Here is a 72089-nt window from a genome sequence, read left to right as displayed (position 1 = left end):
GATACATAGTTATTGCCATTTTATTATTTATATTTTTTATTTTTTTCTTTCTCCTCCTCCTCCTCCTCCTCCTCCTTCTTTTTCTTCTTCTTGTCCCTCTAACATTTCCTGTATTACTAGCTTTTTCTTGTCTGGGAAGCTCTTTACCTTCAATTCTAAATAATAGCTTTTCTGGGTAGAGTAATCTTTGTTGTAGTTCCTTGCTTTTCATCACTTCGAATATTTTCTGCCAATCCCTTCTTGGCTGCAATGTTTCTGTTGAGAAATCAGCTGACTCTTATGGGAGCTCCCTTGTAGGTAACTAACTGCTTTTCTCTTGCTGTTTTTAAGATTTTCTCTTTGTCTTTAATCTTTGGCATTTTAATTATGATGAGTCTTGGCGTGGGCCTCTTTGAGTTCATTTTGTTTGGGACTCTCTATAGTTTCTGGGGTTATTTGTCTATTTCCTTCACTAGGATTAGGGAAGTTTTCAGTCGTTATTTTTTGAAATAGGTTTTCAATTCCTTGTTCTCTCTCATCTCCTGGTACCCCTATGATGCAAATGTTGATATGCTTAATGTTGTCCCAGAAGCCCCTAACTATTTTCATTTTTTAGGGATTATTTTTTCTTGTTGCTGCTCTGATTGGATGTTTTCTGTGACCTTTTCATCTAAATAACTGATTTAATCCTCTGCTTCATCTAATCTACTGTTAATTTCTCTTAAAGTATTCTTTATTTCAGTTATTTTATTCTTCATTTCTGACTGGTTCTTTTTATATTTTCTATCTCCACTTTTATGTTTTCTATCTCTTTGTTAAAGTTCCCATTGAGTTCATCTACTCTTCCCTTAAGTTCATTGAGCATTGTTATAACAAGTGTTTTGAACTCTGTATCTGGTAGATTGCTTGTCTCCATTTTGTTTAGTTCTTTTTCTGGAACTTTGTTCTAGTCTTTCATTCGGGGCATGTTTCTTTGTCTTCCCATTTTGGCTGCCTACTTGTGTTTGTTTCTATGTATTAGGTAGGGCTATGTCTCCAGGTCTTAGTAGAGTGGCCTTATATAGTAGGTGTGCTGTGGGTCCCAGTGGCACAGTCTTCCCTGGTCACCTGAGCTGGGTGCTCCAGATATGCCTCTTATGTGGGTTGTGTGTACCCTCCTGTTGTAGTTGAACCTTGATTGCTATTTGCTCTTCAATGGGAGGGATTGACCCTTGGGCTGATAGGCTGTGATGACTGGCCATGACTAGTGGAGGAGCTGTTGTGCAGGGATGACCCTACAGAGCAGGATTCACCTTAGCAGCGTTCTGGTGCCTGCTCTGTCTACTCTTTGGTGTGTTGTCCTCAGATGTGACCTCAGGTGGTGCTTTGGCTCAGACAGAAGCCCAGCCCCTGGGCATGTGGGCTGATGCCACCTGGGAGGGGCCCGGCTGCAGGCCAAGTTCAGCTGTAGCCTGTGCCCTGCCCGGGGCCACTTGGCATAAGCTGCCAAGCAATCAGCAGAGGGCTGCCACACACGCTGGGCTTGGAAGTGCTTCGAGAGGCCAAGCTGCAAACTGAGGCTGGCCGCTGCTAGTATGGGGCTTGGAGCTGCTCAGCAAGAGGTATGGGACATGCCAAGGCTGCTTGTTTAGGTTTTGTGAACTTTGAGAGATTTTAGGAAAGTCTGCAGTGTGAGCCAAGATAGGCCGTTTGTATGGAAAAGTCACTGGACACCACCTGGGTGGGCCTGCACATTGGGAGGAGCGGGGCCTCAGGGAAGCACCTGGGTGGAGTGACCTGTATTAGCTAAATTATTAGAGACTCAGATATGGCAGCTGCCTGGGTCTGCACGCCAGGCCGGGTAGGACTCAACAAAGAGACAATGCCCTCTCGCAGCACTTCTGTCTGGGAGGAAGCTGCACTTCCAGCCCTCACCCTGAAGCCAGACAACTCAGTTCCTCCCTATATGTCCCTGGCACCTTTTGAGCAGCCGCCCCAGCGCTGGAGCTCAGCGAGTGAGCCCGTCAGCGGTAAGTCTGTGTGCCAGCCCCTTTAGAGGAACGTCTGTGACTCCCACAGCCCCCCATCTCACTCAGCCACAATCTCCGCTGGTTTTCAGTCAGAAGTTGTGGGGACCTCTCTTCCCAGAGTTGGAACCCCAGGCTGGGAGCCCAGTGTGGGACTAGGACCCCTCGCTCCTCCAGAGGAACCTCCACAGCTGAGATATTTCTCCCAATTCTCAACTACCGCACGCAAGTGTGGGACTACCCCATTTTCCATCTCCACCCTTCCTACCAGTCTCGAGGTGGCCTCTTCTTTGTGTCCTTAGTTGTAGGACTTCTGTTTAGATAGACTTCAGGTGACTCCCAACGATGATTGTTCTGTAGTTTAGTTGTAATTTTGATGAGGTTGTGAGAGGAAGCAGGCACAGTGTTTACCTACTCCGCCATCTTGACTGGAAGCTTCTCTACTGTCGATGTTCTTGAACGTGTTCTGTGGCCAGTGAACAAGGACACCAACCTTAATGAGAAGTTAGGATTTAGCCTTTGTTGCTGTTTTCTTGGCACATTGATATCAGAAACTCCACTCATATTAGTTGGCAGAGAAGTTAACTTTATAATATTAAATGTGTAAGAACATAGAAGTGATAAATTTCAGTATAGCCACAATGCTGTCTTTTTAGGTTCTGTGATAAAAGAGAAGTTGATCAGCACTTTTCAACCTGGAATCCTCATATACACTGTTGATCTGTCATAAAGAACAAAAGGCCCCACAGGGAAACGAAGCCCAATGCATTCCCAGCAGCTGCATGGATTTTCTTTTATAATCTAGAGAAAATGGCTTTAAATGACAAAGCAGGACGTCTACTTAATAATAACCACAAAGCATGAGTAGCTGGCTGAGGAGGTGTGGTGCTTGGGTGAATGGTGAGAGGATCCCTGGAGGCAGAACCTCTCTGGGCTATGTAATCAAATCATCAAATGTCAGCTATCGTGTCTCTATTAGGAGAGAGCTACCTTATTTGTGATTTTATTTTCTTATTTATGATTATATTTTCCCCCTTTTTATGAAAATATTAGATGGAGTGTGTCCTGGAAAAAATACTAAAGTACTATCATGCTTGAGAATGTGATCATTATTTTATAATTCCAATTTATTGTCATAAGAGTTGAGATGAAGTCATTTCCTGAGACAGATATAAATTATTACAGAAAAAATTAGGAGAGAGAATTAGAGAGTGTATGTTTGGGGATGGAGTTGTGTGCATTAAATAATTCATGTTAATAGAAAGCTCAAGATATGCATGATTTTTCATTATATAAATAAAATCAATCCAATTTTTGTTGTAGTGATTGCACAATTTGGTGGATTTACTAAAAATTTGGATTGAGTTGAACACGTAAAACGAGTCCACTTTACGGCATGTAAATTATACTTCAAAAAAGCTGTTAACAATTTGTTTTTGTTTGGTATGTATAACCAATAAAATAGTAACAAAACAAGAAAATAGCAAATATTTTTAAAAGATACAGCTCAGTTCACACTATGAGTAATATGTAGGGCTGTGGAGGAAGGATCAAAAGTGAGAATTTGATACTAAACCATATGAAAAACATGAACAAGTTTTTAATTTTCAGTTTGCAGATTATTCTGAATGCTTTGACCCAAATAACAGCTGTCAGTTTGTATTCTGTGTCCACTGATGACTCCATTCAGATTCTGAGGTGCTGATAGAATTTTCAGGGGAGGGTGATTCAGGGTGCCTTTGTGGATTTGATATAGTAGTTATCATTGGGGTGACCATATAATTTATCATCTAACCCAGGGACAGTATGGAGCTTGAAATGTGGTGCTATCGATAATTACAGTGAGACAATAAACAAGCAAATCATATGCAAGGTCCCTGGAGCTCTAATCATGTGTCTGATAATATAACAAGTAGTATGTGAACCCTCGATTGGCTTTATAAGCAGGATTTGAAATCAGAAGACTCATGTTCACCTTTCTGAGCTTTGACTTCCTTAGCTCTAAAACGCAGAAACTTATTCCTTCCCTCCCTACTCCTTTTTTTCCTTCCTTACATTCTTCCTATTTATTGAGCTCCTACTATTTTTTAAGTTCTGTCCCAAGAATTCAAGAGAGAAAGATAAACCATTCCAGCCCTCAAGGAACTCCTAGTTTGATTCTAGAAACAGATACAGCTACCTAATTACAATTCTGGAGGCTGTGACCTCTGAGTTAAGTCAAAGTCAGAGCAGGCTTTGGGCAGGGGTAGGAGCAGCTATTTCCTGTGAAATTTTCCAAGGTGAGAAACTCTCTGCAGGGCAGCCCTCCTGGAGGCCTCTGCTCATCTCCTGCATCACCCTGGGCAAGTCTGCTCACTCACAGAGCACCTGGGGGAGGCTAGAGGCAAACACACGATGCTGCCAACCATGTGTAAAGTGTACATCGATGCCACAATCCTACCCCAAGCCCCTGGACATCTGAGTCTCCCCTCTCTGGGGGGACCCTTCTTACCTTCTCTCTCCGCAGATTTCTGTTCACTCTCAGCTTGATCTTTTTTTTTTTTTTTTTTAAATAGCCTAGAAATACCTCATCTCTTCCTCCTCCTGCCACACCTATGAAGCGGCCTACATTGCGGCCACCTGGGTATACACTGCTTGCTTCCTCCTTGCACGGGGTGAACTGTCTGTCTTGCCCCTGAACTGCCCCTCCTGTGAGTAGACTGAGCCTCTCACCATCAAGCTTGTGGCACTAACAATCCTCCCTCCTCTCCCAGCATCCCTCTCACCTCGATCACTCTCGTCACCCTACAACAGTGTTGAAATATCTCCACCTTAGAAACCTCCCTCCCTCAATGAACACCAGCCCCCACACCTTTCTCTGCTGCAAACCACAGCAAAGATCCACTTCCTCACCTTCTCTCTTATTCTGACAAAATTCCGTCTTGCCAGACCAGTGCCCAATTTGCTGTTCTAATTTTATTATCTGACCTTTTAGGGGCATGTGACAGAGACAACTCTCTTCCATCTGAACCTCTCTTTTCACCTGGGATCCTTCTGGATTTTCTCCTTTCTTACTGGCTGCCTTTTCTTGGTTTTCTTTCCTGTCTCCTCATCCTGTGACCAACTTCTAAACATTGGAGTTCTCAGGCCTCTGCCTTATACCCCTTCTCTATATGTTCCCTCAGATGACCTCAGCTAGTCATAGTTTTAAATAATATCTATAAGTAAATGAGAACGCTGTCTTCAGCATTCATTTTTAAATTTATTTTTTAAATCAAAAATAGAGAAAATCAGTCACAAACTCAGTACCCCAAAATAATCAGTTAACATCTAGGTATATATATTTTTCTTCATACATATACATGCATGTGTACATACATGTGTATGTATACATGATAACAAAATAGAATCACATTATACATATCATTTTGCAACTTGCTTTTTAAATTTAAGAATGTTTTTGTGGATATCCTTTGATGCCAACATACACTGGTCTCCAACATCATCTTTAATTGCTAGTATTTGACAGTGTGGTTGTTTCTACAATTTATAGAATCCAACCCATTCTGAAATGTTAGAACTGTTTCCAAACTTTGGCTGTTACACAGAAAGATTGTGCCGTGAACCCCTGGCAGCTCTGTCACTGGGTCCTTCTGAACTGCATGCGGCCAGCCCAGGATGTGTTCCTAGAAGCTGGGAGCTGCTGGGTCACAGTGCCTGCATTTTAATATGCATTACCCAACGTGGTGGAGTCCTAGGGCTTGCACATCTGCTTTCTCTAGCTGAGAGCCAGTCCACCAACATTACCTGTCAGTCTGGGGCTGACAAAATGTTCTTGGCGCCTGCCCTGGGCATGTCCTTTGTTCTTCTGAGTGACCTCAAATGGCCCTGAGCCTGGCACCTGCTAGCATGTGTCCTGTCAGGCCTGGCAGGGGGCAGCCGCAGCCTGAGCCCCACAAATATACAAAACTGCCTGAAGAAAGGCCAGGGTGGGGCTGGGCCAGGGCCTTTGTGTATGCCAGACACCAGATGGGACACAATTAGGGATGTGCATAGTGGGTCAGATGGCAGGCTCCGCGTGAACCTGCTGCTGCTGCTACTAATACAGACATTTTGGCGGGAAGAAAAAATTCTTTTTAAAAAAAGAACTTTTTCTCTGTGACAGGCCCTTTGGACAAATGTCTTTTTGACTTTGTGTGTGCTTGGGGGCGGAGCTGCAGCTCTGAACTGGGCTCTTTCCTCCTGAGATAAAAACCTTTTGCTCGTCAGATGTGGGCACCGATGCGGGGGAGTTTCCATACCGCCCTTTAGGGAGCAGACAGCCGGGTGACTTTTGCACTCCGCTGAGCACGGCTGGCCATTGCTAGGAGGACTCTTTGAATGCAAAAGATGTCAGTGAGGGATGGATTTGTGCTGGGTCCAGGGTATGCGCACGTGCACAAAGAAAGGATGCCGAGGAGGAGGGAGGGCCACTGGGCACTCCCAGAGTGAATTCCCCAATTTATTGGGCAGAGCAAGACCTGGCAAGTAGGAGATGCAGGTGGCTTCCTCACCTGGTGTTGATTATAGAGCGTGTGTGTGCACGCACACACGTGTGCGATGCTGGTAGAAGATAGGTGGGCAGAACCATATGTTTTCTGTAGCCACGTGTCCCATGGCCTCTGCCACCTGGGGTGAACCTTTCTCTAGGTCTGCAACAGAAATGATTATAGTAAAAATGACTTATCCAGGCTTGGGGCTTGGGCACCATTTAGATGAAATGCATTTAGTGGTAAGTGCCCTGTTCAGATTTGAATGGAGTGCTGAGTTCTGGAATACTGCTGTCCTGGACTAGTAGACAAAAGGGAGACCACGTGGAAGCCCCTCGACCTCCTGGACATCTGCTCCGCTGACTTCCCTCTTCGGGTCTAGGTGTTCTCTCCAGAAGGATCTAGGTGTTCAGGTCTAGGTGTTCTCTCCAGAAGGATCCCCCTGTTGTAACTACAGCAGTGACCCTGGGTCTAACACATCAACACAGCACATCACTTAACTGGACAGCAGTGCATGTTGGTAATGATACTCGGCCCAAACGTACTACGTGGCCATGAGGAGCCGATAGAGGTCTGTAGTGAGTGTGAGAGAGAAGACAGGCAGCTCTGGGTGGGTCCAGGAGAGGGTCACTGTGGGGGTGGCGAGGAGAGAAGGCACATGGCCTGTCTGCTTAGATCCCACCTTCCCTCCTAAACCCATATTATAATATGCACAGATGTCCATCTGTGTTGGGTGGTGAGTCAGTGGTCTTCTAAAAAGAGTGGAATCTGTGTGTGACTCGACAGAGAGTCCTTTGCAGTTTCAGAAATTGTCCCCTGGAATCCGGGCTACTCAGTACACTGTATGGCCAGCCCAAAGAGTCAGGATCCCACATCCACTTCTTCATGGTGTGACTTTGGACCATCCCTTTGTCTCCTGACTCTGTTTCCTTACTGCTAATCAAGAGAGACTAATAACCACTTCACAGGATCAGGGTAAAGATGGAACAAGCTCAGTAAAGATTATGATGATGACGATGACAATGATATTCTTTTCAATACTCACGGTGGCATCTTCCCAGAGAACCAACCTCCCTCTTCCACTACTGCGACAGGCAGGCTGCCTCTTTTCAGAATACTGGTGTCTTTAGATTTCTTTTTCATTTATTTTTAATTCTCTGACTCCGAGAGATTCAATATAGTGGCCATTAGCCGCATGTGGCTACTCAGCACTTTGAGACATGCTCCGAGTGTAATGTAAACACCAGATTTCGAAGAGTTAAGACAAAGCAGAATGTAAACTACCTCACTAGTAGTTTTTATATTGGCGACATGGTGAAATGACATTATTTTGGATACTGGGCTAAATAAAACTATTAAAATCAATTTCTCTGTTTCTTTTCGCTTTTTAAAATGTGGCTTCTAGAAAGATCAAGGTTACATTTTGGGACTGCATTACATGTAATTGGACGCTGCCGACATAAGTATTAGGAAGAAGATTACTTTCTTACTGTCCAGGTCCCGCCCCTCCTCAGAAGGCTGGCTGGTCGGGTGAGAGAATGCTCTCATCTGTCTTTACTGTACTCTTACGGAGCCCAGTCTTTCTGGCTTCCATGTTTTCCGATGTAAGATTGCTTTGAGGCTGTGAATCTTGCCTTCTTTCTCTAAATCGGGAGCCCCTGCACTCAGGTTGACCAACCCTGTTCTGCAAATGAAAGCTCTGTCTCTACACCTTATGTTTTCGCAACGTGTAATTAGAGAAGATCCAAGCCAACGGAAAATCTGCCAGGGGCTTCCAGAGTTCGATGCCTTGTTTAACTAGCCATCTCTTTTCTCTTTTACAAGTTTAAATCAAAACACATGACAGTCAAGCCCTGAGGGGATATTTTGATGTGGTGAGACCTGTGGTTGTGACTTGGAGAAGGTATCTATCTGTCTTTCCCTCTTTGAGCAGCAAGAAGCCCTGAACTCTTCGTCAGCAGGGACTTTACCCCCACGTACAGTCATTCCCCACGAGGACTGCAGAGGGAGAAGAATGACTGGACTCCTTCTCACCTCCACTGGGAAGCAACCGAGCATGTCTCACTTAGTTCCCATCGAGGAAGTGATTTCACACCAACTTCCTGTATTTTGGTCTCGGCCACGCAGAATAAGTAGCACGTCCTTAACTTAGAATTCTCTTCTAAACGGTTTAAGTTCCGTTACATTGCTGTTTTTAAGAGTGCAAACAGGCTCTCAGCACATTGGATAGGTGCTGTGGATGTGTTGGCTGCTTCTGCCGTTAGAGGTGCTGTGACCCTGGCACCCAGCCACCAGCCTGCAGCCCAGGACGAGGCTGGGACTGGCCCTTCCTGGGCACACAACAGCCTTGTGGACTTGGGTGACAGAGAAGCCCCTACTTCCAGGGGTGGGAGGATGCTTGGGATCCCCTCTAGCTTTTATATTTTATATATTTTAAAAAGCTCTACCCTAGCTTGGCTAACTGCAGTTGAACAAGTCGTTCAGCCTCTGCCTTAAATAAAGGAATTGGCAAAATGGCTCAACAGTTCCATCTAGTTCCCAAGTTCTATGATGTTAATATGAGAAGGAGAAACAGTGGCTCAGAGGAATCAAGTTCACAGGAAAAGGGACTGAACGTCTCTTCTTGGAACAGCACATACCAAGAAACAAGTAAGGTGAAAGGAGGTTGTTGTGAAGTGGGGTTTCTTATCTGATCATCTTCTTCTTTCTGATGATGAATGCGCACAATGATAGTCATCATGACCCCAGATTTTGGTAAGTCAGTGGCTTTAATACTTTCCATCATAACACACCCGTGCTCTGTGGCTATCTTCCTGGGAAGAGGGTTTGTCCTCAGACAAGGCCTCCGTGGGGGCTGGGCTCCAGTCCCGCCCCTGTTCACTTCGAGATGCTAAACATCTATTGATGGCATGGTGGCAGGCAGGTGGGGGAATGGGGAGATGGAGAATGAGAAAGAAGAGAGTAGCACCTATGTCTTCACCTGGGCATTGTTGGGAGCAATAAGAGAGTCTCATAAATTCTTATTCTTCCCCATTCACTCCCTCACCTGCAATGAATGCCTTGTGTATAAAACCTCCAAAGGAAAGCTATGATCGTATCATTGCTCAACACGAAAATCTTTGGTTACTTCCTGCTGCCCACATTTGGGCATTTGGGGCCCTCTATGGCCATCTATGACTAATGCCAAGCCTTACTTTCCCGCTTGCTCTCTCCCACTCCTCAGTCAGATTCTCTCATCTGCTTGGAGAAACCCTTCATCTCCCTGCTCCATGCTTTTTCTGGACTAGATGCTCTTTCTAAAATGCTCTCATCCCATATCTACCTCTTGAAATCCTAATCATTTAAGGCCCAGCTGGTTCTGCTGTCTCCTTCATGAAGCCTTCCTGGATTTCCTGACCCAGGACTGTTTCCTCCCTTATCTGAACATTCACAGTCTTTGGTTTGCTTCTTTCTTTTGGTACTACTTGCTTTCTACCTAGTACATTATTTCTATGTATCTTTCACTATGCCTTTATGTACCTGAAAGCACTTTCTCATGTTATGTACTAAGTAGGTATTCAACAAATGTTTCTTGATCCATATATACAATAAAACCAGCACAAAAATGCATGTATCGGTGCTGATGTGGCAGCACAGCAAGACAGCTGCAAGGAAAGACGAAATGGAGATCTAAGAGCAAATGGCCTCAGACCACTTCAAAACACAAAGGCTTTATTTTCTACAACTGATATGCTAGTAGCTTGCCAGCCCTGTCTGCCTTCCAAAGAAGACCTCATTTTTTTTTTGGAGTCCCACACACCTGCATCCCTCTCAGACTGAATAAAAGAAAAAGTGGAAATATAAGAAGCACTTAAGGAAAAGAAGTACTAATTTTGAAAGATTATGTTGTGGTTAGGATAATCTCTTAATACAGGGAGTTCGTTTTGATCATTTTCTGTTTATTGTTTCCTTAAAAAAAAAAAAAACACCTACCCTATTTAAAGCAAGTTTTAAGGCCATATGGGCTCTGAACCAGTGCTTTTCCGACTTGAATGTGCATACACACCATCAGAGGTTCTTACTGAAATGCAGATCTGACTCTGTAGGTCTGGGTGGAGGCTATAATACTGTATTTCTAACAAGCTCTCAGGCGATACCTGTGCTCTGGTTCTGTGGACAATGCCTTGAGAAGCAGGGATCTATATATCATTTTCAAATTGCATGCAACAGCTAAGTTTTTCAAATCACCTTCCTCACTTTGAATCCCCATATTTTTTTTTTTGCACTGTTCTTAAGGCTCATTTAGCAGACTTCATTTTATCATGGCTGTGCTATACATTAGAAGTCATCTCCTTGAAGAAAGAAAACATCTGTTATATCTCTATATTTTTCTTTATAACCCTCATACTGCTGGCACATAGTAGGTCTTCATGAGTGTTTGTTAAATGAATATATAAGTCAGTTTAAAGGCAAAGCAAAACTATAAGACTATAGTCTAGGGCATAGTCTTCTCCCTCAGAGAAAGCAAAGCCCAGGGAAAGAAACCAAGGTGTTTTCTGGAAGCTCACCTTCCTCAGGAGCTCACGTCATTGCCTGAAGAGAGGAGCCATTTTGAATTGACTGGACTGAATATCTTTTTGGATGCAGACTGCTGGTCAAATTTTGCAATGTCCCACTAGAAACAACACACCTTGTAGAACAAGGCAGTCACCATACACAGGGTTTTAGTATTATGAGCCTCTAGGAATTTCTCACTATAATCCACGTAATTATTCAAATGCTAATTATAGAACGCATGAGGTATCCAGGCTCTTAGCTTAGTTTTTCTTCCTCATTTCTCTCCCTTGTTCTTTGTTGGTTTGTTTGTTTGTCTGTTTTGTCACTATCTGTTATATCAGACACAGAGCTGCTGGTGAGAGTTCCCTAACAGAGACCTCTTCAGAGCACTCTTCCTGTGAGCTTCGTATATCTGCCTGCTGCCAAGCAGAATCGAAAACATCTGTTTAGCATGGCGTTCTGCACCCTTAGCTGCCTCCCTTCTGCCCCCTTTCCACTTTTATCTCTCATCCTTTCCCATTGGACACCCCACTCCCCTCAAATAGACTGTTTTTCACTCTCCAAGCCCATTCTCAGGCCTCTGTGTTTTTGCTTTTGCTCTTCATTTTGCCTAAAATATAACTCTCCACCTAGCAATCTTGAACTCCTGGGCCTGTCCAATCTCACCTTCTCCTGGGGTCCTCCTGACACCCCAGAAGAATTAATGAGTCTTTCTTGGGGGTCCCTACCTCTTTGTTCCTTTTTTGTTTCTGCATTTATCTCATTGCATTATCGATGGAGCTCTGTGTCCCACCTACCTTCTCCTCTGTGTCCTCAGAACCCAGTGGGCACTCAACCCATGGTCATTGAAGAAATGAAGTGAGCAGGGAGGTCCTTTAGCTGACAGCTCTTCATTACAATCCCTCTTCCTTCCTGTTGACAACCTAGAAGGAATTCACATTGATCCAGCACCAACTATATGCCAAGTTCATTGCTTCCCTGTCTTATTTATTCTTTACAACTTCTCTATATGGTAGATGTTATTATCCTCATTTTACACACGAAGACACGGAGGGTCAGGAAAGTTAAATTACATGACCCAGAGCTTTCTGAAGGTTTTGTCTGCAGACCTGGGGCCCAGAATTTAGCCATATACTCAAAATTAGGACCATGAAAGCCTAAGTCCCATTAAGCATGCAATGAAAACCTACGTTTCCTTAGTAAGGCTATTGGTTGGGTAGGGCATCTGTCAGTGGCATCTGAGTCACTCATTCCTGAAACAAGACTTCAGACATTGAATGGAATTTCCCCCTTTCCCTGTCCCTGGTACATTCATATGACTCAAGTGGAAGGCACAGTAAATAGGGAGCTGGCCGATTTAGTAGGTATGACATTGAGGGTTTGGCAATATTTCTTAACCACAAGTAGCCAAATTATTTTCTTCTGAAGAGGGGTTATTACTGGTCATGCTCAAGAAGTCATGATTTGAAAACATTTGCAAGGGTCTTTTCTTTTTCTATTCAATTTAAAGACATAAAGGTGATTTCATGCTTGTTTGTCTAGTTCTTCAGATACATCGTACCTCTAGGATTGGTGTAGACACAAACACACTTAGGTCTGTGTCACCTTGGACAAGTTGCTGAACCTCTCTGAGCTCTCACTTCCTCATTTAGAAAATGAGGTGGCCTGAGAGCATGTATTTATGAAAACAGGTGCTGAGCCTCTAGTAGCTGCTCACCAACGTTTGCCAAACCTGAGGTCTCAGCTGGCCTAGTCTTCTGCAACACTTCTTTTTCATTGTAATCCTGGACAGGTGCTGAAGTACTTGAGGAATTCTAGAAACAGGTTAGATATAAATTATAAGCAAATATTCCATGATGAGTCTGAATATTTAAAAAAAAAGAGACCTCTTTTCTCTTCAGAACAACATGGGCCATAGTGAAATGAAGTGAAGGTGATATACAAATGAATAAAACTCACTCATCCACTGAGGATTTAGAGCCAGCTGGACCACTAGCACCTGAATCCCCCATTTTTGTTGTTGTTTGTTTGTTTGTCGTAATGCCCACCCTAACCTGTAACAATGTCTGAGTGAGAGGTCTAGATCCGTCTGGACCCCTCTTGGGCCAGGAGCTTGGGTGGGTTTCAAGAAAGGATGTAACTTTAATAAGAAACATATTCATCAGGGTATTGTTATAAAAATTAAGACTTTGGGGTGACTCAGTTGCTTTTCTTAATCTAGTAAAATTTACTAAAAAAAGATGTTATGCTGGAGAGCCAGTCTCCCTGCTCTGGTCACAGCTCTTCCTTCAGGAGACCCCAAACCCACATTTGGCACTTGTCATACCTCTTGTTTGTTTGTGCACACAAATGTTTAAGCCTCAAGGTGGTTAACTGACATGTGTTTTGGAAAGAAGCCTGTGGAGATGTTAGAATTAAACTCTAATTGCTGTGGCTGCTTACAGCATCAGGATTTTAAATCATAACATACAATTAAAAGCAAGCAAGAGGACTAACTTCGATAATTCTACTACTGATATCTGACATTGATTTTGATAATTCAGAAATTACAATAATCTCTACAGGGAATGCGAGATGAATGAATCTGTTCTGTTATGGTGGAGAGCATTCAATCTAGGGAAATTGGTTTGTGTAGAATATGATGTGTATTGTGGGGACCACAGTAGACCTGGCTTGGTGGCTCCTGGCGGTGGGGATTTGAGACCTTCTTGTTGAATAAGGTAAGATACCATTTTGGCCAGAGGTTCTCAGGACCATTTATGTTACTCAGTGGACGATGCTGAATTTGCCCAAGAGTGAGCTGCAGTCTGTGCAAATCTTTGATGTGTTGCATAGGAGACAGGGTGACAATAGCTTCGTAAAGCTCCATGAATGGACACAGGTCTCACTTCACTGGACACGAATATCTAGAAGGCTTTTTTGTGGCCTCCAGTGCAGACACTAACCTAGGCCTTGGTGTCGAATTCCTTGTTCCTTCCCAATCTGCTGGGCACCCCTCCCGGATACCGGCCCTTTTTCCACACTGCAAGACTTAGGGCTGGCAGATGACTTGAAGACTATTCCGTGTGAGAACTATGCCTGGACTCAAGGGACAGAGGGACGAGTCACTAAGTTTCAGACCTTCACCAGGGCTCCTTTTTTCTCTAGGTGCGATGAGCAAGGGAATGAGTAAATTCCATTCTCAGCGTCTCAGTGAGCGACAGCTCTGGATGTTCGAATGCAAGAAGACAAACTAAAACACCCCCTCTTTTATCATCATAACAATACATGGTTATTGTAGGAGATAAAGAGAACACTGATGTGAGAGAAATAAAAGTTAAATCATCCATAATCCCACATCCAAAGATAATCTCTATGAATGTTTTGGTGTGTATTCTTTATATATTCTAAACATAAAATCAGATCACATCCTGTTTCTACTTTTCACTCCCATATCCAGCAAATACTTACCCTAAGGGCTTGGTAGGGGAGATACAGCGTTCCTGCAAATACCCAACCCTGACTTCAAACTTTCCAAAGCAGCCGAAGCAGCCGACATGATGCTCTCTGCAGGGCTGCCAGGCGTTCTCCTGGCCATAAACATGCAGTGAGTGAGCTAGGGGACGCTGGCCTAGGGAGAGGTCATCCGTGCAGGGGGTATTAACTCGCCAGGGCTGCCATAACAAAATGCCACAGTCTGGGCGTCTTAAACAACAGAAATTTATTTTCTGAGAGTTCTGGAGGCTGGAAGTCTGATACCAAGCTGTCAGCACTTCTGGTTTCTCCCGAGGCCTCCCCTTTGTCTTCTTGCTGTGATCTCCCTGGTCCTGTCTCCACTTCTTATAAAGACACCGGTCCTACTGAATTAGGGCCCCCACTTTATGACTTCATTTAGCCTTAATCTCCTTGTGAAAGACTCCCTCTCTAAATGTGGTTGCATTCTGAGGGCCCGGGGGTTGAGAGAACACAATTCAGCCCGTAACACACAGGGGCACTTTTAAAATGATTTATCTAGCTATTTCTTTATTTATTTTGCTGAACCAAGCCTGTGAATCTGCCCTGGAGCAGACACAGTGAACGTGGAGGTGGACAGTCACACGTGGGAGCCTGACATCACCATCTGAATATCTCTTCCGTAGCCTCCTACTTGTTCAGATCCTGACATTCAATGACGGGCCCTGAGCCCTGGGAAGATATCAGTGTCTTCATTTTGAGAAGGTTCTTTGCCGGGGAACAGAGATGGTGTTTCCTCAGAGACACCCGCTTGACTGCACGATCCACTGGTCCACGTGATTCTTCAGTTCCTGGGGCTGTTCATCAATGTCCACTCACTGGCTTTGCTTTATGGTGACACAGTGTTCTTCTCGAAATGTGAATTCTTTAGGGCAGTTTTCCTCAGAGTGAAGCCCCTAAGATCTCCACAAGAATTTTGAAATTTTGTGATTTTATTTCAGTTGATAATCTTCATTTGGTTTTGATTTCATAGTTCTACAAGAGCCAAAGTATGAGTTTGTGCTTGACTTTAAGTAACATTTAAAAAAATATTTGTCACAGGGGTGATGTGTGGAACTCGAGAATTTTCCGCTTTCCCTTAACAAGAGGGCTACGTGTCACTGCAGTTCGAGAAACCCCGCTGAAGGGGCCCCCGTGCTGAATGGAGTAGGCATCTGTATGCGGTGGCTAGGGGTGCAGAAAAGAGCTCCACTGCCTGGGTGGATTACACAGCAGAAACTGATCGTTTCACATTCCTGGAGGCTGGAAGTCTGAAGTCGAGGTGTCGTTAGGCTTGGTTCCTTCTGAGGGCGAGTAGGGGCAGATCTGTTTCAGGCCTCTCTCTCTCCTTGGCTTATCGATAGCTGTCCTCTTCCTGTTTCTTCACAAGCTCTTTCCTCCAAGCCTGTCTCTGTGTCTAAATTTCCCTTCTTACAAGGACACCGGTCATATTGGATTAGGGCCCACCTTGATAACCTCGTTTTAACTTAATTACCTCTATAAAGGCCTTATCCTCTAACAAGGTCACACTCTGAGGTACTGGGGATTGGGACTTCAATACGTGACATTTCAGGGGGACACAATTCAGCCCGTAACAGTAGGTTGGCTCCACATATCTTGCCCAGAGTTTCTTCTACCAAGAGGCACAACCAGCTGTGGGGTCACATTTGCTTCTGGGCCACAGGCACCACAGAGCTCAGTGACTCCAACACTTCTATGAGTGCCGCACATCCCGGCTACCCGCCCCTCCACTCAGGAATGACCCCACGATTCCAGGGATGGAGCCAGGGGTGATGGCGGGCTGCGGGGCCACCATCAAGGCATCTCCCACAGCTCCCTCCACAGGGCTGGCGAGGCGGGAGCGTTGGAAGAGCTTTCTTTCTCTCATTTAGAGGACACCGTACCAACCCCACTTTCTTAAGCATTTTGGTTCCCAGGAAAGAGATGGATTGTCTTGGTTTCCTCTGGTAAATGGATTGAAAGTATTTAACTTGCCATTCAATAAATGTTTATTGGGTTCCTACTTTTAAAAAAATTGTCATTTGGCGAACGCCCCCAGACAACCATGTTAGATGACCTGCTACCCTTACTAGATGTATATTCTTACCATAACTTTGCAGAGTAGCGATTATTTTCCTTATTTTATGGGTAAGTAATCTGAGGTGAAAGCCGATGTGCCAAGTATAACCCAGACCATTCTCTCTCTTCCCCTGCCCAGCATCCCCTTGAGTTCAGCCTGACCTGGACTGCCATTCCCCAAACCCAGAGGATCCAGACATCCTGCCCAGAAATGCTCCCTGCTTCCACAGTGAGAGAACTCTCCCTGAACTGCCTTCTTGGCCTCTTCAAGTTCTTTCGTGCTGACTGATCTTTGGAATGTCCTCAAGCCCTGTCTCTTTTCTTAGCAAAACTTATACTCATCTTTCAATACCCAGTTCAAATGTCCCTGCCTCCCCAGTCAGATGCTCATGCTTTTATTTCCCTTTTATTCCTGTAAATGCCTCAACTGTAACACAGATCTCATGGTTTTCTAATTAATTTATGTTGGTGTCTTAATCTAGACTGTTGCTCTCCTCAAGGGCAAGGGCCGTCTCTATGTTTCTGTATTCCCAGTGCCCGGCATAATTTGCTAAATAACCGGTCTATCCCATCTGAAATCATTCTGCTTCCTGACTCTGCGCTTCTTTAAACCCTTCTTCCTCTTTTTCTTTCTGACTGCCATCTCAACTTCTCACATCTCACTCTCATCCCATTTCTGCTGTCTCATCCTTCCTAACCTCCGCTTTCTCTTGCTGACCCCATGATTCCCACTTAGGTACTGTTAAATTCTGTGTTTCTTTAGGATAACGTTTGCTTTTTGTCGTCTTACAGGGCAGGCAGGGATTGCATTTCAAAACACAACATTGAATTGTGACGGAGGGTGTGTTTCTTAATCCCTGTCACAGATCCAGTTTTTGCAGTGGGGGAGGGGCTCTCATCCTGGAGGCCCTCGGCACCATGGGGATTACTTAGGTGGGAATCGGGCCAGGGTTTTCATGAACTGTCTTTCCAGGCGGAGTAAGGAAACTAGAAATGTTCTGAGACTGGAGAAATGCTCTCACATCAAGAAGCGTACCTGTGCCCTGCCCCCTCCAGTACATGTGAGACAGGAACTTCATGGCCCACGCGCCTCCACACTGTTTGTGCTGTTGCCCTGGATACTGGAACACAACCACTGTCTTTCCAGATCAGCGCACCTGCTGAGTAATGGGTTGGCGGAGGGCTGGAGTCGCTCTTCCTGGCTCCCTGGAGCGTCAGGCCACATATCCTCCCTCTGAAAATTCGCTGTGGTTCCGGTCAGGAATGCTGAAGGAGCTTCTGCCCTTCTCTCGGTCCTGAGAATGGGAGACTAGCCAACAAAACAGTTAGGTCACTGGAAGTGGGGACAACATCCATACCCTCTGTGCTAAGCCCAGAGGAGCAGGTAGGCGCAGTCTTCACGGTGCAGAAGCCGTGTGGGGACAACACTCTAGGACTCGGGACGTCCCCAGGCTGGGGCTGCCATCATCAGGCTTGGCACTTTCTCACACCATCCTTCTTCCCACAGCATTTCTCCGTCAGTGCTAACTAGTGCCAGAAAAGCACCAACCTTGTGGGGAGAGAACTCAGAGTTCAAGGACCATTGCTTCTTTAGAGTGATTTTCTATTGCAGTCAATAAAATGTGACAAGACCTTGCAGGCATTTTTGCTCTGGGAGTGGTGGGCGGGGGGCAGGGTGTGATGATCTAGGTGTGGAGAAGAGCAGCCCATGACACTGCTCCCTATGTAACCTTTTCTGCCACCCTTGCAGGTAGAGGTGGGAGGGTATGAGCAGCCTTGGGGACCATGGACCCCTCTGCTCCCAGGAGGACTCAGAGCACCTGGTATTTCCAGACGGCTTGGCTTGGGTATGGCCAGACTTCTCAAACATTTTTACTTTAACACTTCTTAACAGCAAAAGACCATGCAGGTGTGCCCCCAAAAGTCTCCAACCTAAACTTTTTTCAAGGCTCGTGTGTGTGTGCGTGTGCGTGTGTGTGTGTGTTTTCTTTAAAATTAAACTACTTTTTTGAAACAATTTTAAACTTCCAGAGAAATTGAAAATAATAGTACAAAGAACATTTTTTCTCCTGAACTATTTAAAAGTCAGTTGCCTACATATTTGTTTTTTTTCCCCCCAAAAGCGAGCTTTGTCTTAACTTTTTTTTGACTTTAACAACCAATGTTAAATGAAAGTTTGAAAACAGTATTTTTTTTACGGTGAGAATTAAAAACTTTAAAATTATTTTTTTTCTTGGCTGTTTTATTTTATTTCTAGTTTTTATTGAGATATAATTGACATATGACATTCTATTAGGTTAAGGTGTACAGGTGATGGTGTGAGATATATATATATATATATATCTATATATCTATATATATATATACATACATAGTAAATTTCTATAATAAGTTTAGTTAACATCCATCATCTCACATAGTTACATTTTTTTTTCTTGTGATGAGAACTTTGAAGATTACTCTCTTACCTACATTTTTATATTCTATAAAAATACCACCTGGATAGTAGTGGAGTCTTCTGAAAAGGGGACCGAGATCAAAGGGGAGGGAAAGAGACTCACGTTTTTTAATGACTAGCTTCTGTATTGCTTGATGTTTTTTATAATGAGAATATATGCACACACTGCTGGTTTGTTTTAAAAGTAAATGAAAAGGGAAAAGTAATAATGAAAAAAATTGAAGAGTAAGTTGCTGGCGTGATGCCCTCTCCATAAAGACATTCCCTGTATAACTTAACAGACCTATTCAGTCAGGAAGCTAACATGGCTACATGACTGCCATCTATCTGCACACCTGTCTCAAGTCTCTTCAATTGTCCCAGTGGTGTCCTTCATCTCAAAAGGACCTGGTGCTCCCCCCTCTGGGTCACTGTGACTCTGTCTCCTCACCCTGCATGGTGCCCATCTTGTTTTGGCCAGGCCTGAGTTAAGTTTAAGAAGGAAAAGAAAAGGAAAGAGGAAGATGTATATACAAAGTTCATATTACATATATTATACATAATTTGCTGTGGTTTGGGTATAACACCTTCAGTTAGAGCCTCAGGCTTCAACTGAAATATTTGAGGCAAGTTTGCCCCCGCTGGGAAGCTGCCCCTTCAGGATGGGCTGATAGTGTCTTTTTGTGGAGTAAGCCCCTGTGCCGGGGCATATGACACTTGCCCCTAGGAAGGGCCCTTAGGGCAGCATACAAATTGAACATCTACTTGCAGTGGGCTCCAGAGTCAGGCTGCCTGGGTTCATCTCCAGGCCTGCCACCAATCGCTGTGTGACCTCAGACAAGCTAATGGACTCTTGAAGCCTCTGTAAATGAAGGGGCTAAAGGAAAGAACTGTCTCATAGCATTGTCTGGGGCACTGAATGAACTAAGGCACTTTAAGCACAGAGCCTAGCACATGGCAAACACCCAGTAAACGTTCACCCCCATTAATACAGCAGCATTTATCTTAATGTAAAGAAGTCCACCACACCCTGCCTGGATGGCCCAGGAAGATGTGTGAGTTTAGCCTGTGGCTTCAGGTAGCCCCTGGCACACAGACCTGGGCACCAGGGGGTGTGCTTCTCCAGTTTCAAAGGCTGGGGATGGCTTTTTGCTCTTTCTCTTCTCAGGCCCGAGGAGCAGGGAATAAACAGCCAGAACATCAAGCCCCCCTTGTCCTTCCTACCTACTTCTACTTCCTCTCACCACATCCTGAGGAAGAACAAAGCAGCAATGGGGGAAAGGAAACAGGATCAGGCTGGGTGGATTCACAACAGTGCCCAGCTCCCATTGCAGCCGAGGCAGCATGCTGATGTCCAGAGCCTGGCCATAGAAAGCCGAAATGAAAAATAGCCTTGGTTTTGTTCTGGTTTCTTTATGCTATAGCAAGAGGGCAGGACCCCAGGGCCGAAAATCCCCGCATCCTCTCCCCTGGGATTGCGGTTTTTCTAGACAGCAGGAAAAAAGCTCCTCCTGGCCTCCAGCAGGCTCCTAAACTGGCCACCTGCTCCATCTACAGGGCAGTGCCTTTTCATGACAAATTGAGTCTCCTGGATTGTTTGGGGATGTGGGGTTTGTGTGAGAGACTGGGGAGCCTGCTTTCCTGATGAGGTCATCGTTTCTTGAATTATTACCTTGCTTTCCTTGGCCTAAGCAAGCAGCAGGAATGCTTTGGAGCAAGTGTTTGTTTGTGAGACAGCGAATCCCTGCCTAGCTACGCCCAGCAGGCCAGCTTGCCTCCAGACTCCAGTCCCTCAGTAGTTCTTCAGTCTATAGATCTGTGGGTACAGGTGTCTGTTACCTGCTTCAGAACAAAAGGGCCAGCTTCCTTTCTCGGGGCTGGAGCATGTGGCAGGGCCTATGGTCTCCTGGGCCAGCGCGCTTTGTAGGTTTCATCTGAGGGCTAATTTTGCTGGTAGGGAATGTAGGCAAGAGGCCAAGGCAGCATTTGGCAGCAAGCAGGCAGCTCCTGCCTGGAAAGAGAGAGCCGTTTGAATTCACAGTGAAGTCCAAGAATGGTCACTGCCCTCTACTTCCTGTCTGTGAGCCAGGGCCGTTGGATGCAATGACCTGGTCGGCAGCTGGGTGAGGGGCACAGGTAGCCTGGAGTCCCGCCAGCCTGGAGCCCTGTCTGCCAGCTGCTGGTGGGCCTGGCCCGGGGAATCTGGCCGCAGGCTCTGAGAACGATGCTATTTTCGGTCCCTGACTAGCTCTTCAGCCCTCCTTCCTGTCTTGAGCTTTCTGAGTCACTTCTCCCCACTCTCGGCTCTGCTTCTTTCTGAATGAAGTGGATTATCATAACACCATATGTTAGAAAAGTGATTCGCAATTTATAAAGCCCTTTTATGCACCAGCTCTATTCGGATTTTTGATCAACCTGAGAGGTCTGCAAGCAGGTAATTTAATCCATGTTTCACAGATAAGGGACAATGGAGGTTCAAAGAAACTCAAGCAGCTTGACTGATAAAGGCACACACTACATATGCACACAGGCACACACACATAGGTGCACGCACACACGCAGGCATACTGCCAGTCAGTGTGGGGTCCAGTCTGAGAACCAGGCTTGCTCCCTTGAGTCTGGTGCTCATCCTCACCACCCTACACGTCCAGGTGTCTGTGGTGTGTGGAACTGGCGAGTGGGACTCTGCAGGACCACATATGGTGGCCATTTCCTTTCTTCTTTATGGTGGATGGTTGTTTCTAGGGATTTAGCCTCATGGCATTTAAAATGCTGGCAGGGGGAGCGATAAGCAGGACCCTAGACAAAGTGGAGAAAGTAGCCTGAATTCGCTTCCCCATTTGGGGCCCTCTCTAACCCTTTCCTCAGAGTTTTACCCGCTCCTTTCATCTTACTTCCTGGTCTCTAAGAAAATCTCTTCTGTATTCCCTCGTTCACCTACTCTAGGATATAGATGACCGATAACAGTTTAGATGGTTAACCCACCATACCTTAGCCCGCCTTACAATTCTGTGGTCTATGCCGCAGCTTACAAGACAGGTACAGCCAAATGTATTGTCTCCAGGAGGAACATACACATTTTTAAGAACTGGCGTAGCCTGGGCAAATAATTTTAGTGCTGAGCATGTAGCTAGAGCCCTTACCCTTCCAGAGAGCCAGGCACTGCCCACAGCTGCTGACCAGTGGAGAGGTCTGTGAGAGTCCCAGGGGAGGGCTGGGCATTGGCATCACCAGTCAGCATGGAAGTGCTGTGACATTTTCACACACACACACACACACACACACACCCCTTACCAGTGCATACCAGTTACATATTAACATCAATTATTTCATTTAATCTTTTCTAGAACATTTGAAGGAAGAGATTACATTTTCTTTTCAACTAGTAAGAAAATGGAGTCTCTATGATCAACGCTTCTCGAGCTCTTACAGCCAGTGAGCATTTTCCGGCAGCCGTGGAAGTTCAGATCATGGGGTAGTCAAGATGCAGGGGTCTTTGGAGGTGGAAGCCCTGGGCGGGCAGAGGACACCAGAGGTCCAGGAGCAAGACGTGGAAAGGGGGAAAGGAACAGAAAGGAAAGGTGTGCATGCATGTGTGGGAGCACACGCTGTGGGCAAGACCGGTCCCGAGGGAAACAAAGAAACCATTTCCATTGTTTGCTTTGCCTCTTGCCCCATGTCTGAATGTTGTCACCCAGAGAACGTGATCACACTGGGAGCACTAGATGTAGCACGTTAGAAATAGCTGTGTCTTGTTCATCAGGGATTCATAACTCCTGATGTCGCCCCCATACTCTTGCCTCCCACAATTGCCAAGCTGAGCTCTGTGGAGTCTGATGTGAGCAAAAGTTGGGTGATGTCTCCCTGGAGAGCACCTGGGGCCCAGGTGGTCAAAGACTAGGAAACTCAATGTGCTCTCCTGTGGATGGAGCATTGGTCAGCACTTGCCCAGCACTAGGTACCTCTCCCTGTTTGGGGCTGGCAGGATCCAGATACCTGTCCTTCCTGGAGAAGTGCAGGCCCCTCGAGGCCAATAGGCAAAGGCCTGGCTGCTTGCTCCCGGGATAGGGGATTTAGACTCATGGCAACCTGGGCTCCAAGGGGCCAGCCCATGGCTTGGCACTCGTGATGTCTCCTGGATTGAGGGTGTGGGAAAGTCAGAGCCTCTCTACTTGGCTCCTTTACAGCCCTCAACAGGGGCTAGAAACCAGGTTGTCATAGGCCCAGCTGCCCTGTTCGTGGGCATGTCACATGTCAGGTCCCCTCTGCTGCCACTCCCTGGCAGCACACGCCTTTTCCCAACCTACGGTCTCCCTCTCAACAAAGGATATTAATAGGTGAGTCTTGTCCCAGGTCCAAAGTGAACCCCTCCCTAATTTTTTTTTTCTAGGCACATGGCCTTGTCTATAGGATGATCTCTCTCTCTCCCTGGGCCCCATGGCAATGCATTCTCCAAATACCTCTCAACAGAGGTTGACATTCTTAGAAGAAATTAAAAACTAAATGCAATTCTAAATCTTAGGAGAGTCATCTTTTTGTCTGTGTTTTTCCTTGCTTGTCCCTCCGTCTCTGCCAATTTAGAGTCAGCATGTCACGTGATTCCTTTTGAAATTCGGCTCTGGCTGCTGCTGCTTTTCCTACCCACTGCCCATCTGCCTTCCCTAAAGGCAACCCAAGTATGGGGTGGGTGGGGAGGACTGCCATAGAGAGAGCCCAAGTAAGAACCGAAATATTTGACTGGACTTGGTCCTGACAGAGGCAATTTTATGACCCTAAATGTCCTGGAAACCCTGTTGTCTCTGGCAGTGGAAGACTCCGGGCTTTGGCAGTCTCGGACGGCCCCGGCATCCTTCTGCAAGTGGCTGTGACATGAGTCACAGGGTCCGTCTCCAGTGAGGCTGACGATGAGGTGGGCACAGAAGAGAAACGCTACCTCGTCCTCCATCTCGGGGTGAGAGGCCAGCAGGCTGGGATGGCCACTAGGCCCCCTAGGGTTTGAGGTGGGACCGAGGGGTCAGCATCAGCAGGGAGGAGGGTGAGCCCAGAGAGGACAGGTCAGGACAGGCCAGGACAGGCTGGGCCTCCTCAGAAATGGCCCTGGCATTGACTGTTGGGCCTGTAATATCAAAATCAGATATGGCCTTAGGATGAAAAGAACAAGCTGGGTTCTTTCTCACAGTCTTTTTCATTTAGGTAAAGGAGCAAGAGGTCCAGACGCATTTATCTCTCTCTTTGTGAAAGTCTTCTCTTTTATTCAATGAGGGAGCCTCAGGCACACTCTTGTGGTGGTTTATTAATGTCACAAACAAAGCATACTTTATTTGAATTGGCCACTGAAAATGTTCTATACAAGGCAAACACTTCATCATGAAATATACAAATTAAGAATAAATTAGTTCCATCCTACAGAAATTTCCAGCTGCCATGTACAAATAGTTATGTAATTTATCAGTTAAATAAGTTAAAATAAATAGTCTTGGGATACTCTGATTGGTAGATCCAGCATGAATCACCTGTTTGCTCCCTAACTTTGTTCCAGGCTCCATTATCTATACCAGGTAAAGGACTATGAGACTGTCTCTTGAAACTAGAATCTTATTGAAAGAGCACTTGAAATCCAAATCTCCAAATCATACATGCAAGGACTGAGTGCAGAATCTAAAACAATGGTTGAAGAGCAGAAATCAGCAAAGTGAAAGCTCAGAAACCAAGGCCTCTTATACCCCTATGTTTCTTATAGTTTACCTAGAGACATGGAAACAGCTCAGCAAAAAGCAACATGTGGCCACAGAGCAGTGGCATATAAATAGCATGAGTCTGAGACTCACCAATAATGTGGCCAAATTCTTCTTCATACCAAGACATGGTAATTCCCCACTAGTCTTACATTAAATTTCACCACAGAGAGTCAGATTTTGTTAAGCGACTTGGATTAATTTAAGCTTCTGAATTAGAAAACAAGCCTTCTGAAGGCAGAGTTGAGGCCACAGATGACAACACACAAGGCTTATGCCGCCGAGCCCCTCCACAGGCGGGCATGACTAAATGCTCACTATAATCCTTTATCTCAGATTCCATCGCCACACAGAACTCCAGGCAGCCTCTTCCAATCAGCTGGGGTTAGTATTTGAGATCCAAATGATTTATTAACCTTAGTCCTTCTCTATATTCTGAACCGTTCTGTGTGAAGGAGTAGATACCACACAGGCATTGAAGCCTGTTACCCACATGATTAGGTGCCTTTGGTCTAATCATTTGACCGCTTTAAACTAGTGTCTAGTAAATGGGTGAGGATTTATCTCAGAGTTGTTAGAGAGACTGGGACAATGTGTATAAAATGCGCAGTATCATGCCTGGCACACAGGATGCATTTAATGAACGATAGCTGTCATGACCATATTTTCGTTTTAAGGCCGCTGATATCGACAATGGAACTGATGATGACATTTCTATTAAAGGAAGGAAACCATAATATTACATATTAGGTTGAACTATATGAAATTGATAACCAATTGTTTTTGACCTGCAAACATGGCAATTTCTTCAGTTCAACCGAATGCATGATAACATATTTCATTAAGTACATCAAATCGCTTACTTGTTCCAACTTCGTCAAATTCTTCCCTTCAAAGATTGCCCCCAGAGACATATTCCTACCACTCAAAACCTTCCTCAAATCAGCTGCTAGAGCAAGCAAAGCAAGGAGTCTGGTGGAGAAGCTGAGGACCTGGTGTCTAGTTCCACTGTCTGGTATCCAGTCACACAACTGCTCCAGGCCGTGGCTTCCTCATCTGTAGACTGGGAACCATTATGCTTTCTGTAATAGGGATTTTGTGAAGATAAAGGATAACAAAGGGGAAAACACTTTCAAAAGTTAAAATCATTGTACCAGAGCAAGGTATCATTAATTCCACTAGACTATACCATTCCGGAAAACATTAGCATTCGACATTTAATTTTTAAGCACGTTTTTCTATAGAAAAGCTGCACACAAAAGAATAGAGAATTCATGCAATCATGCCAAATGATCATCAAAGCCCATCCTGACGATATTTGAGCTACTGAGTAAACATGTAGTGCTTTGTCATTAAGAATCGCACCTTGTCAAGATGAAATAAATGTGGTAACAGGCAGAGTAAGAGCCATCGTGTTTATGAGTGTCTCAACACGCTCTTCTTTTCATATACGTTAGCATGACTCACCGCTTCTTTTCTTGGAGGTCTTTGAAATGGGTTGGGAAAATTCGATTTCAGTATGGTTTTGCTTAAAGATAGGCATATAAACTTAGGGCCTCCCAAAGTCCCTTTCAGACTATTGGCTTTAGTGTATCTAAGAAGTAACAATTTTCTTTTGCTTTCAAGGGAAGTTCTTTTCCTGCGTCTTAAGCTGGGGCGATTGGTTAGAAAGGGAGGATGATGTGTTTGGACCAGCTACAAGCAGAGGTAAGTGTGGCTCCATTCCAATCCAGTTTTCTCCCCTCACGCAGTGAACTTTGGCCAACACAGGGCACCTGGAGAGGGTCACCTTTAGTCGGCCTCAAAGGCACTGTTGGTAGCTCCCACGTATTCAGACTTCTTCTTGTGCCTTGTCCACATTTTCCGGAGGATGCTGGGGACACCACAGGAAGCACTTCCTGTCAGTGGTAGGGAGGCTTCTGCTCCCTGGGGAAGCGTTGGATACTCTTCAGTCATCTTCTTGAGATGTCTGGATCTAGGGAAAAGCCAGGGGTGTGGAGGAAGGGCCGTCACTTCACTGAGCTAGTGCCCTCGTGCTCCTTCTGCTCACATGGCCTGTGACCAGGAGGCAGGGTCACTGTTGGAACCCATGCAGGAATGACTCCCCCAGGGGGTGAGTGAAGGAGGTGGCACTGGGCACACTGGTTCATGAACCTCAAGTTCTATTCTTGTCCTAAGTTCCACTTACCCACCCCTCCCGCCTCTACACAAACAATCTTGCTGGAAAGGGCAGATGTCCCCAAGCACTGGCTATCGAAAAGGCATGAGCCCTGGGGTTGACTTCTGCTCCCCACTTACTGTGTGACCTTAGGCAAGTGACTTAGCCTCAACCGGCCTCAGCTTCCTCATATGCAAAATGGGAATAATTTCATCTAACTCGTGGGGCTTTTGTGAGGAGGAAAATGAGATAATAAAGCATCTGGCACATTGTAGGCCTCAATAAACATTCATTTTTCTCCTCACTTTCTCCCCTTAGGTGAAAGAAAATTTTAATAGCCAAGGTCCAGGAACCAATTGAAATGAGAATGTCTGAGCTTAGAGAGAAAGCAGCCATTTAAAATCCTTTGCAAAGCAGCTATGTGGATGGGAAAGGCTAGCCCCTGCTGATGCATAGTCAGTTTTCGAGCAATGTGCAACAGCTATTGCCACTCAGAATAATGCGCTACTAGAACTTAGTACAATCCAAAACGATGTTCTTACTTTTCTCCAATTAGGTCCCAATACATTGAGTGACTTGGTTTTTATAACTTTCTAAATGGCTTTTTTTTAATCTAGAAGGGCTTCGCATGGGTCTGTTCCTCCTTGGACTCCCAGAGCTTTCAAGGTGTGGACCACTTGGGTTGGTATTTTAGCCCATGGCCCCTCATATGTGCACATTTGATATGTTTCCAAGTCTGTGTCTTTCTAGCTTCCCAGCTGGATTGTACGTTTCTTGAAAAATGATGGCAAATGGTTTCTTCACACATTAGCTCATTCGATTCTCACAGTACCCCTCAACAGAGATACTACTATTTCCATTAAATAATAATAATAATAATAAGTGAGGATGCAGAGGTCTGAATAACTTGCCTGAAGTAACTGCAAGGCAGTGGCAGTGCCGGGCAAGCAAGCAGAACCACACTTGTCCGCCACCCGCAATGTGGAAGATGGTGGCGAGGCCATAATGGACGTGGCGAACTGAGACTGCCCGGAGGGCTGCTCGGGGATTACCCGCTCCTGCCACCCCAGCTGCCGGCTCTGAATCAGAGGTAACAGCAACACGGGGGTGATGGATTGGGTTTGAAAACTTCGTATCTTATGTACTTCTTTACCTCTGGGCAAGGACCCTGAACCTAATTCAGGAGGCATGTCTGACCCCAGCTGGGCTACGGGAAGCTCTGAATATGGCCCGTGATTACATTTATCTAATTAACCAAAAATCCTCCAAATGACACTTCTCCAAGTCTAAAGAGTGGCGTTAATGAAGTGGAAACCATCAAAAACACTGCAGCTTAATCGTAGGGAAGCAGTTGAAGCACTGCAGAGACCCGGGATTATTGCCCTCTTTAAGAGGCAATTTGCAGTTGGCATGGATGTTGCGTTAGCATCTCGAGAGTCTGTCACCCAGGCCACCTGTTACTCTTCCGCAGCAGGACCCTGGCAGGTGGGGAGCCCTGCAGGCAGCTGGGCTGGGAGGCACAGCACTTACCCCCTCGTCAGAACAGCTCTGTTCTCTGAGCCTGTGGCCGCAGCCTCCAGGACAGCGGTGGGGGCTTTCACCGAGATCCGAGCCACCGGAGGGATCTGGGTTGAATGGACGGGGAAGACGGTGTGAGAATGTAGCCATGGACCCCACTCTGGCCCTGACTAGGGCCATGAAAGGCCGATGGCGAAATCGAACCACCACCAAGCGAGGGCGAGAGCAGGCATCGGGCCCCCCAGAGGGCTTGTTAACACTGCTGAGCCCACCCTGGTGCTGTCAGTAGTTCTGATGTGGGCCTGAGAATCTGCATTTCTAACACATCCCTAGGCGCAGCTAGTCCTGGGACTCCACTTCCAGAACCATCGACCTAAAGAAACTTGAGAGAGAGCAACTCGATCTTACCTGAGAACCGTCCCCAAAGCCCCCTTGCCCGTGTCTCCTTTGTTGTCAAATCCTGCAGATTCTTGCTTTGGAATACTGCCTAGGTTACATCCCCTCATTTCCTCTGCTGCTGCCTCCGGGGCCGGTCACCTGGGGCCTCCTTGATTCCCAACAGACCCACCACACCCCCCAGGCCCCTCCTGGATGCTCAGGATCTCCCATCTGCAGATTGAGGCCAACTCTGCAGCCTGCTCTTCCCGTTCATCAGGACAGGTAAGCTTTCACCCTACCTGTGCAGCTCCGCCCTCCGTTCTCCCCCACAGGCGCCAGCAGAAGCCTTCCCGGCAGGGCTGGCCTTGCCTTCTCTAACCCTCATGCCCGTCTTGTCTTCACTCGGCTTGTCCTTCGCTCTCTGGATCGACCCTCATCTCTGCCTGTCCTTCAAGGCCACTTCCTCCAGGAAGCCTGCCCTCAGTTTAGTGGCCCAAGTTGATTTCTCTCTGTCCTCACATCCCCACTGGACTGCGTACCTAAGTGACAAGCTTTAGCATCCCATCAATTCTCTTTTTATGGCTCCTTACTTGTTTCACATGCTTGTCCAGTTTCCTAATCCCCAGAAAGGTAGCATGGTGTGTGGAGGGCCTGGGGCTTAAGCCCTTTGGTGGCCCTCCTCCACTCTGGTGAAGGAGGCGGTGAGTGCTCAAGAAACATGCACTGAAGTGAAAGGTAACTGAGGGCCTGGCCTGGGCTCAGTCAGTGGACAGACGCTGTGCTTCGTGCCTCCACCCCAAGGCCCTCGAAGGCTTACGGTCACCAAGTTCCTGGAATTGCTAGGAAATTCCAGGTCAAGGACACCGTGATTCACCTCCCGCTTCTCTGCTGAGCTGACCAGAGGTTGTGGGCAGAGTTACTGTGCCACCTTGTGGCCTCTTGGGAGTTCTCCCTCCCCATCATGCCAGCAGCTGGGAGAACATACACCCACTCACCCCTCCTTCTTCCTCACTGTCCTTAGTCTAATGTCCCCAGGGCAATTCAGTGTTGAATCAGATTTAGCTCTCCAGCCTCCGATGAGCTGCGGGACCCCAGCTCCACTGTCTCAGGCCCAGAGGAAAGTGCCAGTCATTTTAATGCCTCTTTGTCCTCTGTATTATGATTATCTCATCCCAACTTGCTATGGCCTCCCAGCTGCAGCCATCTTTCTGCCGGGGTCACTGTCTGAACCCAGTGCCCGGCCTGTGGGCAGGTGACCCAAGGCTGTGACTCCCCTCTTCCCTGTGGCCTCAGTCTTCCTTGGGCTCAGCTGAGGGCAGCTGTTTGAGCTGCACAGCCTGACAACCTTCCCTCTGTGCCCAGCCATCCTCAGTTTCCCCTGGGTACTAGGTTGGGACGAGGGCTTCCGACAAAACAGTTTGTCCCAATCCCTGCCCTTCGTGTGGTTTTCCTAGGATGAGGGATGGGCCAGATGAGATACTTGGGTTAGATTTCCTGCTCAGACCAGGGGCAAATCGCTTACATCTCTGTCGAGTTTGTTTCATCGGGACGAGGGGCTGGCACGAGTCTCCTGGGGCTCTCCCAGGGCTCACACGGCACTATCTGAGAGTCTCGAGGGCTGACGCTGGCAGAGTCCAGGTGCCTGAGTCAACTTTGCCTCCAGCCGCGCCCCCTCCCCCAGAGTGCTAACCAGGGGGTGCACATGTTCACACCCGGAAGGAGATGCAGGAGATGTATTTTTTTCAGGGTGATGCTGAGCTAGACCCCGACATGCGTCACCTGATCCCCCTTCAGGGAGGAACAAGCTGCTGGACTGTGGGGAGGCGGGTGGCAGATGGCTCTCAGCTCCCTCAGGTAGGTCTGGGCAGAGGGCCCCCTGCCCAGGGGCAGCCTGCTCGCCACGATGGAGTGAGAAGGAAACGTAAAGGCTTGGCCGTTGGGGCTCAACTCAGGACAACCGGATGGGCAACAGTTGGCCCAGGGGTCCCCCCGAGAAGGGTACGGTCTGCATGGCAGCGCCCACGCCCGCCACCCTTCTGTCACAGGTGTTGATCTCTAATGCATATCTCATACCCGACACCCCAGATCTCAGAGTCGGCTTTCGGAGAACCTGAGCTGGAGCAGATGCCCCCTGAGGTGCCCACTCTGAGATGGCTGGCGTTTTGTGTTTTCATGGTGCTTAAGATCCTGACATCTCTTCCCCTCCCCCAAAGTTGCCCCTGGAGTGAGGCGATTCCACCGTGTGCCCGCAAGCTGATGGACTGTGGAAGCAAAGAGCCCTCAGGCCTGCTTTTGTATAATCCTCGGGCCTGGAACGAAGGACATAGTCTCTTGTCACGGCACAGACAGGGCAAAAAGTTTAAAGCACAACAGATACGACTTACCAGGCTTACTTTACTTACCAAAGACTTTCCATAGGCTCGATTCCCACACAGATTTGATGATTTGGATTCAGCGATTCCCACTGCAAGGGCAAACGGAGGAGACATCGCTCAGCGGGACTCCGCGTTCTGCCTCCCCCCGGTTCTGTATCAATTATCTCATGAGCTAATCAATCACGAGCAAAGAATTCCTAATGACTTTGTTCCAAGCAGAAAAATCAGGCAGTGGGGTCAGGCAATGGGGCAACCGCCGAGTGGTCACCTGCACCCCTGGCTCTTCCAGGGGTCCAGAACCGGGGTCTGGTAAGACCACATGTGTAGAAGTGTGTAGTGCTGTGTCTGCGCACATAGGTACCCAGAGAATGTGCCCTCAGCTCCTCCTTCCTTCCTAAGGCTCCAGATCACAAGAGGTTATCGGGAGTTAAGTCTTTATGGCTCGGATCAATGATTTACCCTGCTGCTCCTGGACACCCCTCTTTGAAAATGAGTGGAGAAGTCCTGCCTGTGGTGGGAAACACAGCATTACCATGTGAAAGGAACAGAGCCTCTCAGAGTCCCGAGGCACCGGCTGCCTGAGAGGTATGTGAGAACCTTCTTCCTATGCCTTTATTCCTGAGGCCCGAAGTACTTCTGAGTAATTTGTACTCCAAAGCCTGCAGCTTCTGAGAATCCAGGTGTTGAGCTGAGGGAGCTGACAACAGGTGGGGAAAAGTTGGCTTTTCATAATGTCCTCTCCTGGGACAGATGTTCCAGGATGAGCCCCACCTATCACACTACAGTATGTAGAAATAAAACACCCCCACCACCAGGAGAACATCTCAATGCCAAGATCAAACCATAAGGTACGGTGTTCTGGCATAAGTAATGACAGCAGCTCATACCTTTGAATATTACTGGGTCAGGCACTGTGCTGAGTGTAAAACACATACACATTGTCTGATTTAATCCTCACCACAACCCTAACAGGTAGGTATCATAACAGTCCCCACTTTCTAGATGAGGAAATGGAAGCTTTAGAGATCCACAACAATTACGACGAAGCCAGGTGAAGATGATCAGGGAATGGCAGACTGCCCTCTTTGGTCTTGCAAACTTGACCCCGGGGACCCCCTGACCCAGTCTGGGAGGAGTTTACCAGATGGAGAGACACAGGGAGGGCGGTCTGCAGAGAGAACAGTATCAGTGAAGGTCCAGGGAAACAGGATATAAGGGACGAGTCCCAGAATTACACAGCAGCTCAGGGTTGCTATGCATGTCCCAAGCCCAGGAGGTGTGTCATTTTCCAGGCACCTGAAGGCCACCTGCTCAAGGCCTTGTGGTGAGAGAGTTTCTCAGCTTGTCCCTGCAAATTCCAAGATTCTTCAGAGACTCTTTCTCCCACGGGAGAAGGCTATAGCATCCAAGAGCCTTCTCCTGTAGCTCAGAAAAGAAACAAGTCCCCAGATCTGAGATCCCTGGAGACACACATCACGTCCTTCCGACCGACCGGAGGATGGAAGTCTTTGATGCCTAAAGCTGGTGCCAAGCCCTTCCTGTGAAGAGCACTCAGAAACCCTTCCTCTCTCCCGCCCCCTCTGGAATCAGAGTCAGGGAGCTGATGGTTGAATCAATGCCCAGCTCAATCTTTTTTTTTTTTTTCCTAAACCTGACTAGCACATCTCCTGCACGAGCTGACTGTCACATGTTGGGCAGATTCTCTCCATTTCATAAATTACTGTTCTCCTCTTTGAGAATAAAAGACTGACTTGGGCAGTCCAAGCTTCCACAAGTTTCTAGAAAGGGAGGCAAGTGGCCCCTAAAACGAGACAGATGGGGAGACACTATTCTCTGGGGGTGATGGGGAGAGACAGTGGCTAGGAAATCGGGAGATCCGAGATTTAATCTCAGCTCTGCTGCTAATGAGTAGTGCGACCTTGGGTAGGTCACACGGTTTCCATGGTTTCAGTTTCCTCTCCTGCAAATTGGCAGGCGGTGGGTGAAGCAGATCAGCGGTTCCCTACCTTCAATAGGCATTAGAATCGACTTGGGGGCTTGTTAAAATACAGATTGCTGGGCCGCACCCCAGAATTTCTAATTTAAGGTCTCATGTGGGACCCAAAATTTGCCTTTCCTGCAAGTTCCCAGGTGATTCTATTGCTCTGAGGATCCCAAGCTGAGACTATGCATTAGATAATCTCTAAATCTTTGCCGATTGATTTGTTGTCCTCAGACCAACATCATCAGCAGCATCTGGAAGGTTATTAGAAACAAAATCTGGGGTCCTAGTCAGTTTTACTGAATTAATATCTGCATAAGAACAAGATTCTCAGGTGATTCTTTTGCACTTTACAATTTGAGAAACAGGGCTCTAAATTCACGTTATGATTTTGTAGCGAAGACAAACACTCTTTTTCTCTTTCTGCACACACATAGACCCACCCACCCACCTATATATAGACACAGAAAAATTTATCTCCTCTTAATTTGCAAGGCAGATTGTGGTTTTCCTAATGCTTTCACTCTACATACATATGTGTATATGTAATCACTTAACTGGTGAATATGGCTTGATTTATGCATTCTTATACGTAGAATCATAAAAACAGGACCAGGGCATTAGTGATCAAAGGAACCTCAGAGATCCAGTCTAGCATCTGGGAAGGAGAAAAGATGCATGGAGGAAGGGACATACTCAGTGGAGTCTTATTTCAGTTCTGGTAACATAAAAAATTGTTGACAAAAGCTTTGAGAAAGACATCCTAGACTTTCTCTTGTGTATTTTTGGAGTTAAAATTTGAATAATTTTAGGCTGTGGGAATAACAGAAATAACCAGTAATTAAAGGCAAAATACCATCACAGACTTTAGTGGGCTAGTTGAAGAAGCCCGTTTAAAAGTTTAAGGTGGAAGCCATTTTTAAAAATAGTGTGTAAGGTAAGATTATACTGTTTCCAGCTTTGGAAACAAATTTGTCCCCAAATCCTTTTTTATAGCTTGTTGAAATAGCCCAAGTCATTCAAATTTAAGATGGCAGTTTATGAAGAGCCTGTATAAGCACACATACACACTGCCTGTAAAATAAATAATGTAGGTTTTTTCTGCTTCATGAATCATGGCCACACTGGTTTTCTCTGCCCCAGAGCTTAATGATTTTATCTACTCCTGAATCCAGCAGGGCTTCCTATGGAGCAAGGATGGTAGATGAAAGCATCCTTGTTCATTACACCCAGAAGCGAGTGTGTTATAGGTAGAAGGTGTTATGTGCAGCTGGTATAGGTTAGGCCCAAGAGTAGGTGTGTTCGGAGAGGGTAGAGCGGGTATTGGGGAAAAGCTTAAACCCCATACCACAGGTGCTCCGCTCACCTGGCGTGACCAAGGTTGCCAGGGAGGACTGTGACGCAGTCAGACAAAACACAAGCCCACACTCAGACACTGCAGCTGCTGCTCTAAGTGTGTCATTGTCCTTCAGGGAGGTACAGGAAACACGAGCCAGCAGGTGCATACCCGGTCTGGAGGGGTTCTTAGCAGAGTGGGGTCCTTGTTGCCATGAGCTCTGGAGCCTGCTTGATCTGCGGCCCTCGCTGGCTCGGCGGTCACTGCGGTGTGGCAGCAGCTCCAGGGGCCGGGGTGAGTAGAGGTCCGACTCGATCACCACCTGCCGGGAGGAGGAGGGACAGTCAGCTTGTTCCCCTCCCTGGATCTAGGGATCCCCCATCCAGGCCAGGACTGCAGCTTTGCTGACAAGGACATTTTGGAGCCATCCATGCTCCAGGAAATGCTAGGGGCAGATAGAAAACTTGAATATGGCCAGAAACAGTTAACTGTTTTATTGAACTTTAGATTGTCCAGTGGTGCCATGGTGCAGGACAATGACGGTTCCTCACCAGCAATCCCTTCACAGAGTCAGCATCCTGGGCCATCAAACCCCAAATTGGGGCTAGTCACCTGCACCCTGGCCTGACATAGTTTGACAACAGGACAGGCTATTTGAAATGAGGATGGTCCTAGAAATTCAGGTCTTAGGGGCTTTGCAGCTAAGTGGACGCCCTTGTTTATACAGAGAAAAGCTTTTTGAGGGGGCTAGCAGAGGGAAGAGCTAGGGAGAGGACTGGGGCCCAACTCATTCCCAGATTTGTTTTAAAAAAGAAGCTGCTGGCAGGACTGTAGAATGCTCCCATTTCCTCCACCTTGCAGAATGCCTGTGTCAGGCAGAGCTGAGAGATGAATATCCTGTATGGCTTGGTAAGGGGCAGTCCTGGTGAACCAGCACTGAGCTAAATGCTAAGGTGTTTTCAGGAGGGATCACCTGCCAAGTGGGTAGTTTAGGAAGGCCGGGAAGGGGGAATACCCCTTTGTCAGGATCCACCAAAATGGGCCTTAAAAATTATAATAAATACAAATTATAATTGAAATGAATATAAAACTTGAGACAAATAGCACTGTATTTTATCTTAATACTGGGAGTGATGAAGTGAATCTTAGCAGTTTTTGGCTCATATCCTGCATATTTTTATACTTATCCAGGACACTGGGTCATTCATTCTGAATTTCTTCACGGCTTGGAAGCTGGTTGGAACCTCCAGCATTACACGGCAGCTTCTCTGAGGTTTGCATTTACACATTCGCTTGGTTGCTTGTTCCATCCTTCTGCGGACAATCTGTGAGGGGGTGTTCTGTGCCAGGCCCTGGGCACGGGATGCCCCTGTGAGTGAGGTGGACCCATCTCAGCCCTACAGATCCCCCTCAGCTGTCTGCATATAATGATTATATTACTTTGGAGGAGATGAAGCAAAATCTCTGGATTTTAAAATATCACAATAAGGTGAAACTTTAATTGAGTAGAGAAAAATTGGATCTTTAATTAAAATTGTTGGAATAAATGTCAGGCTCCTGGGGCAAATGGATCCTTGTCTATACTTCTCATACCAACATGAATACCAAAAAAATCCCTCAAAACCTAAACACTAGAATATAGCTCAATATAACATTTGTTACTTATAATGGGGAATTGTCCCTAGGTATATAAAACTTAGGGGGGAAGGCAGATAAGGTAAAGGGGGTCAAACGTAAGGTGACAAGGAAATTTAACTTTCGGTGGTGAACACGCAATGCAATCAATATACATATGACATATTGAATTGTACACTTGAAACCTATATAATTTTAATAACCAATATCACTCCAATGAATTTAATAAAAATAATAAGTAATAAAATATAAAAATGAAGAGGAAAAAATAGAAAAGCAGGGCAAAAATTATGATCTGGCAATTGACAATAAAAAATACAAGTAGGCAATAAACATGAAAAGATGCTGAACAAGATTTTAATTAAACACATGTTAATTAAAACAATAACCTTCTTTCCCCCTCCTATCAGATTGTCAGTGAAGGTAACTCATTTGGGTCCAGGCAGCCCTGAGTTTGACCCTGGCTTTGACACTTTGCGGTCGTGTAGAAAGGGGATGTCCTTGTCTGCCTTGCTACGTCAGGGCAGGGTAAGTGCCCGTCGTTAGCAGAGATTTGAGAAGCACGGTTTGCTCTTTTCTTCATGCTGCGTATTTATCTATAGCATCTGAGAGTGGTTCATGTCTTTCGAGAGGAAAATAAGGGGAACCGTCACTCTCTGCCTCAGTTTACCACCAGTGGGACTTGGCTTAGAAAATTCACATATCTCAACTTTGGTCTTATCTGGGATAGGAAATTAACTCTTCCCATACACATTTCGGGGTCTGCATTTATCATTCTGTGCCTTTGAAGAAAGCTGATAATTCGAGAGCAATTAGGATGACTCCCCCTTCATCTCTGGGCACTGCAGAAGGTGGCGTTTCTGCTCAGGTGTGGGGCTGCACCCTCCACTCCATGCCAGCTCACTGCGGGGCTCCGAGGCACTGCAGTGGGTGGTCCACACTCAACACTCTGCACACACCTCCACTCCGCTCCCCTCCTTTCCTCCTCTTTATTTATTTATTTTTTATTTATTTATTTTTAGGTGAGGCAACCCTTGGTTGACCTCACAGATTGCAAGGAACTTGTCAGTTTACAATCCCTTATTTTTTTTATTTTTTACACCTATAGCACCTGGTCTTCCTATGTGGTCTCCCATCCAAGTACTAACCAGGCCGACCCTGCTTAGCTTCCGACATCAGACGGGAGCAGGCGTGTTCAAGGTGGCACGGCCATAGCCTTCCCTTCCTTTGAGCACTGCGCACTCCATGGTGTCACCTGGAGCACTGAGATTTCCCGGGTTAATGGTAGTTTGAAGCCGCATTGCCCTGACACATGCACTGTTTGAACTCTGGGCCCTCCCCCCGAACCTGACTGTGCAGGTGGAGCAGGAAAGACCCAAGCTTCATTATGTGACACTTGTAGGGCTCTTTGCTGTTGACTCTGCCACGGGTATTTCTGGTTTTATTTTCATTCTCCCAGCATTCCTCTGGAGGAGGAGCGAGGACTGGCATGTTTTCAGACTCACTTTGTAGAAGGAGAAAGTACAGCAGGATGTGAAAACCTGAGGAATCCATGGGGGAAACCCTGCATTTCCCCCTCTGAAAGGGAAGCAAATGTTTCCTTTCTGGAACAAGAAATGCTGCCTCTGCAACCTGCTCTCCGCACTGCGGGCTGGGCGAAGGAAGTGGAGAGGGAGAGGGCGGAGAGGCGGTAACTAGCTGCTCAGCCCTTCGCTGAATGCAGGAGGTTTCCTAGGGGTGGAGATGAGGCTGGACCCCTCCCAGGATATGACTTAGGGCCAAGTGCCTCTTCAGGGTTTCTTCTTCAATCCCCCAAAAGGATGCTAATAACAGGAAAGGAAAGAGGAGAGGAGCCCAGCTCAGAAGATTTCCCTTTTGTAGCTGGCCTTATAACGGGTTTTCATTTCCTACACTAATGGAAGTTCTGAAAGGGCTCCAGGCCAGTGCATCCAGCCCAGGCCTGGAAACAGACCGCTGAGTGGTTGGTCATGGTGACCTAAAAGCCTCCTGACAGCCTGGTTTATCTTGTGGTCTGTAGGACACAGTCTAGGCTTGCTGCTACTGCTGGTCTTAGAACAAACTGTTCTGAGAGCAGGCTCTTTAGCCTCCTGAGTATGCAGGTAAGATGGGGAACCAGCAGCAGGGGTGGGATCTATTAACGGGGAGTTAGAAAGACAGGTGAGACTTAGGTGATGGAGAATCATTATAATTCGGGGCTGATGGAATCCATAGCAATGTTCTAGCCCAACTCCCTAATTTAAAATATAAGGAAACTGAGGCCAAGAGCATCTGTGTGTCTTCAAAGTCACAGGGCTATATAATGGGCAGAGCCAGGACGAGAACTGTGTCACACCTACAGAAGTGCCTACATCCAGATAAGAATTTCAAGTGGAATTGATTGCTCAGTGCATTTTGAAAAATGAGCAGATCACCAGACAAATCCCTCCTCTGCAAGGTTGAAATCTGGGGAGAACGTGACATTTGCAATCTTATTTCTCGATCTTTCCTAATGGCGGCCCCTTCTGAAGGGGCTATCAATCACAGTGGCAGGGACTCTGTTGTATGGGCAGTCCTAACTGATGCACACATTTGTGTAAATTCATTCCTTTGAGCTAGTCTTATAATGTTGGTGGCATCAGGTTAATCAGGATGTCAATAAAATTGCCTAAGAATCCAAGGAGAGAAAAACAAGTCTAGAGAAGAGAGAGTATGTGGCTGGGCCCCGGGTTCAGAAAAAAAAAAAAAGGAACTTAAGAGAAGTCCAGAGAGAGAAGAAACTAACCAACACTAAGGATGGTTTAGAGAGGAAAGAAATATCTGTAAAGGAAGGGACCTGACATCCGCATGGTAGCCCAAGGGGTGAGGATAGCACAAATGAGAATTTCAGGACAAAGAAAGTCAGAAACATTGGTACATTGGAGCAGTTGTGAAGTATGAATCATTTTCTCGGGAACTGAAAGGGAAGCCAAGAGCCAGCTGGATGGGAAACAAGAAATCAGAGCCAATCCTTTCTTCTTCGGGAGTCTCTTTCCTCATCTTAGGTGGACAAAGTGACCTTTCCTGTCTTCTCTAGTTTGAATGTTCTATATGGCGGAGGCTGAGTTTTACAAGCAAAGGATGAGTCAGGCTGTGAGGGGAAATCAGAAATTCAGAGGAGAGCTCAAAGGCCAGAGGGCATTATGAAGCCGTCTCACCTGGAGGAAGATTGCATATTTGAAGACAAGACCCTGACTTTTTTTTCTTAATCAAAAGCCATTTATATTTGTACTTATATACTTGAGTCATTTTTTTCCCTCTGAGTAAAAATATTTTAGAGAGGGGAATTCATAAACCACACACATAGCAGCCTTTCTCAAATATTTCTACTCCCGGGAATCCTGAGAGTGTGGTTCTACCTATGGTGCCCGGCTGAAGTCCAGTGGATATTCCAGGAGGCTGCGCCCATGTTTTGGTGGCTTTGTGTATCTCATGCTCATGTGTCTTCGTCTCCACCATAGAGAGTTATCTCTTCTGTTTAGGTTCTGAGTACCGTGAGAACTTTCTTTCCTAGAACCCAATTTAACTACTAGAAAGTAGAGCGATTTAGTTTCCATTTTAAAAGTTACCGTAACCACTGTTTGGTCCTTAGAAAAGCAGTTGGTAATGATAGAAAGGGCGATCCAGACAGGAACGTTGTTTAAGGTTAGAAACTCAAGGCAAGAACTTGCTTGAGAACGAAATATTCCGAATTCCCAAAGGATCGTCCTTGAGCCGTGAATGATTTATGGCTCCTTCAAATCCCGAGTAATGCCAAACTCAAGCCCTTGACCGAAAGGTTTGTTGCGACACTTAAACTCTAAATTACCTACAAACAGCTGCTTCCCTTTCCTTTTTGACAACACCCACTGCTCCTTAAAAAGTCGGGAGCACTTTTCGTTTACATCGTGGGCTTACATTTTCAGAGACCACAAGAAAGATAAGAACCTCTTGCTTTACACCAAAGAAATTTTCTATCCGTTAAAAGCCCTTTTCTTTCTTAATATATAAAATATCTTCAAAAGTTATTTTAAAAAGACATACAACTGGCGGAAATAATGGGCAAAAGACGAGAGAGGAAGCTGTAGTGAAAAAAAAATAGTCTATGAAAAGATGAAGAATGGTATTAATAAAGAAATGCAAATTGAAACAATAAGATGTTTTCACCTATTAGACTGTCAAAGACTAACAGCATTGATACCAAACAGTATTGGCTCAGGTGTTCTGGTAAAGGTACTTTTAAAACACGGTTGCTAAGAATTTGGCAATCGTTCTATAATTCTTCCAATGTTCATACCCTTTGAGCATTTCCTTTTTTTTAAATGAGACATAATTGACATATAATGTTGTGTAAGTTTAAGGAGTACAACGTGTTGATCTGATAGTCTAGAACGTTCATACCTATAAATTTATCCTCAAAAACATTTGTCGTAAGAGCATAAAAAATATGTTTGAGAATATTTCTTGTGGCATTGTTTTAGTAGAAAATGGAGAACTCCATTTACTGATAATTTGGTTAAATAATTAATCTAGGAAAACTTCAGATTTGGTTTGAGTAAAAAATATAGGACATTCACACAATGGCATACTTTGCAGCCTCTATAAAGAATGGGGTAGATCTATATATATCAATTGGCACGTAAAGATGTTCAAGAGTTACTGTTCGTTGAAAAAGCAAATTTCAAAATAGTATGTTATCAAGCAATAAAGTGTAATAATTATGTTAGTATATGAGAAATTTTCACTTAAAAATGCCAAGGTTTATTGAATATTCATTATGCATCAGGCTCTTGACTAAGCACTTTACATGTATTCAATCATTTGCTCCTCCCAGTGGTTCTTGAGACATGTGCTCTTATTATTTTCATTTTAATGCTAAGGAAGTAGAGTACCAGAATGGTTGGGCAACTTGCCCAAGGTCACACAGCTAGAAATGGATAGAACTGGGACGTAAGCCCAGGCAGTTTGACTCTCACACCTAACCACTGTGCCCTACAGCTTCTCAGGACTTATTGATACTATATTTTATATCTTTGTAATGTTTCAATTTTTATGATGGGAATATGTTACTCTAGATATTAAAAAAGTAATAATGTACATGAAAACAACAATGACTAAAACCCCATCTCATCCCAAGGATACTTAAAAATTATTTTTTAATGGAGAATAGGTTTTTGAAATTTGAGATACTTAGAGAATTTCTAAGTATTTTATGAAAAACAGAAATAGAAATGCTAGTATAATCAAGAGGAAAAAAGTAGCAGTTAAAATAAACTTTTTATATTAAAATAGAAAGATGTATTGACAGCTTTTATATAACGAAATCTAAGCAAAATGAGAAATTCACAGCATCATTAGGCTCTAAAGACCTATAAACTAATTTTAAGGTAATGCATATACTTATTAAAGTAGCAAAAGATAATACAAAAAATGAAAGCCAGCATCGACGAGGTTGGAGGTGAATGGAAAAGCATCGATGGAAGCCTGTCGATTGCTCAGAATTCCTGGACATGTGTGACAAAACTGTAAGCATAAACCATTTTTAAAAAAATCACTATCATTTCTCCCAGTTAGCCCAGTGTCTCTTACACACAATAAGACTGCAAATATTTGATGTTGGGTGAATGGATGAAACTATTCTTATCCTCTTACTTGTTAATTTCTCTTTGAGGCCTATGCACCAAGAAATTAATCCAAAAGAATAGTATTCTGCACAAATTCATTGTGTTGATCTTTAGAATAGAGAAAAAATGGAACATTGCAAGTGCCAACAATAGAACACCTAGGTGAGGGATGCTGTACCCACATCATGAACTCTGTTTAAATAAGAAAAAATATATATATAAAATGAGATTTACTCTCTGTGTCTGGGGAAAACGGCAGAATGTGGGGATCTAATTCAGGGCTGTGTGCTCTCTGGTTGACATTTGTCAATTATTTTACTTAGGTGGAGGGCAGAGAATGCAGCAGCAACAACATGGGCTGTAGGAAAACCTTCTTGTCTATAAGGCGCAGGGGAGAGAAGAAGCCAGGCATTGCTTTTTAAATGAAAGGCAATCAAAGAGATGAAAACTGAAATTTCCTTACATTCTTGGTCAAGAGATGTTGTGAGCTTTTGACTCTTCTTCTGGCTGGACTGGACACTGCAAAGAGAGATAGAGGACTGGTTTTAGAGAACACCTGGGGGGCTGATGTAGCCACAGTCACAAAACTGAGAGTGTTCAGACCTGGAGTGGGGCAGGGGCACAGAGAAGGAATGGGAAGAGGAAGCGGGGTACAACTGCAGTTTTAGATGTTATTTGGTTAAGTGCACCAAAGTTCAGAGCAGCATTATTTACAATGGCCAAAAGGCGGAAACGGATGTTCCCATCAACGAATGAACGGATAAACAAAATATGGTTTATACAGTCAATAGAATATTGTTGAGCCACAAGAAGGAATGGAATTCTGACACGTGCTGCCACATGGATGCACCTCGAAGACATTAAGCTAAGTGAAATAAGCCAGACGCAAAAGGACAAATACTGCATGAGCTCATTTATATGAGATACCTAGAGCAGTCAAACTGGTAGAGACAGAAAGTAGAGTGGAGGTTACTCAGGGCTGGGAGGAGGAAGGGAGAGAGGGATTATGTGATGTCACGGAGTTTCTGTTTGAAATGATGGAAAAGTTCTGAAAACGGAGGGTGGTGATGGTTGCGCAACAGTGTGAATGCCCTTAACGCCACGGTGCTATACATTTAAAAAAATGGTGAAATGGTACCTTTTATATTATGTATATTTTACCACAAACATAAAAAGGCTTAAAAAATCAACTAAGCATTTAAAAAATATTACTTGGTTGGAAAAGACGTACATTGTTGCCAGAAGGATTTACTCACAACTAAAATCCCACCATGTCACTTCCCTGCCTAGTGCTCACATGACATCTTGTCACCTATCAGATTAGTGACCAGATGAGCACTGTGTTGTTATTTTCTGCTGGGTGCCTGCAGCCACGTCACCAGTCATCCAGGGCGCTGGTCAACAGCCAGGGCTTCCCACTCCTTTCACTTGGGTGTGAATCTGAACTTGACCCTTTGCCAGTTATGTGACTTGGGCAAATTCCTGATTCCCTCTAAGCCTCACTTTCCTCATCTGTTTCAGCACCTACCTCAGAGGGCTGTGGCAAGGATTAAATGAACTACTCTTTATAAAGCTCTTGGCCCAGCACACGGTAAAGAGTAAGTTCTGGGAAGTAGTGGTGGTTATCAGGATTTTCCTCTTTCTCTGCAAGGTGAGGGCTGGTGGAAGCAATAAGTGATCACGTTTAGGGCCTGCAGCATTGGAATGTCTCCTTCTGGGGTGTTCTCTGTCTCCTCTTGCTGTTCCCTGACTGCCCCTCCTCACTGTTGTTTATCCCCCAGTGAGTTATTTTGAATGCCGTGGTACTCTTCACCCCAACTCTGGTGCGCCTCAGGAAATAGCTTCTAGTATTTAACTTCTTGGTAAAACCACAGCTTTTATCTTTTGTATTTACTGTGAATTATGTCTACGAAATCTTTCCCTTAAAGGTCTCTTTCTCTAGAAAGTAAAAATGCACACTTGTCCTCAGTTACAGACTTGATCTATGCCCTGTGCCTTTAAAATACTTAAGAAACACCACCGCATTTGCTGTGGTCATATTTTTGATGGCTAAGCTAAAAAAAAACAAACAAAAAAACCCCATATATATAACTAATAGGTTGAACCCAATATGTGTGTGTATATATGTGTGTATTAGAAAGAGGGATGCAATACAATAATAACAAATGTAGTAATAGCTCTCATTGAGCTTTTCTAGGCAGATGGTTTATTTGCCTTATCTCATTCACTCCTCACAGCAACTCTGTGAGGCAGGCACTCTCCATGAACTCCACTTTATAGATGAGGATGCTGAGGGCTGGGGTCACAGAGTTGAAGGTAGAACAAGGCCTACACTCTTGACCGCTAGACAACACTGCCCAGGTGGCTGAACTTGTGCTCGGAAAACATTCTGGTCATTGCACATTGAATAAACATGGCTAAACAGTAGCATCTGGGAAAGGTCATATCAGGAAGGACTGTAACCATTGTTAGACACAGTCAAACCAACCTGTATCTCTGCAGTTGGGGAATGTGGGCTGCAATGAAGAGTTACCAATCTCTCTCATAAGCAGTGAGTAAGAAGAGCTCGAACTGCCTGCTCTCACTGTGAGCCCCTTGCTCGATGGCTTTGGAGAAGACAGGACGGGGCACAGCGAGAACGAAGAGGTGACCTTCTTCCATTTCCGGTCTCATATAAACTGCAAATATTCCTTTTCTACAGAACAACTTCCTGAGCAGTGACATGTCCACGAGTATCAATGAACACTTGGTTTAATACCAAGGAGGTGGCCATGAAAGAAAATGGTAAGAAAGGAACAGAGGATCACGTATTTATCTTTGACTGAAATACTCATTGCTTTAAATATGGAATGAAAATAGTCATCGCTTTGTAAGCGACGTACTTAACGGTGCTTACTACGTGCCAGGTACTGTCTTAGATGCTTTATATATTTTACCTATATCTCATGTTTTCCCCCATAGTAACCCTGGGAGGTGAGTTCTAGTTCTCCCTTTTATGAAAGTAGGAACTCGGGTCCAGAGAGGTTAGTAGCCTGCCCAAGGTCACGGAGTGCAAAAGTGGCGGCAGTCTCTCGACCACTATGCTAAGCGCATGGAGTCAAAGGCCCTGTTTTGATTGATTTTATTCCGGTGAATGTGACAGCAATTTATTAAAAATAATAAATTTTTCATTAAAAAGAGCCATTCGGCTTTGACTTTTTTCTCCTTTTAATTTTTTTAAAGGGTAACGATGACAGAAAACAGACATCTTAACATTTTCATATTTGCTTCCATTTTGTTTCTTTCTCATATAAATAAATACAAAATTAGAAGGCAAGTTTAGGTCCCCTTTCTACCCTCTCCTAATTCAACTTCCCTCCCTCCCCAGGCTACTAATTTTATCTGTGTCTTTCCAGCCTATATTTTGATACTTTTCTCTAGATATATATCTATAAACAATATATAGTATTGTTTTATATTTCCAAATTAAATAATTGTTATCATACATATATAATTTTTCATCCTACTCTTTTTTTTCCACTGAACATTATGCTTTGAGATCTATGTCTATACAGGTAGATCTAGTTCATTCCTGTCAACTGCTGTGGAGTATTCTATGGTATGATGACATATTTTACTCCCTCCCCTCTTCAAGGACATTTAGGTTCTCTTCAATTTTGCCCTCTAGAATACAATGCCACCATGAGCATCTACATGTAAGACTATTTATCCAGAAGGGGGACTGCCAGGTCAGAGGGACTGCCAGGTCAGAGGGTCTGCCTTGACTTTCCAAGTATGTTTCAGAGTTTCCGGAGAGAGTTCCAATGCCTGCACGTGGGCAGACTCTTAATTCTTTTTTCTCTCTCTATCTGGCAATAGATGTCTAAAGCTTAATTTATGTTCCGCTGGCTGTCTCTTTGTGGTCAGGCTGAGTCTCTCCCTGCCCCGCTGAGCACTGGCCCTGTCAGTGGCTGACACTGGAAGAAGAAAGGAATTGTTTGAACAGGGGGTCAAACACCAGCCTCCTTCATTCAAGTCTGACAATGAGAGCAGGGCTAAGCTGGAGTCCCTGGGCTCTCTCACAGGACAGGGGCTACAGGGAGAGAGCAGAGGTGGCAGGGGAGAGGGCGAGCTTTGGGGAAGGGGCAAGGGAACTGTCCGGTCACCAGACACCTACAGTCATCTGAGCTCTCACCCGAAGCCCTTCCCACGACTTGACACCATTTGCCTTGGAGCACAAGGACTTTTTGGTGGCACTAGTTCCAGGTTAAGTTTGGGAGGGTGGCCCAGGGCTCTGAGTGGAGGCCATCTGGGTCAGGGCATTATTTGAACACTTCACTGGATTTCGGGCCACCACAGGAAGTATTTCTCCTCACGTTTCACAGCACAGTTAGAAAGCAGACTTTTGAGGCAGCTGGTTCTCATTTCAAAGCCCACTTGCTCACTGGAGAAGATGAAAGACTCTATCTAGCTGTCCTGGGAATTTCGTTTTCATCTCTGTTTCCTCCAACAATGGCTCGCTGTCACTTTCATTCGGCATATTGTGTAGCCGTACTGAATTAAGCGAAATGGAATATTTAACTGCCTTCACTTCCCCCTTGATGGATTGTTTCAACGACTGATGTTTATCCGCGTGGCTCCTTTTCAGGAACAACAACAACGACAACAACAACAACAACAACAAATACCACCAAACACAGAGAAGCTGTCAGAGCTCAGAGAGCTGAGGGAAAACCGTAGTAAAACAGCACGTGATTGTCCTCATCCTCCTTAAGGAAACGGTCAAGGGCGATTTTACTCACCCTTGGAAGGAATCACAGTCGTGAAAACTTCTATATTTTCGTCACTGCAGCTGTAAATCTGATGCATCTTTTCAGCCTTCTCTCCCCTAACGTGTCTGGAAACCGGAGGCCTCTCTCTGAACCCCTCGTCGTGAGGTTTCCTAAGCCAGAATGGCTCGGAGAATCGTTGTGCAGGTCCACAAAAGGCAGGCTGGTGCTGTGATCTCATCTCATTCCAGAGTCTTCACTGCCACATTTTCTAATCCCATCTGTCTTTTTTTTTTTTTTTTTTAAATGAATCCTATTATTGAGAACCTTTGATTGAGCCTGGAGGCTTCAGTCCCCTCCCAGCCAGGATGTTTGTCACATTTTTATTTTGCCGTGCCTGCCGCAGTGAATTTGGAAGTCTTCTGCGAAGTGATGAGGTGAAGTCGCCCACTCACTTAGTGCCAAGCTTGGCTGGAGAGTTTCGCTGAAAAAGAAACGTGATTTTTTGGTACCAGCGATTCCCCTTTCCGTTTCAGAAATGATGAAGCTTTTCTTTTCTTTTTTTTTTTCTCCAGAAGAACTGAATCTTCAGTAACTTTTCATGTATTAATCTGGCTTCCTTCAAAATTTCTATTTTAAACAAAAAGACTGTTTCTCCACAGTGTTTTCACCTCATGCCAGTTCATGACAAGGCTGACATTTCTAGAAAGCCAAGTGTTAGCATCTCCTTGTACAACCCCTCAGGTGCTTGCAGGGTGTGGTAACACGCAGTTACAGGAAGGTTATGTTTTATTATCCTAAATATCCTGATCCTAGAGAGCCTATATTTTATCCTATGTGTTCCATATATTATACACAGAAGTAAGGTATGGTTGAAACACATGTCTATTACATCAAACCCACTGCATATCATTAGACCACTACAGATTTACTTTTTCATATTGATGATGATGATGATGATGTAATAATATTAATAATGATGTTTGGCATTTGTTAAATGCTTGCCAAGAGCTAGGAAGCCTGATACATATTCTCGTTTAATGTCTACAACTGCCCAATGAGACTATTATTTTTGCTGTCTTATAGGTGAGAAAACTAAGACATAAAGAGATCGAGTTACTTGCCGAAGATGAAAATAACTAGTTCACGGCAGACATTGTATTTAATCCCTAACTTGACTCCAAAGCCAATGTACTTAACCACTAAATTCTACTTTATTCTTTACCTGCACGGCCATTCCCCCTACTTTGAACCTGGGAGAACCCGACCCATAATCTCTTCGACTTGGACTTGGCCTCCACCGACATTTCTATAGTAGACAAATGTGGGGCATTTGCTCATCAGGTAGTTGTCACTATTACACCCATGTCTCTGAGAATTGCACCCAGCCACCGAGGATGACTCTAAGAAGCCACGTTTGTTCTACTTTGTAGCCACATTTAATCGAACCAAGATGGACACCCAATAAAAATTGCTGCCTCCCGGAAACAGAAATTGGGTCTTGGACTGGGGCCAGGGAAAGGTGTTAACTCTGGGGTAGCTCTCTGGGCCAGTGGGGTGAAGTTGAGGGGAAATCAGTGGAAATAAGTGGAACCATTGGTCTGGAAAGGGCCTGAGGCCCGAATGTAAATCAAGGGCGAAGAGTCCTAGCTGGAGGAGGGGGCAGGTGCTCTCACCTCGGCACACACTTGGCAGGTCTGTGGTTGTGTGCACACTCCGGTGAGGGCCAGTGGGAGAAAGGGCTGCTTGGGTGTGAGGGTCGTGTTGGGACAGTGAGGGGTGTGTGTGTGTGGCCCGGATTGAGAAAGACAGCGAGTAAAGAGGCAGAGACAAGGGAGGAAAGAGTATTGCCCGGCTGCGGTTTCCATGTCTTCTCTGTCTCTCTCAGGCCCGGAGTCACTCCTGTCTTGTGGTCAATGTGATATCTCAGTCTGCATCTGATAAATTTCCTTTTTGCTTAAGTTTAAGTAGATTTTTGCCATTTTCAGTTAAAAAGTATACTGTCTAAAAGATGTGTCTATACATATGATACCTCTACATTGATTACATTTTAGATAACGTAGTATTTAAAGTAATAACTAGTGCGATAGAAAGCAAGACCCAAAATTCTGTTAACAGACTGAAATTATGTTAACAGACCATAGGCAATAAAACTCACAAGGTGAGATTTAACAGGACTAAATAAAAACATCTACCTTTACATTAAAAAAAATTAATTAAGTACAGAATTGGGTGACCTGGTTTAACAGCAATTTATTAAAAAGAAATCTGGGGTTTGGTTAACCACATGCTTCATAAGAAGCAATATTAAAGGCCAGAGGTGCAAGATACAAATGTACCTTGTTTCAAAGACCTGGTAATAAATTGAAATTAAGACCCCTTTGGGGCATCCAGGAGCCAATCAGGATTACCTGGATTTAATCTCAAAGTGTCCAGGCTGGATTAGGCTTTTTCTAAAAAAGACCAAATTTAATCAATCAGAGCATATTATATTATGTCTAACAAATAAGCCTGAAGCACATAACTAAATGGGCTAATGGAAGGAAGCACCCCCAGAGAAAAACAATTCTTAAGAAATCATTTTTATCTGTTTGAAATATATTTTAAAATAATAAAATAATATGTGCTTTTTATAACAAATTCAAAAATTGTAGATGGGCATACAGAAAAGGTGAAAAGCACTTCCCCAATTCTAGTCTCACTTCCTAAAAGCAATCATTGTTTACAGATTAGCGAGTATTTTTCCAGATTTTTTTCATATATGTAATTTTTTAAAAATAGAAATGGAGTCATACTACACTTACACACCCATACACCCATGCATGCATACACTCATTCAAGTGTGAACATATATAGTTCCCGTTCTTCAAATAAATGAGTAGAGTCCACTGCACTGTAAGAATTTATCCACTTCTTTCTTGATAGACCTATATAGCTTATTTCCATTTTTTAAAAGTAGAAATGATGATGCAAAGTACATCCTTATATATGTATCTTTATAGGTCTTTTAATATTTTTTGTAGCTACATTTCAAGCTGTGGGAGTGCAGGTCACAGTATATACCTGTTTAAAATTTTGAGGGATTTTTCCACTTTGCCTTCCAAAAATTCAGCATCAGTTGACATTTTCATGACAGGACATGAGGGGCTTATTCCCCATACCCGTGATAATTCTTGATATTATTAATCTTTAACTATTTTGCCAACGTGATCCTGCTTGGCTTTTGTGCTGAGTCCAGAGTCTCCATCATATGAGATAGTTAGAGTCCTCCTAGCCCAGGTACCTTACACTCTGCGGAAGGTGAGTGGCTGAGTCCTCATTTTGGAATAAAAACTCTATAACCTGTATGCAACAGTAAGCATACACCACACCTAGGAGTACTGGTAGCAACCACTGTCCAGGACCAGGCTAAGCCTCAGTGAGGGAGAGTCTGTCCGGGTCAGGGGTCTCCAAGGTTCCGGAAGTCACTGCAGAGAGTTCTATATTGTTGGCACGTGGAGGCCCCCTTATGTCCATTTAAAAATTTTGCTTCTACACTTACGTCAAAGGCAGTCAGCTAACGTCAATGGAAGCCTTTATTTCTATATTGGGTGTTCTGCAAAATGCTTGGTTACCTGTTTGGCTAATGGGAAGAGCTGAGTGGTGCTACCTCTGTGTTTCTCTCTCCAATCTGAGCGCTCTCTGGAGACCCACCCTCACAGAGGTGCTAGAAGAAGCCCTCTCCAAGGTACTTCTATTTAGGCTGAAACCTGAGCAATGCTTCTTAGACTTTAAAATACTTGGGAATCTCTAGGGGTCTTGTTAATGTGCAGATTCTGATTCCACAGGTCTGGGTTTGGGGCCTGAGGACCGAGTTTCTACGGAGCCCCTGTGAAGCCCTCCTTGCTGTCCCCAGAGAGAGACCAGAGAGTTCACGTAAAGGGAGCAGACATTACTGACCCAGATGCATTCCAATTATGAGACGCTCAGGTCCCTCACCAGACTATTTAAATATGATTCTCTAGGGCTCAGTCATAGGTACTTAAAAAATATCTCCAGTGATTATGTTATGCAACTGGGGCTTGGATGGAGTGAGGTGGTTCTCAAATTGTCCCCAGAATGCAGTATTAGCAGCACCTGTTAGACATGCCAATTCTACTTAATCAGAAACTCTGGGGTAGACCAGCAACCTGTGTTTGGCAAAGCTCTCCAGGGCTCCTGATCGTCACTAAGGTTTGAGGACCACTGATGAACAGAGAGAGTTCTTGACAAAGTCATCCTGCAGGAGTTGAATCTGTGGTTCCTAACCCTGGCTGTACATCAGACCTGCTAAGCAGCTCGATAAACATCCACGTACCTGGAGCCCACCCCTGTTCTTTCTGATTCCAAAGATCTGAAGTGGTTTCCAGGAGTGGAACAGGGCTTTGAAACCCCCCAGGGATGTGGATTTAGTGGCTGAGCAGAGGGGCCGCAGCCTGTCAATGTGAATGGCGGCCTGTGGCCTCCTGCCTAGCACTGTGCAGTGTTCATCCCTTCATTCCACATTTATCGAACCCATAATGTGCCAGACCCATAATGTGCCAGACGATTTACTGTCGAATACTGATTACGTCCCAGGCACTTTATTCATCAGCCCGACCACAACCCAGCATGGTGGGCCTACTACCGTTTTACAGAAGAGAGCCCCTAATTTGGGTCGGTCGTGACTCCCAAACCTGGGCTCCCCACCATGCCACAGTGCCAGTCTTGGTAGACTTGGGGGCCGCCAGGCCGTGGGCCTCTGAGAAGCCTCTGTGTTTAATCTTCAGTGGCTTATTTTGTGAACTTAGAGCTACGCTTGTGATTTCAGCAGGTGTCACATTCGCCTTTCAGTTCCTCTGAGACAGAGAGATGGTTTCAATCTTTAACTTATGCAAAGTAATGTTCTTTGTGGGCGAAAGTGGAGTGTGGTGGTTACCCAGTTAAATTTTAATTTAAGAAAAATAACAGAATTTTTCTGATATAACTATGTCCCAAATATCGCATGAGTATTCTTATACTAAAAATTATTTGTTGTTTACTGAAATTCAGATTTAATTGGTGTCCTGTATTTTATGCTAAATCAGGCAAGCCCTTTGGAGGGGTTTTTCTGGTCTTGGTGGTAACTATGCTCTCTTTCCCATGACCAGTGATGCTCCTGTGTTAGAGGCTTGTGGCTAGTGCTTGAGTCAGGGCAGAAGACAATTTCAGCCGGTCTCATTTGGTTCTTCAATAATCAAGGTAATCAGACACAGTTTTAATAATACTTTTAAAAAATAGCACTTACTATATGCCAAACATTAGGCTATGAGCCTTTTGCTCACTATTTTATTTAATTCTCACAAGCCTATAAGTAGGCCCAGTTCTAGTATCTCCATTTGACAGATGAGAAAACTGAGGCCCATACAGCTTAGAGATTCGTGTAAGGCAGATTCTCAACTGTCTGGGGCCTGATAATTCTTGGTTGTGGGGACTATCTTGAGCATTGTAGGATGTTTAGCAACATCCCTGGCCTTTACCCAGGAGCTGCAAGGGGCATTCCTTCAGTTGTAAAAACCAAACTTGTCTCCAGACATAAGAAATGTCCTTGGGGGCAAATACACCTGTTTGGGAACCAGTGGTCTAAGGTTTTATAGCTATCAAGATATTGAGCCAGAGTCAGAACCTCTGCAGCCTGCCTCAAGGCCTGTGCTCTTAGACTCTGCAATAATTTCATCCAGGGAAAGTTATGGAATAAAGAGGAATCTATCATGTCATATTTATTTGGAAGAAAACCATTTGAAAATGACGTGCAGGGCTTTTGCATGACCTGTTATTACAGCTTGATTTCCTCTTTAGGGTGCTGGAAGAGAGCTCCCTGGGGTTGAGTGGGCAAAGCCAGGAATCTCATAGGCATTTAATACAGTTGAATTACGGCATAAATGGGAAGGACCCAGGCACACTACGAGGTGGGTTCTTCCTGCCCTGTAAAGAGGACGGGCTTTAACACAGGCAATTCTCAGGCTGTCATGCTGTGGCCTAACCGAGAAACCCACAACATCCCTCATCTCTCCCAGCTCTGACAGCTACACCTTGACACTGCCAGGCCTCTCTACTCCATAGATACCCATTCATTCGTTTTTGTTTTATGCTTTTTAAAAATCGAGGTAAAATTCACGTAACATAAAATTAACCATTTCAAAGTGTACATTTCAGTGGGATTTAGTACATTCACGATGTGCTACCATCGCCGCTATCACCACTACCTAGGCGTAAAACATTTTCATCACCTCAAAAGGACACCCTGTCTGTACCCATTAAATTGTCATTCCCCTTCTCCCTCCCCCAGCTTCTAGCAGCCACTCATTTGCATTCTGTCTCTACAGATTTATCTATTCTGAATATTTCATATAATGGAATCATACGATATGTGACATTTTGTGCCTGGCTTCTTTTGTTTAGCATAATATTTTTGAGATGCATCCATGTTTCATTCATTCATTTGTTTTTTCAACAGATATTAACTGAACACCTACTATGCATCAAGCACTGGGGACGATGAGCTTACATTCCACTGGGGGAGACAGGTGATGACCAGATGCTATGCTCTGAATGTTTCTGCCTGCAAAAATTCGTAAGTTAAAATCTTACTGCCTAGTGCGATGGTAAAAGGAGGTGGGCCTTTGGGAGGTGCTTAGATCATGAGGGACCCCCATGAGTGGGATTATAAAAAAGACGCCATGGAGCTCCTTAGCCCTTTAAACCACGTGAGGACACAGCCAGAAGGCCCTGGCTCTAAACCAGGAAGAGGGCTTTCACCGGATGTGACCATGTTGGTGCCCTGATCTTTCCCAGCTTCTGGAACTGTGAGAAATCAATTTCTATTGCTTGTAAGCTACCCAGTTTGTGGTAGTTTGTTATAGCAGCCCAGATGGACTAAGACGCCTGGATAAATGAGCAAAATATAAAATATATTGACTAGTGATAGGATTTTTAAAAAGGAGAAAAAATATAGTGAGGAAGAAGGATATGAGGAGTCAGGTGGCCAGGGAGGACCTCATCAAAAAGGTGATCTTGAATAAAGCCTGAGGAGCATGAGGAAGTTAGCCTGCAAGTAACTAGGGGAAGAAAACCTCAGGCAATGGAACAGCAAGTGAAAATATCCTGAAGCAGATATTTTGTCTACTTGTTTGCAGAATATTCTGGAGTCACTAGAATAGAGTGAATAAGAGGCGGAGAGTAGGTGGTGAGATCTAAGAGGTAGGGTAACCATACAAATTTTAATCCAAACTAAGGTACTTTTGAGAGTGAAAGCAATCACTATTAAAATTATGCTAGTACATCAGGTACAAAGTGGGATCGTCTTAGGCATGCTGGATCATAGCAAGAACTTAGCTGTTAGTCTGGGTGGAAAGGGCATCGAGCAGAACTGCTGTGACCCAACGTGAGACCTTCGTTCTGGTTACTCTGTTGAGAGGGACTGAAGGGCGGCAAGGGCGGAAGCGAGGAGAAGGCTTGGGAGGCCGTTGCCGCACCACAGGTGAGAGATGGTGGGGAACTAGATCAGGGTGGCCATGGAAGGGGTGGTGAGAACTGGTCAGATTCTGAATATAATTTAACGTAAAAAGCAGTATGATTTCTGACCAAAGGCTGGGTGTGCAAGAAAGCGAGGAGTTAAAGATGGCACCAGGAGAAGATTAAAAGAGAAAGAGATTTGGAGGAAAGTTCCATTGCTGTTGCAGGTCAGATTCCCAGGAAGCCACTTCTAAGATGAAATTTGTACATAGGAAGTTTGCAGGCCAGTGCTGGCAGGACCAACACCTCAGGGAGAAGGGGAGGAAGCAGGATCGGGACGAGGTCTGGACTACCTCTGGACTTCCATGTCATCCCAGCAAGGAACTCAGCCAGTCTCATGAAGGAACTGTGAAGCTGGGCGCCTTCAGAGTTACCCAGACTGGGGCAGGTGGTTGGTTGGGCCTCGTAATTCATCTCCTACTTGACTGGCACTGGATGGCGGCTACCTTGGGAAGTGGGGTGAACTTGGGCAAGGCGGTTGTCCTCAGTGGAGTGATTTCGGTTCCTGAAAAACCACAGTAGGTGTTGCTTGGTCGTCTCCCTCTGAAATGTGTTGCTTTCCTGTTTGATGGTGATGGCTTGTTTGCCTTGTTAAATGCTTGAACTGCTGCATGGGCATAACTTTTTTTTAAAGAAAAGACCGAATTAGGCAAAAATGCTTGTGCTATGCAATGGAAGATCCCATTTCCCAGTTCATTCAATTAAAAAAAACTTTTCATTATGAATAATTTTAAACATACGCAAAATCGAAGAATATAGTATAATGAACTCCCAGGTTCCTGTCCTTCATGGCTGATCTCTTTTCATCTATACCTCTATCCACTTACCCATCCATTTCATTTTGAAACCAATTCCAGACAGCCTATATTTCTTATATTCGTATCTTTTCATATATCTCATATATTCTGCAAATATTTGAGCATGCATCTGAAAAATTTTTTTAACTTGGAAGATGATTTTTGGCTTCCCTTGCTACCTCTGGTTTCTTGGTGAGATCAGAATTGCGAAACAGGTCGCTCCGTTTAACGTTATGGTAAATCCTTAGGTGGTTAAACGGATGGCGAGTTAACGACATGAGCAACCAGAGTTGCTGTTAGCCCTTGATTTATGAAGCCACATGTTCGGCTTGTATGACGGATGTCATCACCATCAGGCGTGACGGGTTCATTCATCTGTCTCTGCCCAGTGCTCTGCAGTCACGAACGCACTCGACAGATGGGGAAGTTCATGGCCATGGATGGAACTGTTTATCCTCTCATTGTTCCTGTGTCAGCAATCAAACGAAATCCATTACCCACCAATAAAAAGATCAGCCTGCTGCCAGTTCAGCCATGGAAAAAGTAGAAGCTATGCTGAGGGGATCTGGAGTTTTAGAGGGGATAAAAAAGTAATAGAAAGCCACATTAAAATTAAGACCCAGGAAAGATTTCGAGTCTCTCATTCTAAAGCTGAAGGTTTTAAAGGATTTAAAAGAGAAGGCCTAGTAATTAAATCTTTTCTTTAACATAAAATATACTCTCAAGACCCCTGATTATAAATATTGCATAGCATTCATTGTGTGCTGACGGCTTTATTATTTCATTTAAAAATTCAAAAGCTTTTGAATTGGGCTCTAAAGAAGGAAATGTCAGCTTCATAATGAAAAAGCCGCTAAGATGTTGATGGCATTACTACTGGTAGGAAGATTTTCTTTTGTGTGGATAAACAGTTGTCTGTTCTTTGTAAAGTTGTTCCTCACTGGCTCAGCGAGGGGGTTCTCTGTGCATTGATCTGTAAGAGGCTCTTAAGTTCTGTGGATCCCCCAGGCTGCCCTCCCAAAATTCTCAATGAGCCAGGACTTTAAAAAGTGGATCCTAGTACACTTTTTGCTTTTTGCCAGGTTGTTTTCACATCAGGATATAACAGGCAAGAGATGTCAGTCCTGCCCCTTATCGGTTATAGCTGAGGATCTGGGGAATACAGGCTTTACATTTATGCTTGTAAAGTTTGACACTTTGGCCAATGAAAAATCAGGTTGTCTGAGCAGGAAAAAAATCAGCCTAGTTGTTTCATTCTCTCTTTTCCATTATATATCTGCCAATAATATTTATAACTTACTGCTGTTAGATGCAAGCTATTATGCTAGGTGATAAGGATCTGGAAATGATTAAGACAAAGTCTTTTACTCTCAGTTAACAGCTTAGAGAGAGGGATAAGAAAATAAATGATTGCCCACAGAATAAGATGTTTTTATAACACAGAGTAATAATTAGAGGCATACAAAAATGTTATGAAAATTCAGAGGGTTCCTTGACTTTTCTAGGGAGCAGTGGAGACTCAAATGGAAATGGAAAAGATTGCTTTATCCTTCAATTACAAAAATAATCTAACTCCAGTAAATTTTCTAGGTATAAACATCAGAGAGTAATAAGACCTAGCAGTAACATTTGAAAGGAATCTGTGTTCTGAACAGATCTCAACAATGGGCTTAAAATAGTCAGTAAACCATGTTGTAAAGAGATGTGCTGTCATCTAGGCTTTGTTGTTCCATTTACAGAGCACAGACAGAGCAGGTTTAGCATAATTCTTAAGGGCCTTGGGATTTTTAGAATGGTAAATGAGTACTGGCTTCAACTTAAAATCATCAGCTGCATTAGCTCCTAACAAGGAGTCGGCCTGTCCTCTGAAGGTTTGAAGCCAGGCACTGACTTTTCCTCTCTAGCTACGAAAGTCCTAGATGGCTGTTTCATCGACACTGAACATCTGTTGTTTAGTGTAGCCACCTTCATGAATTATCTTAGCTAGACCTTAACTTGCTGCAGCTTCTACATCAGCACTTGCTGCTTTACCTTGCACTTTTATGTTGTGATGTTTCTTTCCTTAAACCTCATGAACCGACCTTTGTTATCTTCCAACTTCTTTTCTGCAGCTTTCTCATCTCTCTCAGCCTTCATGGAATTAAACAGAGTTAGAGCCTTACTGTGGATTAGGCTTTGGCTTAAGGTAATGTTATGGCTCATTTGATCTTCTATCCAAACCACTAAAACTTTCTCCATATCACCAATAAGGCTGTTTCACTTTCTTATGGCTCATGTGTTCACTGAAGCAGCACTTTGAATTTCCTTCAAGAACTTTTCCTTTGCATTCACAACTTGGCTAATTTGTTTGATGCAAGAGGCCTAGGTTTTGGCCTATCTCAGCTTTTAACTTGTCCTCCTCACTAAGTGTCATCATTTTTAGCTTTTGATTTAAACTGAGAGATATGCAATTTTTTTTCACTTGCACACTTAGAGGCCTAATAACACTTACGGTTATTAATTGGCCTAACTTTAATATTGTTGTGTCTCAGGGAATAGGGGGGCCCGAGGAGAGGGAGAAGACAAGGGGTGGGGTGGGGGGGTCATAGCCAGTCAGTGGAGCAGTCAGAACATATACGACATTTATCAATTACATTCACCATTTTATATGGACATGGTTCATGCCCCCCCAAAACAGTTACAATAGTAACATCAAAGATCACTGATCATAGTTCCTCACCATAAGAAATATAATAATGAAAAAGTTTGAAATATTGTTAAGAATGACCAAAATGTGCCACAGAGACATGAAGTAAGCAAATGCTGTTGGAAAAATGGCTCCGACTTGCTAATCGCAGTTGCCACAAACCTTCAATTTGTAAAAACAAAACAAAAGTGTGTCTGTGAAGCAGAGTAAAGCAAAGCACAATAAAACGAGGCCTGCCTGTATTATTGTCTCTAGTTTATCATTGTTGCCAGCTACAGTAGATGCCCTAGTAAACAGGCCACTGTGTTGCATCTGAGCTGATATTTTAAAGTGTCAATATTTGGGTTGAAAGTGTTATTAAATGTCATGTTCTTGTAATCATTCCCCTTCAAACTACCCCTGCTGCAGAACCCGTTTTAATCCTGTCCCCAAATTCATGTTCCCTTCCTCCTTTGGGAAACTACTTTATCAAGGTACTGAGCTTTGTGCTAAGTTTATAGGGCTGAAATGAGATGTAAAGACCGAAGGAAAACTAGTCTGTCCTTACTCCGGCTGTCACTCCAGCCTTTGTTACTATTTGGAAATCTCTTCAATTGTATGCTGCTTTTTATATGTTCTTTTCTCACATGCCATGCTTGGTACAAAGTTCACCTTGGTCCCTAGTAAGTGTTGCCAAAGTCATCACAGCACCAAGTAAGCGCAGCTGCAAAGCTCTGAGAGGCTTCTGAGCAGAGGAGCAACTTAGACCCTTGGAAGGCATCTTGGTGGGGTGGTTGTCTGGTGTCACTCCCTCCCTCCCAGTGGAGCAAAGCTTTTTCACTCCTCACAGGCCCTGGTGATTCTAGACCATCCTTAGAGAAAAGATCATTTATATCTTCATGTTGCTCCCTTGGGTCTTTTTCTTGGCCAGCAAAACTGAGGACCAGGAATGTAACAACAGGGATCCATAGACTTAAGGGCCCACAGAAGTTTCTAGAAGGAAAAACAAAAAAATAAGTGACCAAGAAAAGTAGATGTAGTGATCTACAGTTCACTTAAGAGGTAATACTATAACAGTAAAGCAAGTTTCATAATTTCATTTGAAAATCCGTTTATGTCAATTGTTAAGATATGCTGACATAAAAGGAAAACCACAGCAGAGTTTTACAGGTCGGCGCAAGACCAGCCGGTTCGTCCATGTGAACTTCGTTTCGTTGTTGCTCTGCACTGATACTGATTTTAAAGAGAAGACTGAAGAAGAGGGGAAGCAGCACCTAAAACAATAGTGAGGTGCACATAATTTGACAATATGAATCAACAGCCATAAAAATGTCCACACTCTTAATGTAAACATTCAACCAGGGATTAATTAACCTAAGAAATTAATTTCGAATACGAAAAAAGCCACACATACAATACTCGTTGCTATGTTATTGGTGGGGGTGAAACTTTGGAAGTGCTCTTGATGCCCTGTAATAAGAATAAATCATTAAATTCTCATTCGATAAACTGTTATGTACCTTTTGAATTAATGGTTATGAAGATTATGTGGCAACATAGCAAATACTTAAAATGTCATGCCTGATGAGCTAAAGATTACATCAGCCAAATGAAAAAGATGGAGAGGAAATGTATCAAATGATAACAGCTGTGTTTGGGTAATGGCATGATGGGAGTTTTTTTCTTCTTTTTGCGCATGATTATTTTAATCAGTTTCCAATTTTATAAATTGGAAAACCAATTAAAAGCACTCAAACGAAAAAGCCAATATTTAAAGTTGCAAAGAATAGGACGGGGTTATTTTAAAGTTAGCCGTTCTGCTCATAGTTTCATGAGAGATTTCACATGGGACAAAATTGCAAACGTTATTGCGATTTGTGAGGCATATGCGTTTATTCTGAGTTGTTGGGGCGGTTGGAAAGACAGTGGAATAATAGCATGAGAAAGTAGACCCTCCCACCCCCAGCTGCCAGTATTTCCACCTAGAGCTTCAAGAACCGATTTCTGCCCTAAGTGTGGCTTGTCCAGGGTGACTGCCTCCCACAGACTATTGTGATGGTGATAGCTGGGATGTGGCCTGGCCTCCTCAATAGCTCCCAGAGGATCAGGCGTTTAATGGAGGGGCCCAGGCAGCTGTCTCCGCTTGGGCTTGCTGGTCATCAGAGACATGGCAGCCTGTGCAACGCTGACCTGGAGGTGAGCAGTCCGCTTTCTCATACCCACTCCCGCAGGCGACAGCCTCTGATTAAGGTACAGTTTCCAATCCAAACAACCATTAATCTTTCTCAGGGCTAAAGGCCAGAAAAACAATTTTTGCTCTCTCTCTAGTTTGATACTGTACTTGTCTGTATTTTACAAGAGCAGACTGACTTCATTGACCACTGGAAAACACCCCACAGCCGTGTCTACAGCTACACAAACAATGCCAAGCCCAGCACAGCCCTCTGTGTGTATGGAGAAGGGACAGGAGTGTAAAACGAGTCAGCTATTTATTGAACACTTGACAAAAATTATGGGAATGTGACTTACTTGAAACAAATTAGTATTTTGTGTCATGAAATAAATTAGGGATGTGCATGTATTTTAAGTAAAAATGCCAGCATCTATGACAGTTTTATGAAAGTAATATTATACGAACTTTTGATTACTATTCTTTTAATTTCTTTGCCTTAGCAAGTAAATTAGTCCATATAAGTGGAGCTGTGACTCCTAAGAACTTTTTGATCTTTTAAAGGAAATCAAATAGAAAAATAGGATTTCACTTAGAAAAATCCATTCGATTGTCTCAGAAACACAAAAGCGGTTTACAGAAATGGGCCTCATCTCCTACCTCACACTCTTTTAATACCCGATAAGCCACCTTTTCCATATTCTCATTCTGTAAGGACCCAAAATAATAAGTATTAAGATTAAAAAAAAAAAAATGAAGCCATCTTAAATCTGTTTCTCCATGTTTGCCCTTTAAATCCTTCCTCTAGAGTCATCATCAGTATGAATAGCAAACACTCCCCCTGGTGAGTCACGTTTGGACATCTGGCTCCTGGTAGGAAAAAACACCGAATATTTAAGAGAGATAGAGAATGCATTTTATATCTCAAATTATTTTACATTACATTTCCCACACTTGAAATCTCACATGAAGGACGAGGTAATACATAAAATCTAGTCATAGCATTTTCAAGCTAGAAGAGGCCTTGGTTGAATAAAGTTAAGACTCAGACAAACCAAGGGACTGGAACCCAGGGCTCTTGACTCCTGGTCTAATGCTGTTCCATTGGTGCCACATCACCTCGAAGAACATGTTACAAGAGTTCTAGGAATTCCCTGGACTTTTCTTGGGGGAGAGAGTGGGACGGGACACATATATGTTTTAGCTATGCCAAATGTATTTTGAGACATTCGTTAAAAATTTTTACTAAAGTTTTCTGAAGGATCTCAGATTGGCAGGGAGTTTAGCTATTCTCTGCCTCATTCAAACAGCTTCTGCTTGCGAAATCCATGATTCTTTTGAAAAGCTGGAGGGAAATGTAGCTAGATATGGTCTACACGGTAGAGCTGAAATTCTGTTGGTGCTGGCCTGTGCTTGCCTTTTGGGCACTTAGTATAAAGAATTTGAATGTTCTGTAGGAATTACGACTATATCCAATGATATCATTTTTAAGTAAAAAAATCTACATATATAGAGTTATCTATAATGTAATATACATGTATTTACATACAAAATTACTGAAAAGATATATACCAAATTTTTAACAGTGGCTGTCTTCGATGGTGCAACAGGAACAAATATTTAAGACCTCTCATAGAGATAAAGTGGGCTTGGGCAGGTTGAACGGCACAGCAATGCCCTTCTCATCCATTATTTAAAATCCTGATGTAATTATATACACAGCACCTACTTGATTAAAACTTTAATTCAATTTAAAACATGAATAAATCCCCAAGGATGCTGAGATCTAGACTCCGAAGCTTGAGCAGGCAAACCTCAGTGTGGGAACCTTTGGGAAGAAATGAACTGTAGAAGGTAGGGAGGCAGATGGTCATACTCCTTACACTCTACTTGTAAGGCTCAGGTCTATAAATGATGAAACTGCTTGCTTTTGAATTAATTTATTCTGAGCACCCAGAAACATTTTTCTAAAGAGGGAATTACCATGTAAAATGTGAGTGTTTCTAATTTGAAAGGATATATGCATCTGCATGTTCACTGCAGCGTTACTTACAATAACCAAGATACAGACCTAAGTAGCTAAGAAACAACCTAAGTGCCCATCAATGGATGAGTGGACAAAGATGCCATGTATATATACACAATGGAATATTACTCAGCTATAAAAAAGATGAAATATTGCCATTAGGGACAACATGGATGGATCTTGAGGGTATTATGCTGAGTGAAAAAAGTCTGATAGAAAAGGAAAAAAAGAAAACAAACAAAAAACATGATCTAATACATGTGAAATATAAAATAAAAAAGAAACAAATGAACAAACAAAACAAAACTCATAGATACAGACTACAGATTGATGGTTACCAGAGAGGAAACTGGGTGGGGGGGAGGGTGAAATGCGTAAAGGGGGTCAAAGGTATGCTGATGGATGGAAACTAGACTTCAGGTGGTGAGCATGCTATAGTGATATAGATATCAAATTATAATGCACACCTGAAACTTATATAACATTACTCAACAGTGTTGCATAAAAAAAAAAATGGATTTTTCTCAAAAGAACATTTGCCAGAGGATCAATTTCTAATATTTTATCCCTTTGTATTTGTTTTTATCTTTTAAATATTAGTTAGTACTATTTTTATAAAATAAGATTGAATCTGACGTAAAACAGTAAAGTAATATTTTTCTTTCTTTTCTTTCCCTCCTTTAAAATCAAAAGATCTATATTTGTTGTAACAGTAAGATGTCCATAAAATAAAAAGTGAAAGCATAAAATATAAAGTGAACATTTTCTCTTTATTCCTATACCCCAAATTCCATTTTTCCAGTGAACTTTTAAGATTTAGATGTGCATCCTTCTTTTCTTTGTATATATAGAGACAGATATTAATAGATAATTAAAAACAAAAATCAGACCATGCTAAAATATAATTGTTCTGCAACTTACTTTTTTCCAACTTAGTAAAATATCACAGACATATTCCCAAAAGTTTACATTCTTATTAATAGCACTATAGCATTCCATATACTGTGATTTATTTACCAACGTACTATTAATGAATCGTTTCTTTCAAATTTTTTATTAGAAAAAGTGCCGCCTGAAATATCTTTGTGATATTTCTTTGGCACATTCATGCCAGTACTAGGATCTAGACACGGTTTACTGGGCTTTGGGTATGTGCATTAACAGTTTTGAGTTTCTTACCCATTTGATGCATGAAGCAGGGGCAGTCTGCGGGGTCTGGGACAGGGACACGAACGAGTGTCTGACACTGTGGGCGTCGGCATTAAGGAAGTAGCTTGACTGTGAGCACCACGGACTCTTCAGCAGGATAAATTTATATCACACTCAAACTGGTGACTCGTAAGTTATGGGAGGAGATAAAAAGACAAAGCTCTGGCTAGATCAACTTCTGATTTCAGAACTATGATAGCCAATGGTAATTCTTTCAGTGAAAATGAAAATTAATACAGTTTCATTGACGCTTCGAACAAGGCAGACAGATCCTCTTCTGACTGAGGGCATGGTGCAAGCTTGGTGACCCTTTCCTGAAACAGTAAACAAAAGGCGTTATCAAGGGCTTTGAAAAGACAGTTTGTAAAAGCTACTAGGTTATGTAAACTAACTTGGGCAAATGAAGCAATGACTTGATATAGTTATATCTTTAAAAATAATATTTCTTGTTTGCTTTGTACTAGCTAACCCCCAACTCAGAAGTTTATCAAGTGACACTTCTCTCCCACAAAGTTTTCAAAGGTCATCGTCCTTGCCTTATGCCCTGGCAATATCCTTCTGCCCAAAAAACCAGCCTTGGGGAAAACACCTATGATGACCAAGCCACGTCAGTCAGCAACCTCTGTCAGCTCTCCCTGTGCAGAGAGCACTGCCCCAGGCAGTGTGTGCAGCCAGAGAAAATAGAACCGGATCCTTCTTGACTTCAAAGGCTGTATGTTTTGTAACTTGGACTTTAGGTATATTCAGAAGGACATCAGGACATAACTTTCAGGCTATGGGCAACAAGTGACTCCTTTTTAAATATTAACTAAGATTTCATTTCCACTCTCCCAAATAAATTCATTGCCTTGCTTAATTTTTCCAATAATTATTGAGTCAAGGTAGCAAAGCCAGCCAGCACATCCTTTTGCTATTTATGTTCCCATCAGTGGCTCCTTGATTCCTCTAGGATAGGGGATTAAAAGACATTATTAATTTCTGGGCCTAAATAAAATTAAGAAATGTGCCAATTTTGGGGGTTCCATTTTCATCGGTCTCTTGGTCTGTGTTCTTGTGATAAGAACTCTTTGGGGAGCATGTGTGGTATAAGAGAGACACTCTATGAGGACAAGGCTGTGCTCACTGCATGCCCAGCACCCGCCAGAGTGCTTGACGCACAGTTAACAGGTGCTCAACAGTTATTTGTTGAACTAACGAAGAGGTTGGGAGGGGGGATATTGGCATCTCGAAATAATTCACACACTGATTCCCTGTCTCCCATTTTTGACATCTCGAAATAATTGGCATCTCGAAATAATTCACAGTACTGATTCCCTGTCTCCCATTTTTGACATCTCAGAAATGATATCCACTCAGGCAGGTCCGACCACTTCTCACCTCCCATTTCAACACAACCCAAGTGTATGTCGCCCTCACTCTCCTGTCTTACTTGCAAGGCCTCTTAAAGTCGTTTCCACTTTTCCTTCACTCTCAACCCCTTGAGGTCATTCTCCCGATGGCAGCAGAGTGATTCCCTCTCACCCGCAGTATAAATCTGATCACACCAATTCCCTTGCTTAATGCTCTCTGATAACTTTCCGTTGCAATTAAAACGAAACAGCCTCTGACGCCACCTGATCTGGCCCTGGTTCTCACCCCAGCTCTGGGTCTTCTCCCATTGGTTCATCTCACTTAGACCCAGGTCCCCTTTCGGTCCTATGAAAAGGCTGATGCCCACCCTGTCTCAGGACTTGTCGCCTCTGCCTGGAATACTTCCCCCAGATCTTCACGTGGCTGCCTCCACCTCAGTCCGAGGCCTGCTCTGACCATCCTTACTGGAGTTTCTTCTGTACTGTCCTGTGTGAAATCACCCAGGTTTTCCTTCATACCACTTATCATTACCTGAAATGATTTCATCTGTATCTTATTTATAGATTTGATTAGATGTTCATTGTCTGTCTCCCTGCAACTAGAATGTAGCTCCATGAGAGAGGGAAAGAACTTTTATTCTCCTCCTCACCATATCCCATACAGTGCATGGTCCATAGCAGGCCTCTCGAAGCAGTTGTCAGGTAAAAGAAAGAATGAAAAGAAGAAAGGATGTAAACAAAAAGTAACTCGAAACCGACCTAAATGTAAAGACTTGAAAGCAAGAGATAAACCTTAAAATTCTTAAGGGGAAAATTTTCATGACATTGGATTTGGCCAAAATCACAGGCAACGAAAGAAAAAAAACAGATAAACTGGACTACAGCAGAATTTAAAACTTTTATACATCAGGGGACACTATAAAAAGAGTGAAAGATAACCAATAGAATGGGAAAAATATTTGCAAATCAGATATCCGGTAAGGGATTAATATCCAGGATATCGAAATAACTGCAACAACTCAACAACAAAAAATCCCAGACAACCCAATTCAAAAACAGGCAAGAACTTGAATAGACATTTCTCCAAGGAAGATATATAAATAGCCAATAAGTACATGGAAAAATGTTCAACATCATTAGTCATGAGGGAAATACAAGTAAAAACCGCAATGAATTTCCACTCACACCCATTAGAATGGCTATCAAAAAAAAAAAAAAAAAAAAAAAAGGAAACAAGTGTTTAACAAGTGTTAACAAGTGTTGGTGAAGATGTGGAGAAACTAGAACCCTCATACACTGTTGGTGGGAATGTGAAATTATGCAGCTACTATGGAAAACAGTTTGGCAGTTCCTCAGAAAGTTAAACATAGAATTACATGATCCAACAATTCTATTCTTAGTTATATCCAAATAAATTGAAATCAGGGACTAAAATAGTACTTGTAAACAAATGTTCCTAGCAGCACTATTCACCATAGCCAAAGGGAAGAATCAACCCAAGTATTTATCTGCAGATAGATGGGTAAACAAAATACAGCATATGCATACGATGGAACATTAGCTGTAAAAAATAATATAATTCTGAAACTTTGAAGATATTACATTAGGTGAAATAGGGAAAGCACAATAGCACAAATATTGTACGATTCCACTTACATGAAGTACCTAGAGTAGGTAAATTCATAAAGATAAAAAGCAGAATACAGCTTACCAGAGCCTGGGAGAAGGGAGGATGGGAAGTCATCATTTACCATTAGACAATAGGGCAGAGCTTCTATTTAGAATGATTAAAAAGTTCTGGAAATGGATAGTGGTGATGGTTTTGCAAGATTGTAAATATACTTAATGGCATTGAATTGTACATTTAAAAATGGTTAAAATAGTAAATTTAAAAAATAAATTAAAGAAAAAGGGAAGGATGGACGGGCAGATGGGAGGATGGGGGACCGTGCTGAGGAGTGTGCGTGAAGCCCAGGGAAAACTGTACACCCAGTAGATCTTTTAGAGACTCTAAAGAATTTTGAAAATCCAGAGCAAGGCAGAGACTTGTTCATGGTGACCTGTGTATATGTTTGTGCCACGATCAAGAACTGAAGTTCAGCCATTTGCTATGGCCGAAGATGACTGCCCTATCATTCTGTTTATAACAGAGAGAGTCTTATGCGTTAAGCTCAAAGGCCCTGAAAATGATCCTGTCCATCTTTGGTGAACTTGTTTAGGGCTCTCAGAAGTACCTCAGGCCAAGCCGAGCTGAGTTTCTCTTCCACATGTCTAACCTCCAACGACTAGTTAAACAGTTTGTGATATATCGCCCACACATATCATGTGTGCTTTATAAAAACTAAACTCTCAGAATGAAGATGTGTTCTGCAATGCACTATTATTTATAGACGTGTAAGACCGAAGGACAACGGATTAACATGGGCACCGAAATAAATCTAGACTTCTACTTTTAGCACATTCATAAAATAACAACATTTCGGCTGGCCTGTCTGCCAGGGAGTGGAAGTGCTCATTTGGGTAGACAGCTCTCCTCAGTAATGAAATGTTTTGATTTGAAATGTAAATGTTTCTTTCCAGAGGTTTCAGAAATCCAGCTTGGAAGATTAATTTATTCTTGCCTGCTCCCCTCGCAGCCTGGCGATGGCGGTTGGAAGCTTCTGTACACAGGGCTGCTATTTGCTGCCGCCACTACGAGCAGTGGTGTTTGGTCATGAATACTGGCCTGGTTGTTCCTTCCAGAGAAAAACAATCCCCCACTGCTGAATATAAAAGGAGCTTTATCGAATGCTGACTACGTGAAATAACCTCTTTGCAGGAACCAGTATGTCCCCCTCACTATATTAAATCCTGTAGGTACTAATAAGTGAAGATTAGTCTGCAGCATGTGTAAAATTCTGAAGTTGCCATAGCATCGTTGTAAAATGTTCACTGCTGCCCAAAACAAATAAGAAAACCCCACAGTAATTCTTCATTTGCAAGATTATTTCTGAGTCCTTCTAAAGTTCTGTGAATAAATCCCTCTCTTTCTTTATATCTATATCTGTCTATATTTATCTATATTCTTTCTTTCTTTCTTTCTTTTTCTTTTTCTTTCTTCTTTTCTTCTTTTCTTTCTTTCTTTTCTTTTTCTTTTCTTTCTTTCTTTCTTTTCTTCCTTCCTTCCTTCCTTCCTTCCTTCCTTCCTTCCTTTTCCTTCCTTCTTCTTCCTTCCTTCCTTCCTTCCTTCCTTCCTTCCTTCCTTCCTTCCTTTTCTTTCTCTCTCTCTCTCTCCCTTTCCCTCTCCCTCTCTCTCTCTTTCTCTTTCTATCTACCTAAAATGGAACTAGTGTTAGTTAATTAAAATTGGCTATGTTTTTCCTGATCATGAAAACATGATCAAAGGCAAAAAGGCAGCATACATGTTGGGGCTGCTTCAGGAATATAGCTTAAGGAACTCCTGGCTTCTTACTTTTCAGACACGACTTGTATTCAAAAGATTCTATTTACCTTGCATCTTTTGTGAAATGAAGAAATTAGTTTAGTCTAATTAAGGTTTTGCTATCTGTATTTCCCAGTATGACATGTGCACTGAGGCATTCAGAATGATAGCTAATTAACTTGCTATTTTAGTGGATGGTCTCAAGTGTCAATCTGAAACAGCTTCTGAAAGTGAAAGTCTGAGCCCAGTAGAATTAAAACAGTAAACACTTGCCAAGGTGTCCTGATGGCTGGAAGATCCTTTGCCACCAGCAATTAAGTGGCTAAGAACATCATACAGGTTCATTTGAAAATCATGGATACCATTCCTAGAGGTCGACACACACATATTCCTGAATACTTTCCTGGGCCATAAACAAGCAGAACTTTTCAGAGGACCCCCACCCCCACCCCTTGCAGAAGACATTGTTTCTGGGACCATGCTGTAACAGCCAGGACAGGCTTTTGTGGCTCTTTGTCACTGGTTGAGTCCTAGTAAATCTCAGGGAACTTCTCAAGAAGTTGCCACCATTCAGCCATTAAGCTCACCTGGACAGAAAATTTAGAAGGACCGGACTGCAGGTAGTGTGCATTTAACATATTTACTAGCCTGTGCCAGGTGTAAAGAGAATGGATGAGCGTAACAGATAGCTTCCTGCCCTCATGCAACTCACAATCTAGCACGTTTGAATAAAGTAACAGCGATGGTCATATTTTTTGGCTACTTTGTCCCCTGGACTGTGGGTTAGAACTAAGGGTTTGCAAGTTAGTCTAGGGGCTCTGCTAAACTTTGAACCTCCTCTTTTTCTCATTCATTTGTATTTAGAAGCAACTGAGTCCACTGGGCCTGAGTCTAAATCAGGGAAACTGATGGCCCACGGGCCATGCTTGGTCTGTACATTGGGAAATAAGGGAATTCACCACCAACATTGAGACTGCTGATTTTTAATTCTCCCAATACTGGGACCTGAATTTCTGCTTGGAAATGATAAATTGTAGCTGAAAAGAGGCTTACCCAATGAGATGGGTCATGTGATTTCTAGTTCACAAAAGTCCCCACCACTCCCTATTGCCTTAAATTATTTTGTTCATTGCTGTTACCTGCATGGCTCCTGTGGACATATGAGTCTGTGAACCTAATCCATATAAATATTATCTTATGTGAGCTGAGGTCTTCAATATTCTAAAAACTTTCTAAGTGAGGAAGAAGCTTGCATAACTGGAGTGGGGAGAGAGAAAAGCACTGCTACTTGTGGGAAGCAGGATACTGTGTGAGCAGATATTCCAGCTGTTCACTCTGTTCCAGTGTCAGGGGAAGATCCACAAATACCTCTGGGCAGACACACTTTACCTTCACCTCCTCGCAGTGTGTAAGTGGTCCTCGCCTTTCTCGTTTTAGACAGGAGGACTAAGTGGGCGCCCTGGGCCTGGTGAGCATGGTGTGGTCATGACTCTGAATCTCTATTTTATAGTGAACTGCAATGGATATGCTCTTGGCCTATGGGGGTTTGATGCTATAGCGCCATCGAAGCGAGGTCCAATGGGGGATAAACTGTCTTTATGAGAACTCTGGGAGGGCAAACTTGACATCTACTATGATTCTACCAAATAAAGGATAACAGCTCAGTTTAAACTCTTTACAACATTTAAATCAACAAAATAAGATTCAAAGTGGCACAGATATGTATACATGTACATGTATATGTATAAAATATACAACCTCCCAAATACTTTAAAAAATGATTTTGTCACAGTGATTGTAGTTAATAATACTATACTGTATATTTGAAAGTTGCTAGGAGAGCAGAACTTAAAAGTTTCCAACACAAGCAAAATGATTTTGTAACTATGTATAATGATGAAAACTAGACTTACTGTGGTGATCATTTCACAATATGTACAAATATGGAATCATTATGTTATACACATGAAACTAATGTAATGTCAATTATATCTACATAAAAAAGTAATTTTGTAATAGTCTTAATTTAAAGGTCCTGTCTACTCTTCACAATAGTAGGAATTTGTAACTCTTTAGAGTGGAAAATAATATTAGTGGCCCTTCTGGAATATCTTTGCATAGTTTTATAGGGATTCTCAAAAGAGCAGAAATGGAGAAAAGAGAGATTTTTCCATACCTTGAGATAAATGTGTTTGTTTTGGCCTAGAATTTTCATGAAGGCTCCTTTCAGTTACATCACAAAAGTTTCACAGTGTTATGGAAGAATATAACTGTGAGCAAGCCTTGGCCCCTTCTCCGGAAGCGGAGAGCTGCTTCCGGTACAGACGGGGGGACCCCTGGGTTTTCATCATGTCAGCATGTCCCGCCCACCATTTTGTGCTTCCAGCAGGGAGCGAGGATGCACTGCATCTCTTACCTGGGGCAGTGTTCCTTTCACTAATGCGGGGATGTCGGCCTTGGAGTAACCAATGGCAGCTAGGCCATCATCAACATCCAGATCGAATAAGAATTTCCGGAGCGTGTCGGCCAAAACAGGCCCAGCATCTGCGGCCCTGGCAGTGCGGGTGTCAGCTCCTAGAAGACACAAAGCACAGGCTGTAGGCAGGGAGGAGGAGGCTGGTCCTGGGTGCAGTTCAGTCACAAGAGAGCTGATATATAACCTACTGCTGGCTCTCTGACACTGAGGACAAGGACACCACTGTGCCTCCACGTGGAGGCCAGCCCCGTGGTCAGCCCCACAGAAGACGGATGGGCCAGGCCAGTGTGGAGAAGTCGGCTGGGGCAGCTAACCTGGCTCTCACATTTCTGATGGGCTGCTCGCCCCTTGTGGGGTGGGAAGAAGAAGAACAGAGCCAAGACAAGGGGCACAGGAAGGAGACCAAGAAAGAAGGCTGGTGTTTGGACGAGCAAGGAAGAAGGCTCGTAGCAGAAAACACGGCGTAAGTAACTCTGAAGGCTTGGAATTTGCTGACATCTAGAGGTACACATGGTCATCGTCTTTTCTCACAGCAACATCTCAGGAAAGGAAGATAAACTCTTTGCAAAAGCACCTTGTGAGATATGGATATATAAGTACAAAAACTCCAACATTAACTACTGAAAAGGAGGAAAGTGACAAAAATGAGTTGTGTGTGGCCCGGAGAGGCCTGTCTATAGCCATAACCATAACCAAGAACTAAGAACATGAAGACTCTCAGAAAACGATATGCAATATGTAGATAATCATCCTTCTGGTGGAGGGGAGGAAGGAAGCCAAGGGTTGGAGATACGTGAGGGTAGGACTTGGATATCATTAGTACATAAAATCATGGAGGCACAATCTAGAAGGGCCAGGGGGTTCTGCCCTCAGTCAAGGTGGCAGTGAAAGCTCCTGGACAATGGGAACTGATCTGAACCCCTTGGCACTCCTGCCCCCCATGTATTCTGGTTGAACGCCTTCACTGTCAGGAAGTGAAGCACTTTATGAATGGAATGTAGCATTAGTTACTACCCCAAATGCCTCATGCTGCTGTCTGAGCCCACTTTCCCTGCGTTGTTCAAAAAGGAGACTGGAATATGGTTCACCTCCACACCAAAGCGTACTATTAAATCAGTTTTAACCTTTCTCTTCTAGGACAGTGAGAACTGTTTTAGTAATCCAGGAAAAGGTGTAAATAGGACCAGATACAGGGCTAGTTGGGAGAGCAGCTGGTTGGAAGGTAAACTTTGCCTGACAAGGCCAGTCTATATTACACAGCGGCAGCTAAAATATGGAGTGGGTGAAGTGGTGACATAGGACATGAGGTTTATGAGATTTTTATTTTCCTGGGATTACTGCCATAGAACACACCATCAAAACCTCTGGGTTTTTCTATGCAGTGTTTTAGGGAAAAAAAGAGGGTAGGAGAGAATACATTAGAATACAGCTAAGAAAATCTAAGATTACATAAGAAATCAAAATATTTAGTGGATAACTACGGAATAATATTAAACAAATTTCCTATATTGTCTAACGAAGGGGATCCCTTTCTCAGTAATTTCGTTGGTGATCTGGAACGTTAGCTCTAAATTCTCTACGGTTTTACCATTAACCATGCATCTAGCCTGCTACTGTTTGGGCTCCTGCCTATTTACGTCGTTTGCATATCTACAAAGGCATCTGAGCTCCAACAGATGGCTGAACAACATCCCCAGACCCCAAGGTAGAAGGGACACAAGATCCTTGGTAAAGTTGGTGTCGCATGCTAGAAAAACCAAGCCCCCAGCACTGCTTCTCCGCCCTGGGCCCCTGTCACGAGCAATCCCAGCACAGCGCCTGGAACTCGGGGAGGGCGCCAACGAGCTCGTCGGAGTGTGGGAGAGAAGCGAGGGATGAAGCAGCCCTGCGGAAGGATGTCTGTGGT

General features: G+C 43.9%; 2 protein-coding genes and 1 pseudogene across 4 annotated transcripts in view; all 3 read right to left on the bottom strand.

Annotated features, from left to right (window-relative positions):
• Positions 1 to 24252: 24252 nt before the first annotated feature.
• VXN (vexin) lies at positions 24253 to 53087 on the bottom strand. The gene is made up of 7 exons (XM_039841768.1): positions 53032 to 53087; positions 46553 to 47003; positions 42235 to 42290; positions 34669 to 34819; positions 31208 to 31269; positions 28440 to 28534; positions 24253 to 26726 (listed from the first exon to the last, which is right to left on the bottom strand). Exons 2-7 carry the CDS (start codon positions 46758 to 46760, stop codon positions 26543 to 26545), a joined length of 756 nt encoding a protein of 251 aa, XP_039697702.1. The 5' UTR covers positions 46761 to 47003; positions 53032 to 53087; the 3' UTR covers positions 24253 to 26542.
• Positions 37232 to 37349, bottom strand: LOC120585610 (uncharacterized; annotated as a pseudogene).
• Positions 53088 to 62763: 9676 nt separating the features above from the next.
• ADHFE1 (alcohol dehydrogenase iron containing 1) overlaps positions 62764 to 72089 on the bottom strand; it is a 32366-nt gene continuing 23040 nt past the window's right edge. For all 3 annotated transcript variants that reach the window (XR_005648326.1, XM_039841752.1, XM_039841754.1), the window contains 2 exons: positions 70124 to 70281; positions 62764 to 63251 (listed from right to left, as the gene is read on the bottom strand). Coding sequence is in view for 2 of the 3 variants with exons in the window: in XM_039841752.1 (XP_039697686.1) it covers positions 63168 to 63251; positions 70124 to 70281 (242 nt within the window). In the remaining variant the exon portion in view is untranslated. The remainder of the gene's footprint in view (positions 63252 to 70123; positions 70282 to 72089) is intronic.

Source organism: Pteropus medius, unplaced genomic scaffold (genome assembly GCF_902729225.1).
Source record: "Pteropus medius unplaced genomic scaffold, Ma_sr-lr_union100, whole genome shotgun sequence".
NCBI lineage: Eukaryota > Metazoa > Chordata > Mammalia > Chiroptera > Pteropodidae > Pteropus > Pteropus medius.
The sequence above is the reverse complement of the archived record's forward strand: the minus strand, read 5'-3'. Positions and strand labels throughout refer to the sequence as shown.

Coding starts and splice junctions, on each gene's coding strand:
- VXN (XM_039841768.1), bottom strand. CDS start 46,760: ATGAGATCACAGCACCAGCCTGCCTTTTGTGGACCTGCACAACGATTC. Junction 34,820..42,234: donor AACATCTCTTGACCAAGAAT/GTAAGGAAATTT, acceptor TCCTCCCGGCAG/GTGGTGATCGAGTCGGACCT. Junction 31,270..34,668: donor TAAGAACCCCTCCAGACCGG/GTATGCACCTGC, acceptor TTGCCCTTGCAG/TGGGAATCGCTGAATCCAAA.